At 34.1% G+C, this 72089-nt stretch overlaps 8 protein-coding genes across 8 annotated transcripts; 7 read left to right on the forward strand and 1 right to left on the reverse strand.

Annotated features, from left to right (window-relative positions):
- Nucleotides 1-3791: 3791 nt before the first annotated feature.
- LOC109185758 (germin-like protein subfamily 1 member 20) lies at nt 3792-4834 on the forward strand. Its single transcript, XM_019335709.1, has 2 exons — nt 3792-3912; nt 4287-4834. Exons 1-2 carry the CDS (start codon nt 3792-3794, stop codon nt 4832-4834), a joined length of 669 nt encoding a protein of 222 aa, XP_019191254.1.
- Nucleotides 4835-12679: 7845 nt separating this feature from the next.
- On the forward strand, nt 12680-13598 carry LOC109185759 (germin-like protein subfamily 1 member 20). The gene is made up of 3 exons (XM_019335710.1): nt 12680-12800; nt 13156-13220; nt 13347-13598. The coding sequence occupies exons 1-3, from the start codon at nt 12680-12682 to the stop codon at nt 13596-13598; spliced, it is 438 nt and encodes a 145-aa protein (XP_019191255.1).
- Nucleotides 13599-15887: 2289 nt separating this feature from the next.
- On the forward strand, nt 15888-19058 carry LOC109185761 (protein FAR1-RELATED SEQUENCE 7-like). Its single transcript, XM_019335711.1, has 6 exons — nt 15888-15945; nt 16320-16397; nt 16489-16906; nt 17052-17111; nt 17237-17566; nt 17951-19058. Exons 1-6 carry the CDS (start codon nt 15888-15890, stop codon nt 19056-19058), a joined length of 2052 nt encoding a protein of 683 aa, XP_019191256.1.
- Nucleotides 19059-20390: 1332 nt separating this feature from the next.
- LOC109185762 lies at nt 20391-44530 on the reverse strand. The gene is made up of 8 exons (XM_019335712.1): nt 44419-44530; nt 44252-44341; nt 22783-23633; nt 22328-22411; nt 21627-22255; nt 21178-21375; nt 20923-21097; nt 20391-20585 (listed from the first exon to the last, which is right to left on the reverse strand). Exons 1-8 carry the CDS (start codon nt 44528-44530, stop codon nt 20391-20393), a joined length of 2334 nt encoding a protein of 777 aa, XP_019191257.1.
- A 1076-nt stretch (nt 44531-45606) lies between these two features.
- LOC109185763 (putative germin-like protein 2-1) lies at nt 45607-46395 on the forward strand. Its single transcript, XM_019335713.1, has 2 exons — nt 45607-45763; nt 45848-46395. Exons 1-2 carry the CDS (start codon nt 45607-45609, stop codon nt 46393-46395), a joined length of 705 nt encoding a protein of 234 aa, XP_019191258.1.
- Nucleotides 46396-56635: 10240 nt separating this feature from the next.
- LOC109185764 (germin-like protein subfamily 1 member 17) lies at nt 56636-57405 on the forward strand. Its single transcript, XM_019335715.1, has 2 exons — nt 56636-56759; nt 56855-57405. Exons 1-2 carry the CDS (start codon nt 56636-56638, stop codon nt 57403-57405), a joined length of 675 nt encoding a protein of 224 aa, XP_019191260.1.
- A 3952-nt stretch (nt 57406-61357) lies between these two features.
- LOC109185765 (germin-like protein subfamily 1 member 17) lies at nt 61358-65223 on the forward strand. Its single transcript, XM_019335716.1, has 3 exons — nt 61358-61592; nt 64500-64577; nt 64673-65223. The coding sequence occupies exons 1-3, from the start codon at nt 61358-61360 to the stop codon at nt 65221-65223; spliced, it is 864 nt and encodes a 287-aa protein (XP_019191261.1).
- A 5656-nt stretch (nt 65224-70879) lies between these two features.
- On the forward strand, nt 70880-71672 carry LOC109185766 (putative germin-like protein 2-1). Its single transcript, XM_019335717.1, has 2 exons — nt 70880-71000; nt 71125-71672. Exons 1-2 carry the CDS (start codon nt 70880-70882, stop codon nt 71670-71672), a joined length of 669 nt encoding a protein of 222 aa, XP_019191262.1.
- Nucleotides 71673-72089: the final 417 nt, after the last annotated feature.

The raw sequence follows: 72089 nt of genomic DNA on the forward strand, positions 1-72089 counted from the left end.
AACGTTATTACAAAGTTGCAAACATTTATTTTTGTGACAGTTATATATAATCAATCTCTCATATATTATCTTGCATTTATATACTTTAAATTACCGATTTAAAATAAACAAATTCAACTTTTATTTACCTATGCATGAACATCTTCTATATACTATTGTATTGATATACTTTGAAATACTTATTTAAAAATAAGTATTGGACATTATCCTATTCGCGCAAGCGCGTAGAAAAACTAGTCTATATATAAATATCTAAATATTGGTATGAATTGAGTTAAAATTGGTGTGATTGTTCACAATCAATAAAGAAAGAGATATTCTTAATAATTAGCCCATAAATTTTTACATATTTTGTGTGAATAAAATTACTGCTGTATAGTAAAAAATCTCATTAAAATTTTTAAATAACACATGATATAATTTTTTTAAATATCATTTAATAATTTGATTGTGAATTTAGATTAGTGACATACTTGACATGTCAAAGTGAGTTGATGAGCATGTAGTGGTGAATCGAGGAACATGTAATAGTAAGTTATTGGGCCTTCAATTGTGACTTGATGGAATTGTAGTAGTAAATTGATGAACTTATTGTAGTAATGACTTAATGAATATGTAATAATAACTTGATAGACCATAGTAGTAAGTTGTAAATATATAGTACTGACTTAATAAACATATAGTAGCGGCTTGATGAATGTGTGATAGTAAGATGATGAACCTGTAGTATCTACGAATTTAATAAGAGCGAATAATGTTAGGCCCTTAACTGGAACAAAAAAAAATGTCGGTACTAATTGTTTCTTAAATTGAATGGTTCATATTATTTTGATTTTAGTATCTTTTAATGATTTTCCTTATTTACCCTCTATTATATTATTTTTCCCCTTAAATAACCCTAAATTTAGTTTAGTTTAAACTTTAGTAACGGAATATTCCGTTAACTATTTATTATTCTTAACATACTCTTAATTTATATAAGGTCTTAGGTTCGAATAGTTGGCATAATTGTTAAAAATACATTATGAATTATGAATATGTTAAAATGTATTAAAAAATATATAATATAAAATTTAACATAAACTTTGGTCAAATAATTAGCTCGACTAAATAGCATCAAAGATTATAAATCAGGAACTACTTTAAAATCATTTGATTTTCTTGAATTTTTTATTTTTAAAAAAAAGAAAAGAAAGAAAAGAAATTTAGGTTAACTTTTTTTTTTTTAAATTAATCTTCTTCTGATTATTAGAACAAAACTTAATATTTCAATTATGCTTTTGCATGATTGGAATGATTTAGGCCATTATGGTATTAATATTTTTTGTATTTTTTTATAATGGTACAATTGTATATTACTTTACAAATATTATACTATTATTTTTTTATCAGACAAAATTGTTCTTACATAATTGTCAGACCTGCGCAGCCTAACTACAAAGTTGTTGATCATAAATACAATTACACATGGACTCTAAAACGGTAGGATCATTTTCCAAATAATTGACAATGTTAACATCCTACTAGCTCCAATTGAACAAGTTTACACATCAAAATTTTATCAATGGCATGAAAACTTCTAAAGAAATTTGTAAGTTAATTTTTACTATATCATTATATTAATATCTATTGTAACCATATATTTTGAATTATTTATTATAATCCTCTATTGACAGCAATTGTAGCAATTGTCATTGACAAACTCTCAAAACAATATGTCTCAACAAGGAATGGAAATTTAAAAAAAAAAAATCATCGATTTCAATATTATTGAAGAAAAATATGTACGACACTTTATTACTTCTTATTAATTAAATAAATTAGTAGCTACAACAAAAAATAATACATATGCATTTAATTAATTTAGAATTAGATGTCTATAATGCTTTATTTAAAAAAATATTCATTATAAAAAAACTTAAAAGAAATATAATTTATTAGTTATTATCTTTATTTTCTACCATTCAAAGATTCCTTACCTTCAAATTTATTAATTTATTATATTCACTACATTGTTCATTGTCTTCTTTTTTCCATTATCTTGTAATTAAATATCAAAGTTATAATACAAACATGTTATATATATATATATATATATATATATATATATATATATATATATATATATATATATATATATATGTATGTATTTATTTATTTATCAAGTATTTATACAAATATAATAATATTAATAGTTTGTTCAATACTTTTACATGATAACCTACGACACACATCTCACAACACATGAAACATGTAGGGAAAAAACTACCACTACTAAATATCAATAGGTGCTTGTACGTTAAAGAGTTCATATTACAACTAAAATCTCAGTCATATACACAGCAATGCAAATCTAAAACTTCATACACCATAATCTCATTGCATGATGAATCCCTCTATGCTTCTACCAGTAACCTAATTGCACATGACAAACTACCAAAAAAAAAAAAAAAAAAAAAAAAAGAGGACATGTACTGAAGATGAAAACAAAAACAATGCTACCCAAACGAGAATTAAGAAGAATTAGAGAAATTTAAACCAAAAGTAATATTTATTTAGATTATCACTTTAAGACTAAGTATTTAAACTAGCGTTATTACAAAGTTGCAAACATTTATTTTAGTGACAATTATAATCAATCTCTCATATATTATCTTGCATTTATATACTTTAAATTACCGATTTAAATAAACAAATTCAACATTTATTTACCTATGCATGAACATCTCCTATATAATATTGCATTGATATACTTTGAAATACTTATTTAAAAATAATTATTGGGCATTATCCCATTTGCGCAAAGCGCGTAAAAAAAACTAGTTAACTTAATAAACCTATAGTAATGACATGATGGTTCTACAGTAGTAAGTGGATTAACTTATAGTTATGACTTAATAAACCTGTATACAGGTTCATAAACTCACTCGGCGAATTATATACTACAAGTTTATCAACTTATAACTACAATACTGCTGCATGTTAATCAACTTAGTACTAGAAAAAGCCTATTAAGCAACTACTACATGTTATTCTGTTAAACAACTTAGTGAGAGGGTATTTGCTTAATAATGGCAAATTATGCTGTGGAACCAATCTACCTTGCAAGGTAAACACGATTCTAAAACTGTCATAATTGTGAATATAGAGTTCAAAAATTATGAACATAGAGTTTTATAATTATGAACATAGAATTCTGTAATTGTGAATATAGAGTTCAATAATTGTGAATATGAAGTTCAAAAATTATAAAGAGTTTAGTAATTGTAAAGATAGAGTTCAAAAATTGTGAATATGAAATTAAAAAATTATGAACATAGAATTTTATAATTATAAACATAGAGTTCGGTAATTATGAACATAAATCGTGTCCAACTTGCAAGGTGGACACGGTTCCACGACATAACAATTGCTTAATAATGGTAATATCCTTGATCAGGCCTAGTTCAGTGGTTACCAAATTTCAAGATTTTATGTGTGTAAGCCGGTAGGTAACTATATATAGAATGTGATTTAATTTTCATTAGAGCTTTAAATTTCTGTTTCTATATATAAATATTTAAATAAAATATTGGTATGATTGAGTTAAAATTGATGTGACCGTTCGCAATCAACTTAATAATTAGGCTGTTTCAAAAAAAAAAAAAAACTTAATAATTAGGCTACAAATATTTTTTTTTTCCAAATATATTAAACGAATATAGTTTTGATTGTGCTCGAAAAACTATATATAAGTAACATTCAAGAAGAATATGATCACACCACCAAAAAAAAAAAACCAAAACAAAACAATGGCTTTCCTCTTGCCAACAACCTTAGCCATTATTGCTCTTGTTTTTTCATTTGCTAATGCTTTTGATCCAAGACCTCTTCAAGACTTCTGTGTTTCGGCAAATGATCCAAAAGCTACTGGTAAATATTCTTTCATTTCCACTTTTTATTGCTTTATTTCATAATTTCGGTGCTAATAAAAATTATAACTTCCAACATGCAGTCAAAATCTTAATGTTATTTGTTTAGAAATTATTTCTGATTATCAACAAAAGTGGTGGAAAAATTTAATCAATTATGTTATCATTATGCCCCCTTAATTTTCGATCATCATCTGTGACAAAAGGTGGTTGGAACTTTGGATTATTATGGGTGGTCGGAAAATTTTCAAAATAATGATTTTTTTTTTTTTTTTTTTTTTTTAAATTTCCCGGTACGCAAAACTGACAAAAAACATATGCTTAGCTTTTTATTATTCTTAGGTAATTTAACTATGCAGTGGTTTATGAATGCAGTTTTTGTGAATAGAAGGGTTTGCAAAGATCCAAAACTGGTGACAGAAGATGACTTCTCCACATCCGGTTTAAATGTCAGTGGAGATCCGGTAGGCGGCGGCTTATCCATCAACACCGTTAACTCTGACAGAATCGCCGGACTAAACACACTTGGCATATCGATGGCTCGTGTGGATTATGAATCTGGGGCAATGGCCTCGCCCCATTCACACCCTCAAGCAACTGAGTTGCACTTGGTTTTGGAGGGCACGCTTGAAATTGGCTTCATCACGGCGGATCCGAGTAATCCGACGAAGAATCGTCTCTACGCCAAAACATTGAACGCCGGAGATGTTTTCGTGATTCCCCCAAGTTTACTTCACTACCAAGCTAATGTCGGGAAAGTTAAGGCAACTAGTTTTAACAGTTTAAACAGCCACAATTCCGACATCGTCATTGCTTCGTATCAACTTTTTGGATCAGTTCCCACTATTTCCGATGATATCCTCTCCAAAGCTTTTAGAGTGGATAAGGAAACCATTCAACTTATAAGGTCAAAGTTTGCCTAGGTGTGAACTAATTTGTAGCACCCCATGATGTAAACATGTTCAGTTTTCTCGTTTACATTTTTAATAAAAAAAAAATAAGTATTTAATACTGTACTATTACTTACACACATACCAAACAATAAATACAAGAAATTAAAAGCAATGCACTATCCTCCCTTGAGAGAGATTGAGAGTTCAAACAATCTAACTCACTCTTGTATGGAATAATTAATCCGACTAGTATTTTATTCCTTATTTGGGTTGGATTGGTGTGAACAGAAATTAGTTTCGATATTATACGAGCTTAAACGTGCTTCCTACAATTAGGACATGTTTATGACATCTCGTGGTTTGATAAAAATAAATAAATACAAAAAGGCCTCAAATTTATTAAATATTATTTTATTTGTCTTATTTTATGTGTCTGGTTTGGTTAACGAGGCTGACTGAATTTATTTTTAAATCAATTTTAATAATATTAAGTTTAGAATTAGTATACAAAATTTATATATTTAGAAACTACACTAAAAGTACTATTAAACATAAACAAAATCAAATTTAAAAATGAGTATGTAAAAAATGCTAAAGAAAATAAACAAAGAAGAAGAATTGGTTTGACCAATGAATAGTAATAAGTATGATAGATAAAATGAGACAGAGAAAGTATATCTTTATAAATCAATTAAAATCTTTCTTGAATAAGCTATATATATATATATATATATATATATATATATATATATATATATATATATACACCTTAGTTCAGGTGCGGTTGCACCTTAACGTGCGGTCAATGCGGCTGCACCAATAGTGTTAGGAAACGCACAAAAAAAATGTACAAATATCGAAAAAATGCACCATTAGGTACGCACAATAAAAAACACACCATTAAGTATACACAAACGCAACACACACTGTTCGAAAATGCACAATTATGTGTGAGGAAGTATGGTTCATTTTTTTGGTGTGTTGTGCGTTTTGTGGTGTATTTATACTTTTTATTGTTATACATTTTCCTAACACTATTGGGCGCATTTTTAAGCGGCCGCACCGACTGCACATTATGGCGCGACCACATTTGAGCTCCTGGAAAGTCGACAAGTGACTCTAGATGGACTATTGATCGAGTGGCTACAAGGTGAAGGAGATGCGTTGTCCGTGGGACCCATGCGAAGCATTGTTGATGGTTTCAAGAAATGGATGAGCGAGCTAGGACTATAAACATCAGGAACAACCCAACACTGCAAACAAGATGAAAACTAGTAATAAGAAAAGCAATCAAACCTTCCTCAACAATAATCAAACACTTTATTTAACAATTTCATCTTTGGTTACATCATATTTACCAATCTTCAAATATCTTTGGGTTACATTATAATTAAAAATTTTAAATTTTTACTATATCTAAATTTCTTAAATTAGGAATTTATTTATCCATAATAATTTATTCAACAATAATGGTTGAACTGAACACTAAGCAAAACACCTAAATAACTGGTACCGTTGATTAATTCATTGATCTTGTATATATGTACATTCATTAAATATATTAGAACCCTTTGCAACAAAAATACTTGATTACTATTTAAAAAAGTTTAGTAACAATTATAATGAATCTCCTATATTACATTGTATTCATATACTATGAGTTACATATTTAAATAACCAAATTCGACATTATACTTATGTATGAACTTCTCATATATAATCTTGCATTGATATACTTTTAAATATTTATTTAAATATAAACATTGGACATTAACTCATTCGCGCAATGTGAGTGTAAAACTAGTCAATATTTGTATGAATTGAGTTAAATTGGTGTGATTGTTCACAATAAATAAAGAAAGAGTATTCTTAATAATTAGCCCGCAAATATTTTTTTTTACCAAATATATTAAATGAGTATAATTTTGATTCTACTCAAGATAACTATATGTAAGTAACGTTCAAGAAGAATATGATCACATCACACCATCTATTTAATTTGAACATTGCCGTTGCCAGCGTCATGGGCCGTAACATCACCGAGGATCCTGCTTTCAAGGCACTGCAGAAATCTGTTCGCTTCCATGAAGTTTATGTTGACAAAATTGAGAACCTTTCTGCCACTGTGTCTTCCCTTTCTGCAACACAACACCAACAAGCAGCTTCCCTTGCTAATCTGGAAAAAATGGTGAAAAAACTTTTGATTGCTCAGGGCAAAACACCAGTTTCCGAAGCTGAATCAGAAACAGTGCACCATCTGGAAGGGGATTCTACTATCCAAGAAACACCGGATGACAATCACTCCCTCATTAGATATGTTAAAATGGAATTTCCATTGTTCTCTGAGAATGAAGATCCACTTGTATGGCTGCTACGTTGTGAATCCTATTTCCGAAAGGGGAGACGTTCATGGGAGCGAACAGATTTTGTGTATTGTTGAACATTGCAGAATACATCAGCCCTGCCATTGGTGTGCAAAAGTTTGTAGATAATGAGCTCTAGTAGCCCATACGTTACATTTTCAATTGTTATGCCATGGATCCCGCTCCACTTGCACTGGATACAGGTTCAAAACGACGCAGTTTTGCGCGTTTGGAATAACGGTGTCGTTGTTGGCACAGTTTCGGAATATAGATTCAAATGATTTTTTATTTTTTATTTTTTTAATATAGAGTTCAAAAATTGTGAATATAAATTCAAAAATTGTGTTATATTGTTGATATAATTGTGAATATAGAGTTCTGTAATTGTGAATATTGAGTTATGCAATTGTGAATATTGAGTTATTAAATTGTGATTATAGAGTTCAAAAATTGTGAATATAGAGTTATGTAATTGCGAATATAGAGTTCAAAAATTGTGTTATATTGTTGATTTACTTATAAATATTGAGTTTTGTAATTGTGAATATAGATTTATGCAATTGTGAATATAGAGTTCTGATCTGTAATTGTGAATATAGAGTTCAAAAATTGTGAACATAGAGTGTAATTTTTTTATTTTCTAAAAAAATTCAGACGGTGTCGTTTTGAAGCAAAACGCACCGTTTTGAACCCGGGTCCACCTTGCAAAGTGGACCCGGGTCCACAACATAATTTGCCTTACATTTTAAGGTTTATGGATGATTAGTACTTCACCAATCGTTATGCTATGGACCCGTGTCCAGCATGCATGCTGGACACGGGTAACAGTGCCGTTAGGCACTGTTATCTTTTTTTTTTTTTTTTTTTTTTTTTTTTTTTTTTTTTTTTTTTAATTTCAGACCGCTTTATAGGAGTATATGTTCATAATTTTATTACTATATGTTCATAATTGTAAGTTCATAATGTCAGAGCTCTATGTTCATAATTTCATAACTGTACATTCATACTTCCATAACTGTACATTCATAATTCCGTAACTGTACATTCATAACTGTTACTTCATAATTTTCGAAGCTCTATGTTCACAATTTTAGAGATCTATGTTCATAATTTTATCACTATATGTTCATATTGTAAGTTCATAATGTCAGAGCTCTGTGTTCATAATTTCATAACTGTACATTCATAATTGCATAACTGTACATTCATAATTCATAACTGTACATTCATAATTCCGTAACTGTACATTCATAATTCAATAACTGTAAAATCATAATTTTCAAAGCTCGATGTTCACAATTTTAGAGCTCTATGTTCATAATTTTATCACTATATGTTCATAATTGTAAGTTCATAATGTCAGAGCTCTGTGTTCATAATTTTATAACTTACATTCATAATTCCATAACTGTACATTCATAATTCCGTAACTGTACATTCATAATCCCATAACTGTACATTCATAATGGCACAAACGAATAACGCCGTTAACGGTGAGACAAAATCAATTTTTTTTTTTAAAAAAACTGAAATGACGCGTTTTCCTCCAAAACGACGTCGTTTTAGACTCGTGTCCACAATGCATTGTGGACACGAGTCCACTGCATAATTTGCGCGCGGTACTTCACCTGTTGGGGTTGGACTTGCAAATTATATCTTTGGACAAGGGGTCATGTTACAACATAGACTATATGATTCATTAAAATAATACTATAAACTTATCAAAAATTTAAATAGATCAAACAATACTATAGATCATCATAGTGGCGCCAATTGTCAAACCAACCAATGACAACCATCCCTTATATATATTATTATTCTCTATTTTTTTGTGTGAATAACATTACTGTATGATAAAAAAATCTAATTCAAATTTTTAAATAACACACATATTGATATAATCTTTTAATATATTGATATCATTTTAATAATTTGATTGTGAATTTATATTAGTGACATACTTGACATGTCAAAGTGAGTTGATCTTATGAGCATGTAGTAGTGAATCGAGGAAAATGTAATAGTAAGTTATTGGGCCTTCAATTGTGTGACTTGATGGAATTGTAGTAGTAAGTTGATGAACTTAAAGTAATAGCTTGATGAATATGTAGTAATAACTTGATAGACCATAGTAGTAAGTTGTAAACATATAGTACTAACTTAATAAACATATATGGTAATTAACGGGCTTAATGAATGTGTAATAGTAATTAGATGATGAACCTATAATAATAACGTGAGTAAAAGACATTTTTGGTCCTAGACTTATAGTGGCTTGGACAATTTTAGTCATTTATAAAAAAATTTGCCATTTTATGGACAGAGTTATTGTGGCGAGGACATTTTTGGTCCTCCGTCTATATTTCGAGGACATTTTTGGTCATCCGTCTATATTTCTGTTAGATAACCGTATGAGAGAGGGGCAATTACGTCAATTTAGGCTATCTCCTTCTATCTATTATATCAATGTGTGTTTGGCGGCTTCGATTCTCCTTCTATCTATTTGATTAGTAACCTGTTTGGCGGCTTCGATTCTCCGACAATTTCTTCGTACAACTGCAACTTGGACTCTCCGACTCCTTCGAATTATGACCGAGAAGAAAACAAAACACACATAGATATAATAGATAGAAGGAGATAGCCTAAATTGACGTAATTACCCCTCTCTCAGACGGTTATCTAACAGAAATATAGACGGAGGACCAAAAATGTCCTCGCCACAATAACTCTGTCCATAAAATGGCAAATTTTTTTATAAAAGGACTAAAATTGTCCAAGCCACTATAAATTTAGGACTAAAAATGTCTTTTACTCTAATAACGTGATGACTTTATAGTAGTAAGTTGATTAACTTATAGTAATGACTTTATAAACCTGTATACAGATTCATAAACACACTCGGCGAATTATATACTGCAAGCTTATCAACTTACTACAATACTACTACATGTTAATCAACTTTTTTTTTTTTTTTGAAAACACATGTTAATCAACTTAGTACTAGAAGAAGTCTATTAAGCAACTACAACATGTTATTCGGTTAAACAACTTACAGGGTGTTTGGTTTGGTTGTAGGGAATTTAAATTCTCTTCCCACTTAATTTCCATCTAATTCCAAATGCCATAAAATTCCTTAGTTTGGTTGGAAGGAATTATAATTCCATGAAATTGCAATTCTCCCATTTTCATGGAATTAAAATTCCATGTCCCCCCGAGATTTTAATTCATGGGATTTTAGGAAGAAAAAAAGCTAGTGATGAGACAAAATTACCTCTCTCTTTTTTAACCTAAAATTAATACCGCAACAACAATGGGCATTTTGGACTTTATATTACTTATTCCCTTTCAATTCCCATGTATACCAAATATTGAAATTGAAATTCCCAGTAATTCTATTCCTATAAACCAAACACTGGAATTTAAATTCCTACTTTATTCTCAGTAATTCATCTCCCATAACAGGGCGTTTGGTTGGAGGGATTTTAAATTCCCTTCCCACTTAATTCTCACCTAATTCCAAAGGCCATTAAATTCCGTAGTTTGGTTGGAGGGAATTGCAATTCCATGGAATTGCAATTCCCCCATTTTCATGGAATTAAAATCTCATGTCCCCCCCTGGGATTTTAATTCCTGGGAAAAAAAGATAGTGATGAGTCAAAATTATCCCTTCCTTTTTTAACCTAAAATTAATATCTAACAACAATAATGGACATTTTTGACTTTATACTACTTATTCCCTTTCAATTCCCATGTATACCAAACATTGGAATTGAAATTCTCAGTAATTCTATTCCTGTCAACCAAACACTGTAATTTAAATTCTCACTTTATTCCTAGTAATTCAACTCCCATGGAATTACAATTCCTTTCCCACATAATTCCTCCCTCCAACCAAACGCCCTGTAAGCGTTTGTTTGGAAAGCAGGAAAATGACTTCTAGAAAATGGTTTCGGGAAAATGAGTCATTTTCCGGAAAACATTTTCATTTTCCCGTGTTTGGTTGCATTTGGAAAACTGTTTTGGTGTGTTTGGTTCATTTTCTGGAAAATGAGTAAAATGGTATAATTAAATATTTTAATTATTTTATTCTGAATAAAAAAATACATTTTAAATCTTTAAAACTAAAAAAAAAAAAAATTATGGCTTCCGGCGGAACTGGGTTCCGTCATAAACCATAGCTATGGTTTCCGGCGGAACCAGTTCCGCCAGAAGCTTAAAAAAAAAAAGGAATAGAAGTGGCGGAAAATGACTTCCGCCCAAATTTAGCAGAAGTCATTTTTCGCCAAATTGAGCTCATTTTCCCAGTCAACGGAAAATATTTTTCGTTGACTGGATTTTCCAGGTGTAGCCAAACACCAAAAACTCGGAAAATGATTTCCAGAAATCATTTTCCGGGTTTTAATTTCAAACACAGTCTAAAATTACAATTATTTTCCTGTGTAATTCCCCCCTTCCAACCAAACGCCCTATTACTCAGAGCGTATCCCCTTAGGGATAGTTTGGTTCACGGAATGTTAGATTGCTGGGAATGTTAGATTACTGGGAATATTAGATTCCTGTGTTTGGTTAAAATTGGAGTATGTAATATAATCATGTTTGGTTTAGGGTTATCTTTTATACACACTATAATATCCTTAACATATTTTCATATATTTTAATAAATTTAAAAATTATAATAAATAAATAAATAAGATAACGGTATCATATATAATTACATGATTTTATAATATTAACTAAAATCTTGACCAGGACTATGTGGTCCAATGGTATCCGGGTTGGACTTCCATTTGGAAGATTATAAGTTCGAGCCTCAGTGGAGGCGTTATTGGTTCTTTGTGTTTCAGTAGGTTGAGAAAGTATATGAACAGATACTACAATGTAATAGAGCCAGTAACTTTCAAAAAAAAAAAAACTAAAATCTTGAACTTGAGAAACAAAATTATTTTATATGCTAACATAACATAATAAAAATAAAAAAAAATATATATATATATATATAAACTAACAAAACCAAGGTTATCTTACATAACCTAAAAATTTGAAGGGAATCACATTCCCTTCAAAATCCTACGTGGAGGGAATGTGACATTCCTTGGAAATGTTATATTCTCTAAGATAATATGAACCAAACATAGGAATGTGAGTTTTGGAATGTCACATTCCCTTGGTTATGTTATATAACCTGAACCAAACGCCCCCTTAATAATGGTAATATCCTTGATCAGGCCAAGTTCCGTGGTTACCAAATTTCAAGATTTTATGTATGTGAAAGCCGGTAGGTAACTGTAGAATGTGATTTAATTTTCATTATAGCTTTAAATTTCTGTTTCTATATATAAATATTTAAATATTGGTATGATTGAGTTAAAATCCGTGTGATTGTTCGCAATCAACTTAATAATTAGTCCACAAATATTGTTTTACCAAATATAATTTGGACTGTACTCGAGAAAAAACCATATATAAGTAACATTCAAGAAGAATATGATCACACCACCAAAAAAACAAAACAATGGCTTTCTTCCTGCCAACAACCTTAGCCATTATTGCTCTTGTTTTCTCATTTGCTCATGCTTTTGATCGAAGCCCTCTTCAAGACTTCTGTGTTGCGGCAAATGATCCCAAAACTACTGGTAAATATTCTTTCATTTCCACTTTTTATTGATTTATTTACATAATTTTGGTACTATGAAAATTATAACTTCCAACTCGCAGCCAAAGTCTTAATGTTTTTAGTTAGAAAAATTAAATTTGATTATCATCCAAAAGTGCTGGAAAAATTTAATCAATTATGTTATCATTATGTTCCCTTAATTTTCGATCATCGTAAGTGACAAAAGGTGATTGGAACTTTGGATTATGGCCTATGGGTGGTTGGAAAAATTTTCAAAATAATGAAAAGAAATATTTTCCGGCACGCAAATCCGACATAGAACATTTGCTTTTTATTATTCATGAAATTTAAGTCTCAATGTTTTATGCATGCAGTTTTTGTGAATGGAAGGGTTTGTAAAGACCCAAAAAAGGTGACAGAAGATGCTTCTCCACCTCCGGTTTAAATGTCAGTGGTGTTCCAACAGGTGTCGGCATAACTGTCAACACGGTCGATGTTGATCGAATCGCCGGACTAAATACACTGGGCATATACCTGATCTTGGTTTTTGAGCAATCTGGCGAAGAATCGTCTCGATGTCAAAACATTGAATGCTGGAGATGTTTTTGTGATTCCCCCAAGTTTACTTCATTATCGGGCAAATGTTGGGAAAGTTAAGGCAACCAGTTTTAACAGTTTAAACAGTCAAAATCCTGGCATTGCTCCTATTTCGTCTCTACTTTTTGGATCAGTTCCGACCATTTCCGTCGATATCCTTTCCAAAGCTTTTAGAGTGGAGAAAGAAACCATTGAACTTATAAGGTCAGAGTTTGCCTAGCTAGTTGCAAACTAATGTGTAGCACCCCATGATGTTAACATGAGTTTCAGTTTTCACTTTTACATTTTTAATAAAAAAAGGTACTTATTAATGTACTCTTCAGTTGCCTTACATACCAAACAATAAATACAAGAAAGACAAGGCAGTATCCTTTTTTAAGAGAGTTTGAGAGTTCGAACCCTCATTTTGTATGAGAAATTAATCTGGCCAATACTTTGTTTCTTAATTGCATCTAATATGTATTAACAGAGATTGATTTGAATATGGTATTGGCTTAAAGTTGTCTCCTACAATTAAAATATATTCCGAACATAAAGACAAAAAGGCGTCAAATTAAATAAATAGACGGCTTTGCCAAAATGGCCACTAGGCAGTGTGAGCTATGGAAGGAGTATTAATTTATTTTAATTTGACTGCATTATAGATACGTTACTTTCAACAACCAAAAAAACAAAAACAAAAAACAAAAAAAGTTGATCATCAAAATCGTATGAAGGAATATTAATTTATTTTAATACGAAAATTGTTAGAACATTGTCACGTTTAGTTCTATTCTTTAACTTAGCTTAATTATATCATTATATTGACTTTTATTCTTTGTTTGTGAATTAGTCATTCGTTTAAAAATATTATTATACTATTTAGTAAAGATGGTTAAAGTATAATTTCATCATTCAAACATCTTGCTGCAATATGTAATTTTTCTCATTCTCATTTAATTGAATGAAAAAATTATTTATTAAACGGCTGAATGGGAATAATTGAAAAATATGATTAATTGTGACATGCAAATACAAGTTAAGGATTTAATATGGCAATATTAAAAGAAGTATTATTAAATGTGACATTGCCACAATAATTGATAAGATGATAATTTTTCCTATTCTCTCGACGAGATCCCCAATTCTCACTCTAACGGGAAAGATACAGGACAAAATATTTGGAGAACGAGGACAGGACGAGAATGATATTTTATCAATGCAGTAATCACTTTTTTAATAACTAACGAAAAAGATACATTAATTAATTAAATATTACCTACGAATTATAATAAGATTAACTAAAATACTAATAAAAATAATGTTCATCAAGAATCTCGGTATACACAGAAATTATTGATGAATTGTAAATATTGTGATAAGATCTTTTAAAGGTGAGAGTATTTGAGGGATATAGATAAATCTAGAAGAAATGATTAATATTTAATACTATTCAACGAAGCTATAAAAATACTCCATATTCAAAAACAAATATGATTGTACAAGCATCAACAATGGCCTTTAATTTCACTTGTTAAGAGCTTCTCCATCTGTAAATTTTTTTAGGGTTTTTTCTTTACACAAAACTAAGAGGTGAGGTTTTTTTTTTTTTTTTTTTTTTTTTTTTTTTTTTTTTTTATGTTTATCGTTGGGGTGAAAGAAAAAAGAAAAAAAAGAAAAAAAAAAAAAAAGAGAGGCAATGCATGCACCCAGCGGGCATGTTTTCTACACACACACGTTGGGCATAGTTCCTATATTCGAACTTGCTTTCTTTCCTCAATTCCTGTTTCTATATTCGGAAAAATCTATTTTTCTCATTCTTGCAAAATTTTATTGGGAAGGTGATTCCCCGGGATCCCGGGAGAGTGCGCGACAAAATCGGTCTCGTTCGAGCAGTTGGGGTACGTGCGGAGAGGGGAGGACACATGTATGGTGGGAGCTGGAGGTCTGTAGATGTTGTACACGTGGGTGGTATGCAGAAGTCCTGAGAGGATATAAAATGGGGGGCTGTGGTCAGTTTAGGACAGGGCAAGAAACACCAAAGACCTGGTAGCCTAGCGGTTTGAGTCTTCTCTCTCTCCTAATGGTCCAAAGATCGATTCTGGTATTATGTATGTAATTCAGGTTTCTGTCTATCTGTTTATTTCCCTTTTCACCGTATAAATTTCATGTACTATTGTTTCTGGGCCTGCGACATTGGGCTTGTGCGCGTTTATGTGGGCCTCGCGCCCCATTGCCAATAATAGGCAAATTATGCTGTGGATCTGTATGCACCATGCATGGTGCATACAGATCCACACGACGTCGTTTTAGCCTAATGACGCGGGGTTTTATAAAAAAAAAAAAATTCCGTTAACGGCGTTTACTTCCAAATTCCTTTTGAGTTTGTTTCCAAGTTTCAAACTCGATCGTTGGCAGTTGTTCGCTGTGGTATTGGCATTCGATATCACCGGAATCGCGATCGCAATCTCAATCGCATTCGCAAATCGCAATCGCAAATCGAAATCGGGAATTACAAAGTGATTGATAGATGGAGGATGGAACAGAGCAGACGAATTCCGCAGTTGATGATTGGCATTCGATTCAAGGTGATCTTGTTATTGTTTTTGCAATCGTTCCTTTTGGTTTTTTGTATGATTATGTGATTAGCAGTGATGTTTGTGTCTAGAATCTGCAAATAGTTGTGCAAAATCACGTAAGTAATTTCCATAATTGTGTAACAACAATTTCAGAATTTGAAAACAATAATTCCATAATTTCATAACTATATTTCCAGAATTGCATGTCTATATATTCAGAATTAGGGGTACTCTGTTTTGGCAGTTTGTTGCGACTGTGTATCCAGAATTGTATAACTATATTTCCATAATCATATAACTATATATACAGAATCTGTAGACACTCTGTTTTTTCTGTTTGATGAACTGTTTGAATTAATGTTCACCATGTCTATATAATGTAGTTAGTGAAGGCATTGTGGATGGTTCAGTGAGTTCAGATCAAGTAGATGTAGATGTTGATGGATCTTCATCAATTCCAGGTTTATTCATAGTGGTTTACCTTTTAATTAGCAAATTATGGTTAGGAATTATGTGTTAATGGAAATGGTTATTATTGTGTTATATTTGCAGTTGATCAAGATTTGGTTGGTTTGGTAGTAAGTAATGCTGATGAGGCTTTTGAGGTGTATAACAGTTATGCATATAGACTTGGTTTTAGTGTGAGGAAGGGTCATCAACGATACAAGGGATCTTCGAACACAATTCAAATGAAGAAATTTTGTTGTTCTAAGGCTGGTTACAAGGCTAACAGTGGGGTTAAGGCTTATTCCAAAATTGACACAAGGACAGGGTGTGGAGCGTTTGTTCAATTTGACGTGGGTGATGATGGGTTGTGGACAGTTACGAAACACGAGAAAGTGCACAATCACGAGTTATGTGTGTTCAACAAGAGTCATCTACTTTGTTCACATAGGAGTGTCGGAGATAATCAGCTCTTATATTTACAAGGTTTGAAGGACAGTGGTGTTGCATTGGCAGATGGTATTAGGTTCCTAAAACACCAATCGGGGGGGGGGGGGGGGGGGGTCCCCTTTAGTTGGTTTCACCAGTAGAGATGCTTATAATTCAATGGGTGCGGATACTGTCAAGCGATTGGATGGAACGGATTCTAACTCTTTAATTGAAATTTTTAGGAGGAGGCAGTCTACCGAGACTGATTTTTTCTTTGATTTTGAACTTGACTTGGATGCAAGGTTGTGCAGTTTTTTTTGGAGGGATGGTCAAATGAGACGAGATTACGAGGTGTTTGGGGACTTGTTAGTGCATGATACGACATATCGCACAAACAAATACGATATGATTTGTGCCCCTTTCGTAGGGATGAATCACCATTGCATGAATGTAATGTTTGGATGCGGGTTTTTGATGAACGAGAGGATAGAATCGTTTGTGTGTTGTTTAAAGTGTTTTCAAGATCAATGGGTGGCAAGTCTCCACAGACTATTATGACAGATCAATGTGCAGCTATGGCTGCTGCTATATCTAAAGTGTTTCCAACATCACGTCATCGTCTTTGCATATGGCATATCGGTGAGAATTCAAAGAAGCATATCAAGACGTTAAGGAGCAATAAGGATTTCTTGGATATGTTTAACTACGTGTTGAAATACACAGAGACCGAAGCTGAATTTCAATTCTATTGGACAAGGTATGTTAGTAATTAATCGTTTTTATTGCATTACGTTTGTAATTATAGATGTATAGTGCATCAATTATGGATATATAGTATTTCGATTATGGATATATAGCAGTGGTGGTGTCTGGAAATGTAGTATATGGATTATGGATATATAGTATTCCGATTATGGATATATAGTATACCGATTATGGATATATAGCAGTTGAACTTACTGGTGGTGTCTGGAAATGTAGTAGTATGGATTATGGATATATAGTCTATCAATTATGGACATATAGTATTCCAATTATGTATATAGAGCAATAGAAATTCTGAGTATGTGTTAGATGTGGTGATGCTGCTTGTTAATATTCTGCTTCATAATCATTTGGGATTTTGTCTTACCATTTTCAGGTTGGTGACTGACTATAAATGTCACAAGAATACTTGGTTAGAAAAGCTATATGACTGTAGGGAGAAGTGGTGTCCAGCATTTAACAAGGACTATTTTTCTGGGGGCATTCTATCATCACAAAGGAGTGAAACTACAAATCATTCGATTTCTAGAAGGTTGTCCAAGACAGCGGGTCTTTGTGATTTCTATTCATCGTTTGTAAGCGTAATTTCTGAATGGAGAAGTAAAGAGAACGGTGAAGACTTTCGGTGTGCTCAAGGGGTACCCGCTATGATGATGGAGCATGTGAAACTTCTTTCACATGCTAGAGAGGTATACACGATTGAGATATATTTTCTGTTTGAGGAACAATTCATGAAAGGCAGTGCGTGTCATCAAGAGATGGTGTTGAATGATGGCCGTCAACAGAAGTATCACGTGTGGCGGCCAGATATAGATATTATAAGGCATGAGGTTAGTTTTAACGCAGCCAACTTGGACATTTCTTGTAGTTGCAAGTTGATGTCTGAGTTGGGAATTCTATGTTGTCATTGTATACGCATTCTTCACGTACATTGTGTTTCTAGTATTCCCGACAAATATATACTTAAAAGATGGACTAAAAAGGTTATTGATGGTAGGAATGTCAACATTGATTCTATGGTTTATAATGTTGGTGTTCCTCCATCAATTTGGGTGTTCGATATTAGTAGAAAATTTCAAAGATTAGTTGTGTCTAGTCAAGATAGCAGCGTAGCGAGGAAACTGTGTGACGAGGCTGTTGATGATGTAAAGAAAAAGGTTGAAGCCGAGGTTAGGCATGTGCATATTGAAGAGTGTGGTGTTTCATCTTCAAGTGGTGGTGTTCAAAATCCTTCAAGTCGGAGATTGAAAGGTGAGCGTAACAAAAGGAGGAGTGGTGTTATTGAAAAGAAGTACAGTCTTGCAAGGGGGAGAAGGAGTGCTGCAAATAAAGCTGCATTGAGTACAAAGGGTGCTGTTCAGTCTTTGGTGTTGGAAAACATATCCAAGCTTGCTGGGGATGGATACCTTGTACATCCAAGTTCTTCAAGTTCAGATTTTGTTCAGTTTAGTAAGGGTTTAGATGACAATGTAGGTGTAGATTGAGAAATACAAGTTGTTATCATTGATTTTATGCAATTATACAGTTTTAGTTTTGTAATTCTGGATATGTAGTTTTGCAATTTTGGAACTGTAGTTATGAAATTATGGAATTATAGTTATACAATTATGGAATTGTAGTCATGCAATTATGAAAGGTATGCAATTATGAAATTATAGTCATTCAATTATGAAAATATAGTTATGCATTTATGCATGTGTAGTCCCCATTGTGATGGAATTTGTAGTTATGAAATTGTGGTGTATAGTTATGCAAGTATGGATGTATAGTTTTGCAATTATGGTATTATTGTTACGCAATTATGGAACTATAGTTATGCAATTGTGGAATTGTTTATATACAATTATGGAATTATAATTATGAAATTATGGAATTATAGTTATGCAATTATGGAACTATAGTTTTGCAATTCTGGATTTATAGTAGTCATGCAATTATAGATTTGATACATGAAAACAAAAACAAAAAAAAAAAGTAAAGAAAAGAAAAGAAGAGAAAAGAGAAAGAGGTGCATAGATCAGATGTAAATTGTTATTTAGCTATTAACATCATGCATCTACATTCACAAAATACAAGTCACATTGTCAATGTAGTTCACAAAAACTTTCTAATTGTTTAGAATTCAGTCAACATGTTGAAGAATATTCATTCAATTCTTCTTCGAAACTCTTTTGGCTGCTTGCAGAACCTCCCCCCTGACTTCATTCATTCTCCACTTTATGAGGTTCGCAGCATATTTCGCTCGCAATTCACACATGAAGCTTGCCTATAAACAAAGAACATTAAGTAATTAGTCATTCGCAGTTTTATTTATTTTTTAATGTATTTTGAAACTATAATATGTATGGTAGTCTTACATTCAAGCGCATATTTTTCTTGAATCCTGGCTGCCAGTCTTGTAGAGTCCCTCGGAATGTCTCCATATGACGGAGTACATAGATCCCGCAATCAGTGACGTTTTCAGTGTTTGCCCAGTCCAACTTAAGGTACTTTATATCAACTTTTTGCAATTTCACATACAAGGAGTGGCACTCGGCCTTAAGGTAACCACTGAATGCTTCAATCTGGTCAGAAAAGTTAGTTTAGTGTTGATAATGCTTTTATGTCAATAGATAGGTAATGGTAAGAATGTCAAGTTTTTTTTATCAAAATTACCAATAAGTGTGGGCAGTTGCCATATTTGTCCTTCTCCGAAACACCAGCTGGTAACTCCTTGTTGTCAATGACCTGTACTTTATGTTCTTTCACATTGAAGCAGACCAAGAAGTAGTGACCATGGCGATGAACTGCGAAAAATATCTAATTCCAATTCAAAGTTAAAGCAATGTTAGTATTTTTTTGGACATGATAAAGTCAAATTGGACATGGGTAATAGAACTTATCAGATCTGCATCACTGATGTCTAGGTTCCCGAAGCTGGTTATTTCATAGCTCAATCTCTCATTGAAATTCTTCATTTTTATGTGAGTTGGGAGATCCTTCATCCACTGATCATTGGGATCAATTTGAAGCTGCACATACAAATGCAGGAATGAGTAGTCATAATCCAAATAATATTTGTTGAAAATGTTAAAGTTATACATACAGAGTTATATATATATACATTTCCAGAATTGTACAACTATAGTTCCATAATTGGATAACTATAATTCCATAATTTCATATCAATAATTCCATAATTGCATATAACCAATTCCATAATTGCATAAGTATAGTTCTATAATTGCATAACTATAATTCCAGAATTACAAAATTATAAAACCAGGGGTTCACAGGTACACATCCAGAACTGAATAACTACATATCCATAATCTAAAAACTATATATTCATAATTTGTGAACACTTACATGTACTAGGGTGGAGAAGTAGACCCGCTTTGTCTCCCCAACCGCACGGGGCATGTTCAGCAATGTAAAACGTAGGGACCAGACATCTAGGAAGCTGCTCAGTAGCTCACCGTTGCACATAGTTGCAAAATCATCCCTTGTGAAGTAGTAATCACCATATTTGAACAATGTCTCTCTACAATACAGTAAATAAATAAATATAAGAACATAAATTAATGAATAAAATTTAAGTAAAATTGGTGGATGGAAACATACCCTCCCGGGTGCTCACTTGAGGCTTCCAAAAATGCGTAGTTTGAAAAAACCTTTTCTTTGGGAGTTGCATTATTGATGGAGCCTTTGTTCTTATTCCAATATGGTGACCTCAAATGAAGCGGGATGTTCCTGAATTTGCGCACAGGTCTCTTTCTCACAGTAACATCCTCAACATCAGATTCACTTTCATCCATAGCCCTGTTGTCCAGAAAAAAACAGAGGCAGTTCATAACCCCACAAGTATAATTCCAGAATTGTATAACTACATTTCTATAATCTATAAACTATATGTCCATAATTTGAGAAATACATATCCATAATTGTAAAGAAATCAACGTCACTAGTTGAATAAGAATATATTCATATTAATCAAACTTAATATTCATAATTATTGATGAATTGAAAACCATATTTATAGTCTAAATCTGCATAAGAAAGCAGTAACCTACTTATCAAATTCATCAATCTCAGCAGCAGTTTGGGCAGCAGGGGTAGTAGGAGTGGTGGACTTTTCGAATGGCACTCTGATTAGTAATGGAGTTGCTTCCTTCTCTGTTGAGGTTGATACTCCTGCACTCCTCACAATGTTATCCACCAAGGTGTCCAAAGGCTGCTGTTGAGATGGTGGTGGGGTTGGTGTAGAGCGTCCAAGTAGCTCAAATGATGGGACTTCTATTTCCATTTCCTTTCTTGTTTTTTCAAAAGCTGCTACCAGAGAATCAACTGCTGATGTGAAGCTCTCACTTCCGAAGAAGATGTCATCCAATTGCGAGGCAGTTGGGCTAGGAGTCGGTTGAATTGTGCTTGCAGCACTCAGCATTGTTGATATTCCTGAAAAAGCCCTCTTCATGATTTCAACCGGGGCCCCTTGCTTGCCAATGTCAGACATGACCTGACCGAACTCAAGGACATCTGCTGTAAGCCGTTGAAGCACATTTGTTACTCGGTCAACATTTGTCAGAGGCACAGATGGAGCTGGAATAGTTGGTGTAGCAGCAGGGCTGGACACTGGCCTTGGTATTGCAGCAGGAGGAGGTGCAGGTCGGGGTGATGATGTAGATGCAATGGCAGTAGGTCTCTGAAATCAAGGGATAACTTTGCCCTTACCAAAACCCCCTGATTTTATCTCAGCCGATACTCGCTTGCGTACAAGGCTTTTTGTCCAAGCTTTTATTGCTGGGAATGTGCGGTTGACGGTCATGCCTCTGAACTGTACTCGGTCAAAGTAGAAGAGCTTCAAGAAGTACAGAAGAGTATGTTAAGGAATTGAATAACTACATATTCAGAATTGCATATCTATAATTCCATAATTATAAAACTAGATATCCAGAATTGCATATCTATAATTCCATAATTGCATAACTATAATTCCATAATTGGATGACTATAATTCCATAATCCATAAACTACACATCTATAATTGATTAACTATAATTCCATAATTGTAAAACTATTATTCCATAATTGGAAAACCACAATTCCACAATTATAAAACTACACATCCATAAGGGCATAACCACACATACAGAATTGCATATCTATGATTCCATAATTGCATGAATATAATTACATAATTAGAACATTTTATGTATAATGGGATATTACCAGGATGAATACCATTGGACCTCCAAAGGATCTGGTAGGAGAGTCTTTGTAAATGTCATACGAATCAATTAAAGAATTGTACGTGTACTTGCACCAATTAAGTCTTGAGATTGACCGGATGTTGAGCAATGACTTGATAACTCGATAGTTGGCATATCTTCCAGTATTTCCCCGGAGCAGAGATGAGACAGCAAACACCACAAAGTCTCTCTTGAAGGCATCTCCATGGTCACCTCTCCTGATTATTTCATCAGGCATCTTTGTTGTTATGGGTGACCCTGACCTGACATTCCATCTTTTCCTCCACTCAGTCAGGACCTTATTATATGCAGCTGTAGAATTTTCCTCACTCTTTGTACCTTCCTCAACATCTCTCTTCCCCCGGGGGAGTCCCAAGATGTATTCAACATCCTCTTCACCGACATGTAGATGGTCACCATCCAATATGAAGTCTGATTTGAAAACATCAAACCTTTGCAGGAGATACTCAACAAGTTGTGAGTAATTGCTTGAAAATTGTAGGTGCAGCAGCCCTCCAAAACCCATATCAATCACAGCATCCTTTTGGTTATGTGTTAGACGCTGGACAAGGTCATACATTTGCTTGGGACCCATTCGTGTACTGAAGTAGTTAACATCAGGGTCCCGTACTCTCTCTCGCTTTTGTGGTGGTGCCCTCTTTCTTTTTACAGCTGCTGGTTGTTGCCTTGTCGAAGGCTCTGCTTGATCTTCCGGGGCAGGGGTGAGTTCAGCAGCTTGTGAGCTCAATACTGCTCTGGTTGTTCTCTTTTTTACAGACTTCACAAATTGACCAAGTGTAGAATCATCTGCCACACCTGACTGATCCATTTCTGCAAATAAAAAACATCAAGTGAGGTTAACAGAGTACTATATCCAAAACTTCATAACTACAATTCCATAAACACACAACTATACTTCCAGAATTGTAAAACTACAATTCCATAATCTCATAAGTATACCACAAGGCAAGTTATGCTAAAAAGGATTTGAATGCAATTTGGTGCACAGAGTAAGGTTCACAGAGTAATACATCCAAAACTGTATAACTATAATTCCATAAACGCACAATTATACTTCCAAAATTGTACAATTACAATTCCATAAGCATACCTACAAGGCAAATTATGCTAAAAAGGCATTGATGCAGTTTGGTGCACAGAGTAAGGTTCACAGAGTACTACATCCAAAACTCTATAACTACAATTCCATAAACGCACAACTATATTTCCAAAATTGTAAAACTACAATTCCATAAGTATACGCACAAAGCAAATTATGTTAAGAAGGCATGAATGCAGTTTGGTGCACAGAGTAAGGTTAACAGAGTACTACACCCAAAACTGTATGTCTACAATTCCATAAATGTACAACTATACTTCCAAAATTGTAAAACTACAGTTCCATAAACTTATAAATATACTCATAAACCCATAATCATAACCATGCACGTTAATAATCAAATAACTATACATTCATACAAGATTAAACAGTATAAAACCCTAGTTTAAAATTTCATAAATATATACTCAAAATGAATGCTTGTTTTGTGTAAATGCATTATGTATCAACGTAAAATGCATTTATACCTGTTATAGGATGATGATGAGCTCTGGTTTACAGAGAAAGCGCTGTTGAATACGCGATGATCGGACGCCGGCTACAATAGCGACGACGAGTGTGTTTGAAAGCTAGAAAATGCTAAAGAAATGGTAAGGAAATGGAGATGATTGAAGCGTTTACGGAGGGTATCGTGTTGGAGAAGGAATGGAGTGCGGGAAGTGAAATGCAGTGGAGAAGAAACGAAGGAGCATTGTTTTATTTAAAAAAAAAAAAAAATATCTGATTGGTGGAGTGAAACGGTGCCACTAACGGCACCGTTACTCCCTAAACGACGTCGTGTGGATCCGGATGCACCAAGTACGGTGCAACCGGATGCACAGCATAACGATTGCCAATAATAGCTCTTTTATTCCGTTCTATATTTTCTATACCCGATTTATGGTGGACCCGGTCCCGATAAAACCATCAAAAAGGTATGTTGATCAATCACCTACCAAATTAAATTCCTATGTTAATATATAATAATCATGTAATTTTAATTTGAGTACATTATAGATACGTTACTTTCAATATAAAAAATTAAAAAAAAAAATTGATCATCAAAATCGTATGAAGGAATATTAATTTATTTTAATATAAAAATTATTAACACATTATTTTTATTTTCAATTCTTATTAACTATCTACAATAATACTTTTTTTTTTTACTATTACTTTTATGAAAATACCCATTTTAATTATTTTGAAATCATAAATCCTATCTTAAATTGATTAAATTTCACATTTAAAATTTATATTAATTATTTACTCACTCTAATTGTGACATTGAACATTAGTTTACTAATGAGCATATTATAACTTGTAAATAGTAAAAAATCAATAAATTCTTACCCATTAATAATATTTATAAGGATAGAGGAGGGTAATTGTTAAGACCCATTTAGTACAAAAGTACATTTATAATTTATTTAAGAGCAAATTTTATTTTTGGTCATCGACTATTGTAACATTGTTACATTTAATTATATTCTTTTAATTTAGCTTAATTATATTACTGATTATTGATTTTTATTCTTTGTTTGTTATAATTAGTCATCCGTTTAAAAATATCATTCTACAATTTAATAAAGGCAGTTAATGTATAATTTTATCATTCAAACATCTTACTCCAATAAGCAATTTCTCTCATTCTCTTTTAATTGAATGAAGAAGTTACATGTTAGTCATATTTATTAAACAGTTGAATTACAATAATTTAAAAAGAAAAGATGACTAATTGCGACTTGCAAATACAAATTAAGGATTTAATATGACAAAATTAAAAAAAGTACTACTAAATGTGACATTGCCACAATAATTGATAGGATTTCAATTTTTCCTATCCTCAACGAGATCCTCAATTCCCACAACATTGGGAAGGGATATGGGGAAATTTTTTGGAAAATGGGGACAGGACGAGGATTGTTTATAATTCCTCATTGAGGGTCGAGTGTTGTTCCTGATATATATATATATATATATATATATATATATATATATATATATATATTCTTATTGTAATCAAATCGAATTTTTTTTGTTATGATACAGAACCAGAACCCAATATTTAGATTTTCGTTTATTAAAATCGTGAACTGAAAAAGATGGATCCAGAGGTTCAAATTGGAACAACTACTAGCATTAGCTTAAAATTAGAATTATAATATTTTGAAATAGTGTATGTTCTTACTCGCATTTATTCTGATTCTCACATATAAGCATATATAAACGTGATTTAGTTTTGATTTTGAACCGTCAATTCACGGTTTCAAATCCAATTTGAACGGTTGGTTCAAACTTTCTTTTAAAATTTTATTTTTTATTTTAAAAATATTCTAAATTTAACAACAAATGTATTTTATTTATTTTTCAATATAATTCAGAACATGAACTAGCATTTTCAATTCGCGATTTTAATAAACTCTAAATATCGAGTTCTGGTTTTAAATTGTCATCATAACCTTTCTGTTTGGTTGCTATAGTGTCGCTCGGTTTGTACGAAATCGTGGTTATAATTTGTTAGAGAAGAAAAGTAAATGAAATATTTATTTTAAAGGTAAATATGTCCATTTAACATATTAGGGAGGAAAACTTCTACTTAAATAATTTAGGGAGAAAAAGTGTCATTTTCTCTTTAATTATTAAAACTTATTACTTTACTAGTTATTATTGTGTTTTATAAATATATTAATGTTTATTTAAACTATCCAAATTGTTTTAATATACACTTATTAACTTTTTAATATTAATTTTAAATTAATTTTTTAAAAAAAATTGAAACATGGAACTTGGATTCATTGAAGTCCCCCACAATGGCCCAATAGCCTAAGGGTTTGTCGTCCCCAGCGAAACTGTCTTAGAGAGAATCCGTCATATTCTGTTGAGCGATCAAAATGGGCAAATTATTGTGTAGATCATGGTCCACATAATGTTATGTGGACCATAACAAAAAGTATATTTTTAATATACTAAATGTATATTATTTTTGTATTAAATATAAATTATACAATATAATGTACACTCAGAACAAAAATAATGTATATCTCTGGAATACAATATATATTATTTTTGTACTGAATATACATTATTTTACAGTAGACAAAATATGATACACACAACTTTTGTGGGCCATGGTCCATACAATAATGATTGATCAAAATCCACCATTTTTATTTTTAAAGAATCAGTTACAATCCCGATAACGAATTTAACAAATTTTAGCGGGCAAAAACAAATCAATCCATCCTGTACAAATATAATATAATCAATCAAGATTCTAACAGCACTCTGAAATCTTGTTATTAAAAAAAAAAATGGATCCGCTCAACCTCGGGGAAGGAGAGTTTTTAATGCATCACCGCCGGAGGCAACCAAGCATGGCAATCTTGCGTTTTCCCCGAGTTTCAAGAACTACCGGAGGTAGCCCAGTACGACAACCCAGGTAGAACATGCAGAAGAGGTAATAAGATTTTACTTACAGGCGAGGTGAGCCTCGCAAGCTTAGCTTAAGAACCGCTGTAGTATTAAGATGGTCACCCGGATGCCCGATAAAGCCTTTATGAAATTATATTATTACGACGGACATGGCCAATTAATACGCATTGGATGCAATTATGACTTGAGTTACTGTATTAACTTTTTGGACAACCCATTGTGAATTTGCTTTTGGGTTGGTTTATTATGATGAATTTTAATTTGATATAAATGTTATATTCATAGTGATGGTGATAGTGGTGACATTACCCCTTAGGGATACAACCAATATATTTATAGCTATCTAATTCATGTATAATGGGTCTACCCGTTTCACTTCTACTCCTAGTATGAGACAAACTCATATTTCTAATCCATATATGAAACAAACTCAACAATATACCTCAAGGGACGGATTGCAGTGGATATCAGACTTTCTCTCTCGTGCCTTTTGTTCGTCGCCCAGATCACTTCAATAGACTTAACGGCCAAGAAGTAAGATATCTTTCCCGTATCTCTATTCAATATGAATCTCTTAAGCCATCCGTAGCATTCCATTTCTTTAATAAATGATGCCCATTCAGCAGGTACAGGGAGTTGCTCATTAATCCAAGGCCCAATTGCATTCAAACTCATGAAATATACAATACTAGTGGACACCAGCTTCAATTCGTACCTATATGAATAGAGGCCACAACTTGGTCAGGCTCCTCCTGAGCAATGAGCATTCCATTCCGGGAACTTCGACATCATTCCAAAAATAAAATAAAATTCGCTGAGTATCTTGTGTTTTGAGATAGTAGCCGCGGATTAATATTTGCTTTCAACTCTAACCAGGAGGAGTCAAACAACAGTTGTTGAACCTAACCAACAATTTGATATAAATGTTGATATGATGGAAGTCCTAATCTGAGTATTAATGAGATGCAAGCAGTTGGGTGTTGAAAAAAGCATAGAAGTATATTTTGTGTGCTAAATTGGGATTAAGGTTGGATTATCTATCTGGGTTTTGGTTACCAATACTTACTTCCTAATGAATTGTTCAACCGTTTTTCCAGCATATACACCGTTTTCTATCTTTAACATTCAAAACCATTTTTCAGCATACACATTGTTTTCTCTCTTTTAACACTCAAAATCAGGACACTTATATGTAAGGTACTTGAAAGTTATGTAAGGAACTTGGGATTGTTTGAACTCTTCAATGGTTACATATGAAGTCCTTCAAGGTATTTATACACATTCTATCTCCTCAATAGATGATGGAGATCTACTTAATCCTACGGCTAGGATTTACTCTTTAGAATCCTTCCAAAATTTCTATACAAAATCTTGTAAATTCTCTAATGTTTTAGAATGTTCTAAGCATCTCTACAACCTCTAGTTGATATGTACATGTACCTCTACACTATTCTACAAACTACGAGATGCACTATTCTACAAACTACGAGATGCTATGTACAAGTGCAAGAAAACTCTAGAGCAATGTAGCAAACCTCAGAATCTCATACGAGAGTTGTACAGACGCTACAATATACTCCTTATCCCCTATCCCCTGGGAAAGGAATAGAAAAATTTTCCAATTTTCATTACAGTAGGATAGGAAATTGTCAGAGATAGAATTTCTATCAGTACTAGACAACCTCATAGTCAAAACAATAATTTAGTATACTTTTTAATATTTAATATTTAAATAAAAGCTTTAAATATTAAATTCTTAATTAAACTATTAAATTCAAATATTAGTCTAGTACTTAAATATTTAATTCTTCATAACTTCATTATATCACTATAAGAAAAATACATATAGATAACGGTTGTTAACTGTTGTTGTAGGAGTAAAATTTCTGTTGTTGAAGCTAATGTTGTTGTAAGTCCCGTGCATAGACAACGGTTTTTACCGTTGTCTTTTCTTGACAACAGTTAAAAACCTTTGTCTATTGAGTGTTGTTGAAACCAGTGTTGTTAAAAGTCACGCACATAGACAATAATTTTTAACCGTACCGTTGTCTTTTCCTAAAAAGACAACGGTTAAAAACCGTTGTCTATTCAGTGTTGTTGAAGCCAGTGTTGTTAAAAGTCACATACATAGACAACTGTTTTTAACCGTTGTCTTTTCTAGAAAAGACAACAGTTAAAAACTATTGTCTATCGAGTGTTGTTGAAACCGATATTGTTAAAAGTCACGCACATAAACAACAGTTAAAAACCGTTATTTATTGAGTGTTGTTAAAACCAGTGTTGTTGAAAGAGTAATTAGTCTCCGTCCGCGTTGGAGCAGAGATTTGAGATCCAATAGGGTCAGCGAAAAATTGTCATACCTATCTACGTGAAATATTGACTCTTTATGGAATATGGACATAACAAATGTTGCATCTACTTAGGCAAATTAAACTTGCAAATGCCACATTGCCTGATATGCAAGAAAGGATCTTTTTTATGTCATTCAAACCTTATATTTTCTACTGGATGTCTTTAATGAATCACTTCATAATTCAACATTATATTTTTATAAGACTTAATACCCAAAATGGTCCCTCGACTATAGCTAAATTCACAAATTGGTCATCGACTTTTAATTTCAACCAATTAAGTCCTTAACTTTGCAATTTTAACATAATTTGGTCCTTTGTCTATTTGACCGTTTGTTGACTGCGCTTTTTTATGATATATATGTAATTTCATGGTCCATCGTCGGTTTTTAAGGTTCCGGTTGCATTTCTAGACCGCACGCACTGTTACATTTGAATCCACTGCCGGCGCTGCACCCCATGCCGGAGAGATTATAGCTTTTGATAGATAGATCACCGAAGTCCCTGGAGTGGCTCTTCGAGAAAGCCGTGACTCCAAGCGATGTAGGCAAGCTGAACCGGCTCGGGATCCCCAAGCAGCAAGCGGAGAAGCACTTCCCCCCTCCGAAACGACGTTGTCACCTCCAAGAGCGTTCTCTAAGCTGAACCGGCTCGTGATCCCCAAGCAGCAAGCGAAGAAGCACTTCCCCCTCCGAAACAACGATGTCACCTCCAAGAGCATTCTCTTGAGCTTTGCACGTGAAACTACATATATATCCTCAAAGATCGCGGTCAACAAACGGGCAAATAAATGGAGGACCAAATCGTGTCAAAATTACAAAGTTAAGGATTTAATTGGTTGAAATTGAAAGTCGATGACCAATTTATGAATTTAGCTATAGTCGAGGGACCATTTTGAATATTTACTCTTTTTATAAGCTTTATAACTATTACGGAGTAATATTTTGAGCTCTTCTTCTTCTTCTTCTTTTTTTTTTTTTTTTTTTTTTTTTTTTTTTTTTTTTTTTGTAGTGAGTAATAAAAATACTCAAACTTCTGGTCAATGGCATGGCGCTAAGTATTAATTTTTTTTACTTCATTTAATTGCTATTGTAGTTACATATGTAATCAAAATGACTGAGATAATAATATTTCTTCTGATTTAAATTATATTTTGAATGGAGGCTGGACTAAACATTTTAATTTGAGATTTATTTGCAAATAAAAATACAATAAACTTGCTGTGACATTATGGGAAACTTAGCCCCATCCTGCCGGTTTTACCTGGTGGAATAGATTATGGAGATTGAAAGGTTCCATCAAAGTGGATAACTTTTATTTGGAGAGCATGAGTAATGTCTTTTGTGAGGTGTTCATAATGAGAATATCATGTATACTCGATCTGTTGTTGTGTGACTATACTAAGTGTGTGTGGAACATTTCGGGTGTGATGGTGCAGTGTATGGTGAAAGATGATTTTGGTGGATGGTTGGAGACTATATGGCGGATGATTCGCACTTGGCCAAAATGGTGGCAGTCATGCATTCCAAGCCGTGCTTGGGCGGCGGCGATCTCCTCACTGGATGCGTGGCATACGGCTAATGCGACACTGCCGGCAGCAACGCACACGGACGCACAACATGAGCCTGATGGAGTGTTGAATTGCCAACTTGTGCTTTCGATGCGGGTTTCGACGCGCACTCCGGGAAAGGTACTTTTGGGGCCATCTTGTTGGATGCCGACGGGGGATTTATTGCAGCTAAGAACGGGTATCTACCAACCTGTTTGGGACCGTTTATGGTTGAGTCTTTGGCGTGAAAGGAGGCTCTTTCTTGGCTGCGTGAGTGGGAGGGTACGAGTGTACGACGGTTGCACTTTGTTCAGATTGTTTAAACCTGTGTCAGATTCTTTCTTCTTCAACAACTGAGATTCGTACGTTCATATGATGGTTTAGCTGTTTCAGCATGTAAGGAGTTAATGCGTTCTTTTGTTTTATGTTCTATTTCTTTTATTCCTTGAACATCAAATTGTTTAGCTCATTCGTTAGCGTCAGCCGGCCTTTGTACAGGCTAACTCTGTGGTTTGGGAATCGGTGCATCCTGACTTTATTTTAGCACTGCTTGATTAATATATGCAGCATTTTACTTTAAAAAAAAAATACAATAAACTTATTTATAGTATAAAGATAAAATTTTTACCTCGAAATAATTTTGGGGCGGTGAACCACTGATCTGCGACACCAACATCAACATGACTGAGATACATGTATTTACCCGCACACGCTTAGCTCAATGGTTTAGTGGGTAGTATTTGGGGTAAGAGACCAAGGTTTGAACCTCGGTGGCAGCAATGTGAGAATTATGTTCAATGTGGGCAAATTCCTTGTGCGCACCGGCATTTGGCCATGTCTACTAACCCATTGAGTCACCGTGATTTACATCCTCCCACATGCTCGGGCAAATTCCTTGTGCGCAAGTCACCGTGATTTACATCCTCCCACATGCTCTGTCGGGTTGGGGTAAGAGATACATGTATTTTCTTAATTATAACTAATTTAATATTTTTGTTAATTGTACAAATTCATATTATTTGTAGAGTAAAAACTAAATTAGTACAACTTATCATTAAATTATTTTTGTGTTCCCTCAAGGTATAGTTATTTGTATTTTTAATTATTTTTTCTCATCATCACATATCTAGGATGACCCAATCAGTCGTGTCAAATCTTAAAATCATTTAAATCAGTAAATCTTTCATTTACTATAAGATTGGCTTCAATGACACTTATTTTTTGTGCAATATAACCCAGAGGGAAGAGCATGAAATTTTTTTCATCGCATATTTCTTTTTTGATATTGCCTTTGTAATTTGAATGAATTCCTGATTCCTTTCTTTTATAGTCTTAACATGATATTCGTTATTTCGAATATCCTTAAAGCTTAGAAAATTTCTGTGAGACTTTGGAGAGAACAATCCATTATAAATCATCAATTTTGTTCCTCCAGGCAATAATATGTTGGTTTTTTCAGAGCCTTCAATCATTTTTGCACTATGGGAGAGTTAATATTGTGCCTAAATTAACATTAGAAAATTATATTATGTATAGTTAGTATAATTTTGGTAGGTTAATTATTATAAGTATTAGTAAATTAATATAAATAGGTCCATTGTATATATGAAGATCATAAACTATATTTTTATTATAGTCTTTTAGCTATTGTTTTCTAAGTCCTCACACGATCAAAGTGTGAAATTGAAATTTACCGTGATTCAAATTCAGTTGCATACTAAATTTCGGTAGGTAACGATATCATATATTCACTGTATCTTTCAATGATTACTTAATTGGAAACCAAATGCTACATTCTGTAGTGATGCCATGATATAATTCTTATTATTAATTTAAACTAGTATTTGCGCCCGTGCGATTCACGAATGGATTTGTTGTAATATATTAAGAATATTTAGATCGATATATAATTATTTAAACTAGAACATCAAATATTATATAATGCAATTGAAGGAATAGTTTGGATCATTTATGTGTTTTTATGTTATTGCTTGAATTATAGCAAATAATTGCTCAAATTAATAGCTAATGTGTAGATGTACGCATGCGGTGCTGTAATTTAGGAGATTTTATTTATCATTGTTCAGTATTTTTATAAATTAGGCAAATGTGCTCCTTCTATAGCAACTCAGTTATAAGAATGAATTGATATCCTAATTCATTTGCATGGAAAATATATTTTTTGTCTAGATATATAGCAATTTTGCCATTTAAAAAAATATAATATCACCGATTGTATTTACACATTATTGAAACCTCTTTGTAGACAACATTGGTGGTAGCAACACAATATTGTCCATTTTCGCCTAGAGCTAACACCTTCAGCCCATCAGGATGGGTGACTCGGGTGAAAATATATAATGGTAGAATATCAATAAATTAGTGATCCTTTTATATTTCCAGTCAATTACTAATATCAGATTCATTTTCAGCCAATTATTCTTTTTTTTTTTTTTCAATCAAGTAGTCAATTAGAATATTAGATTCAGTGATATTTTTATCTAATTTCCATTCCATTTTTAATTGATGATGTAGAATATTTTTATTGAAATATTTCCGTTCAATTTTTTATTTACTTTTACTATTGTTTAAAATATGCATTTACTATTGATGATGTAGAATATTATTATTGAAATATTTTCGTCAAATTTTTAATTTCCGTTCCATTTTTAATTAAAATGCAATGATCTGAGATTTTTTTTTTTCATTTTAGTCAATTATGGATCATTTTTTTTTTATTTGGAGTCAATTATTAATATTCATTTCCTTTTATATTTTCAGTCAATTAGTAATATTAGATTCATTTTCAGGCAATTAATTCTTTTTTTTCAGTCAATTACTATTTTTTTTTTTATTTTCAGTCAATTACTATTTTTTTTTAATTTTCAGTCAATCAGTCAATTAGAATATGACATGCAGTGATATTTTTACCTAATTTTTTGAATCATTTTTAATTGATGATGTAGAATATTTTTATTGAAATATTTCCATTCCATTTTAATTTTCATTCCATTTTTAGTTTACCTTTACTATTGTTTAAAATATGCCTTTAATATTTTTTTTTCATTTTTAATTTTCAGTCGATTATTAATATTCATTTCTTTTTCCAATTTACATAATTTGTATTCCATTTTAAATTGATGATGATGTAGAGTATTATTGTGAAATATTTATGTTCTTTTTTTAATTTACATTTACTATTTATTATTGTTTGGATGGGAAAGCAAGTAAATAGAATTTTGTTTTTAATTATAGTATAGATATAGATATAGATTTATTGAATTATTTTATTAAATTATCTTATTATAAGTAGCGAAAAATTAGTTACATAAATTAGTGAATTAGTTATAAGTTATATAAATTAAAATTGACAAAATCGGAACTATATTCATGTATTGCCTCTATAAGAGATGTTAATTATGTTTCCAGGGCCTCAATGACTCCAAACTCAGCTGATCATTCACCTCTACCAAGATAATAATGTTCGTATTAATATGAATATGCCCATTTTTTTTCCATTTAGCAGGTAAATTTATAGAAGTTACTCAGGGTATGCTTTCTATGCTATAGCAAAATATCTTAATGATTCGAAAAAATTAACTATTGCAAACAAATGAATCGGAATAATATAAGTGTTTAAATAATTCTTATAGAATAGTTTCTACTTAGATAGAACTATGAATGTGTCTCTGAATTGTAATAATTTTGAAAATAATAAAAACAAATAAATGCATGATAATTAACATGAAGATGTTAATTGTAAGAAATCAATAATTTGTAAGAACAAATAAAACAAAATGTGTATATACTAAAATGTAAAGGTTATTGCAAATAATGTTAACGATAGTTTTAATACCATTGGTTGGCAAATTAATATGTGCTTTTGGAGAGGAAATCATAAATTCACCGTACCATGGTTCACTACCTGCTATTGCAATTATTTATATGAAGTGATGAAATTTAAAAATGATTCGGTAAAATAATTAGAAAGACTTTTGATACAAAATTATATTTACCATTCACTTTGGGAGTAACTGGTCTAACTGCTGGTGCATCAATAGTTGATTGTAATGGTGGTTGAGCATTATCGAATGATATATTTGATCGGAACAACGATGCTTGTGTATTATTCTGAAAGTTAAAAAAAAAAAAAAAAAAAACATTAGGCCATTTTTATTAATTCCAAAATTCAGAAGTTAACCATTAACCGAAACAAAGTTTGTATTTCCAATCGATTAATTGATTAACTCAAATTTTGTAAACTAAAGTTTTAAATTTGTAAAATAAAAGCTATAATAATAAATTGAATTAAAATATTTTGAATAATAAAATGCCCATAAGAAATTATGGAAACACAATATCATACCATCCACCATTAGAAATATAAAAGTGGAAATTATAAAGTTCAAACATCCATATAGATATTGAATTATTTATATATATTATGACAATTTGGATAAATTGTTTAGTTAATTCGGTTAACCTATATTTTCTAACAGAATAAACCGTTAACCGCAAATTTATAAAATCTTTAACCATTAATGAAATTTAAGTTTTTGAGTTTAATAACGATTTACCTAAATGTTTTGGTTCGAGCAGTTAACCAAACTTTAATTGAAATTTACACATCCATAACTGTCATTGTTCAAAAAATAGACAATCTCAAAATTACAACATTTTTGTCATATATATATATATATATATATATATATATATATATATATATATATTACAGAATACTATTTTATTAAATTAGTTTGTTCATTAAATCGTAGCATAATATTTTCATATTAATGTTTTTTTATACACGGTAATATATTGTCTAGCATATATATATGAAATGGTTAATATTTAGATTGCTTAAATTGGTTATACGCCATATTTTGATAATACGTTCATATGAGAACATGGACTCATTTATTACCAAGATTATATAAATTACGTATCTTAATTTATTCTTTCCTTTATTTATTTATTGGTTTGAAAATATAATCCAAGATTACGTACTCGATAACTGTAATAAATTTTCATTCGTAACTTAATTTATTCTTTTTCTTATTTATTTATTGGTTTAATTTGAAAATATAATTAATAATTATACTACCCCGTCTACCCATATTCATAATTATTTTTCTTTGTATCAACCAAATGGGAGAAATTAGGAGTGAATTAAGGTAAATAACAGAGAATATTACAATAAATAAATTATTTTTCTTTGTATCCAAGAAATGGGAAATATATGTTTTTCTTTGTATCCACGAAATGGGAGAGATTAGAAGGAGTTAATTAAGGTAAATTAAATAGAAATATTCATAATATTTATTTCTCCTTCTAATAACATATATCTTTTCCAATTTAATCCATACATAATATTATCATTACCATATTAAAATAATAATACAATAGTGCATAATAGGAGTAAATTAAGATAAATATTATCAAAAATTAGCAAAATCGGAACTATATTCTTAAATAAAATTATATATATGTTATAAATATTATTAATGTAGACATTATTATATATATGGTAGCAGTTGTAACTGATAAGGTTACTACCTTTTATATGTATTCATTATCTTATATTTATAATACCTTTGTATAAGTATTCTGGATGATGAATGAGAATCTTAACCTTCCCTCTCCCCTCTTTGTCTATTCTGATATTCTTATAACACGTTATCAGACTTTGCTCTATTATTTTTGCCATCACGCGTAGACATCGTAGATCATCTCCACCCCTCGATTTCCCATCTACAGCCCCCATCGCCGGTAAAACCTCTTGCGGCGACAGTTGGCTCGACCTCCAGTTTTCGCAGATGGCCATCGATCTCTGGTCTGATCACGGCGATCCAAGCGATCGGTTTCCGCAGACGACACCGGCCTCGTAGACGGTCGATCGGTTTTTTGTAGTCAGATGACCAGATCGGCCTTCTCTCCGCACTGGAAGTAAGCGATCCAGACGCTGATGGTCGATCGCGCAGTCGAGGGGCAAGAGACGCGGTCAACATATTTCTCGTTCTCTCCGTTCTAGAACCATCCGGCGATCAAGACGAGGGCAGATCGAGGATGATAGTTCCCTCCGCGCGCCTCAGGCCACCGGCGATCAGTCCTCCTTCCTCTCTCCCTGCTTCCGATCGGTCACTGCCCATCGACCGCCGGTGGCTATTGGCCAGTGATTTGCATTCGGTGGATATCCGTGGCAGAATATATATATACGGAGCGAGAAAAATGGAGTTGGGGCGGTGTCTCGCAATTTGCAATAGCTGTCCGTTGAGTCTTGGATTCCTTCAAAAAAAGAATGTATCTCTCCGGCGATAAGATCATTAAATACACGGTGAAGAGTTCTAGATCATCGGTGAACGGTACAGTTTCCTTGAACCCTAATTATTTGCTAGTGCAATGCTGTTCAAAGTCAATGTATAATGTTAACTCTGGAAATCTGTGCTACTCTATTTTCATTGCACTGCAATTTGTAAGGTTTTGATTAGGATTGCAATTAAGGATGAAGAATCAAGTTAGACAGATCAATATACTTTCAAACAAACATTCAATTTACAGTTAAAAATGATGATCTTGTATTCTTGGGATACATGAGTATTAAATAATCAATTGATCATATTGGTACATTTTCTGTGGACTTGGGAGATGATGATGCCAAATCCCAGATCTTGCTTTGTTGCTTTGCTACTTGCAAAGAAAAAGTTTACCACAAGAAAATAATATGATTGCCCTTTGTGCTCAAAATGATATTCCACATAATTTTGGTTCAAAGTTTTTTGCTTCTAAACATGGTCTTAATCCATTGATACTCGGTGGCCAGTAATTCCACTTGCATGAGTTAGTTGGCTACATGAGGTATAGATCAAATGGTATATTTCTTTTATTGTTTGTGTCAATAAAAAGTTCCATCTTCAAGCTATAATGAGACTGTTTTTGCTTCCCAAGATTATAACATTTGTATTGTACCTAATGAAATTGGAAGCAATTTCTCACCGAAGCAAACTTGTCCCTATCCATCTTGCAGTACTTCGGATAGAATAATTGACGCATTGGAAATTATCCATTTATGAATATGTTATTATGTTATGCCTTTTGATAATTGCTTATGTTAATTGATTGAGTCATTTTTCTATACTGCAATCTGAATTCAAGATTTGAATGCTTTTATTGAAGTACAAAAAGGCACATCCCGTGGTGTGGGCGCATGCTATGCCAATGGTATTAAAATATATTCTGAAGTCCTCAATCACCAAATGGATGCCCAGAAGGCACAAGCACTCAATGCGATATTGAATGATAATGATGATTGCAGTACGAGCTTGAAGATTATGGTGATCATGATGGACATTTTGTCTATATTATCTTTGTATGATGGTTTTAATATTTATGTGACATGTGTATCATGAATATTTAATTTTATTCTCAAGTCATTTTATTATCATTTAAATGATATGATGATATCTATTATGGGCTCTTGGTATGTTGTTATACCATGTCAACCTATAAATTGGAATGTGGTAAATGACATTTTTTGAACTTTAGAATAGTGATTATCTTTGTAGACTGTGCTATATATTATTTAAGATAAGAATATGTCATATGCATTAGCATTCAGTTGATGCCTAACATTTAAGAGCTTAATTGAAATATATAATGTTGCGACACACTTGCTTACATTGTTCAGTGCTGATTAACACATGACAATTACTTTTGTCACAATTATTTGCTATAGGCCATATATGTTAAAGATTTATCATAAATCTTACTGGAAGCTTTGCCTAGATGGCAAATTAAAGCCATTGATTTACATACTTATTATAAGATAATCCTTGTAGGATTGTCATGATCAACAAGTTGTTACAGCATTAATTAATTTTAAACATAGCATTGTCCAGAAGGGAAATTCATTGCACTAGTTATATGACTAATATAATGTCAAATTGACTTAATTCGGATTTGGGAGTCAATGATTATTTGTCAAAATTTATGCATACTGATCGTACTAGTTTTATCATAAAATTATATGGCATGAGTCTTGAATATCTCAAATCTGGTGATAGTGCCTATTTTTTTAATATAGTTTTGCCCAGAAGGTAAACACTACGAGCACTAATTTTTATTTGTCATCTTTTGGTATAAACCCTCGGTTATGAACATTCGATCAGAATATACACTTTGAGTTTTAAATCTTTCCAACTTGACAATGTGTTTGGTCTTGGGCTATTTTTTTAATAAGTTTTGACAGACTATGAATATGGATTGATTCTTGTGATTAACTACTCATGACCTGTGAATGAAGTCTACAACTTCTATTTTTAATGCTATGCTACTATGCAAAAATGCTATGTGCTTAACTGCCAAAAGTGAGTCACATCATGTTGGTTTGCCTGAAGTAAACAAATTGGTAATATTTGATAATATTTAACCATCTATACTTCTTTTGGCGTTTAATCTCCCTAAGATTGTCGAATGTTCCACTCATTTTTGTTCATTGTGTATGCTTGCCCTATCTAATTTTATATGTCACTTGTCGAAAATTTTATATACATTTGAGAACTTATTGAGTTGCGATAATCTTTACATTTTAGAGATCCAATTTTTAATTATGGCATGACCAATTGGGTCACTGAGGGCAAACATAATGAGTTAGATATTACAATTTCTTATCCACATGAGTATTTTATAGAGCATGTGTGAAGGAGAAATTATTGAATTATCTATTTTGGGGATATACTTTTGTTTTAAATCCAAATCTAACTCACTGCATATCACAAATCAATCCCTCAAGGATTGTTATGATTGTTATACCTAGTACATGGTTTCATAAACATTTCCCAATCTGCGTTATTATTTATAGTACGCAGTCAATTTCAATATATCACCACTACAGCGTACCTCTAAAAAAGGCTACCAAAGAAGCCGCCGTCTCTTGATTAATTAATACCAAGAGCACATGATAAGAGACCAATATATATCCTTAGGTACGCTGACTGCATACTTAATTAATGAATTGAAGATTGTTTCTTGGCATTAGGGGGAGATAAGAGTTCAAATTTAATAGAATGCCAAGAAATTTCATAAAATGAAAATATTTTCATTATTTAAATCCATGTACTAGTTAGACTGAACTGAAAGTTCAGAAGATGATATATTTGCGATATTAGCAAATAATCTGCCAAATATATCTATTGATCATACTGATCATAAAAGAGTGACTAGGTCCCATATATCATCCCCAATTTGGACCAAAATATATCTACCGATACTCCTTGATGCCAGAAGTGTGGAGATCTATCGGTGTAAGAGATAAGAATCATTATACTAGATCTAGTAAATAAACATTGTCACTCTTGAATTATCTTGAATAATTATGTCTTGGAAACGTTCGTCCATATGACGAAAAACCCTAGTCAATTTATGGGTGCACCAAACAAACATAATACTAGGGATGCGGGACAACCAGATCTGAATATATTTGGGAAATGCCTAGAATCTGGTTGACTTGAATATTGCCATAAGCTATTATAAATATGAGAGAAATTTATGAAAGTATTATAGTTGTCGACAACACAATTGCCTTTACAAATTGCTCCGTTATATGATAATAATCTGGATCCAGAGTTAGGCACCAGAAGTGCCATGACTATTTAACGTATAAAGGAGCAATTAAGGCATAGTTCGACTCGCTAAAACGGATAATTCTCTTTATAACAATACACCGTTGAACGTTAACCCTGAAGGTTACAAATGAGTGTGTGCATGAAAGAGAAATAAGAATAATGAGGTGATAGAATATGAAGCGAGTTTGTAGCCTATGGGTTTACGCAGAGACCCTTGATTGATTTTAATCAAATATTCTCTCCCACGGTAAATGACATTAAGTTCCGCTACATAATACAATTGGCAGAATAATAAATTTAGATATGTAGTTAAATTTATTTTGAAAAATCCCTGATGGATTTATATTTCCCGAAATGAGGATTTATTTAAGTATTATTATGTGCCATTATTTACTCTTTAAAGAGTTGCAAATGAGGTTATTATCCTCATGTAGAAGGAATAATATGTACCATTATTTGCTCATCAAAGAGTTGATAGTGGACTCATTTATTACCTCAGTCAATATTGATGGTATAAGCATCAATGAAATATCTAAAGAGCTTGATGATATCAGTTCATGTCTAAAGACGGAGATTTGAAACAAAAGCTTGGGAAAGCTAAGTATTATCTCGACTTGAAGATCGAGTTTTTCCTTGAAGAAATTTTTATACAACAGTTAGTCAATATATGATTTTGATTGGATACCTGGACAAACAAATATATAATGGCTACTTGGGTACTGGCTATTACTTTTGTATCTCCATAATGCCAAGTTCCAAAACTGGTTGTACTATTTTTACCTCATTGTCACATAGAGGGTCAATAAAAGGATATATAATGAAATCCTTTTTAACTAGATACTATGATATTAATATTATACCACGTGAACTCCAGAAGAGTCACGAGATTATTATAGAGTATATTTATTCAACTGACAGTTGTATATATTTATTTACAAAATCCCTCTATACAGTTTGGATATTTAATGTATGGGAATTAAAGATTGTTATCTTGAGGGGGAGTATCATTTTACATGAATCAATCCTGAAGATTGGGTCTTAGATGACTAACGGCTGTACTCTTTTCCTTAGTTAAGTTTTTCCCACGGGGTTTTTCCTTAAATCTAAGGTTTTTAATGAGGCAGCTAATCTAAAACAAGAATACACATACATCATGCACTCTTTTGCTCAACTAGTTTTTTCCCACTGGGTTTTCTAGTGAGGTTTTTAACGAGACATGAGTATGATATAGTAATGTAAATGGGAAAAATTTGCAAAATAATTGCTTAAGTAGACAAACCCCAAAATCCTGAAGGTTATGTTGATTGTGCCCTGAAGGTTTTGGTTGTACTCTTTTTCCCTTAAATAAGTTTTTCCCACATGTTTTCTTAAGTTAGGGTTTTTAATGAGGCAATCAGTACAATATATGTTCTTACAAATATCATGTACTCTTTTCTTCAACTAGGTTTTTTCCATGTGGTTTTTCTAGTGAAGTTTTTAACGAGGCATGAATATATACATATATACTCTTTTGTCTAGGTTTTTCCCATCGGGTTTTCCTAGCAAGTTTTGAAGTGCCAGGATCATGTCAAATAATGTCCAAGGGGGAGTGTTATAAATATTATTAATGTGGACATTATTATATATATGGTAGTAGTTGTAACTGATAAGGTTACTACCTTTTATATGTATTCATTACCTTATATTTGTAATACCTTTGTATAAGTATTCTGGATGATGAATGAGAATCTTAACCTTCCCTCTCCCCTCTTTGTCTATTCTGATATTCTTATAACAATATATAAATTATATAAATTAAAATTGATTAAATTGTTTAATTATACTTAAGGTAAATCTTAAGTATAATTGGTTACGGAATAAGCTTTATTAAATTATATATATATATATATATATATATATATATATATATATATATATATATAAATTAAAATTAGTAAATAAGTTATATAACTTAAAATTGATTAAATTCTTAGATTATACTTAAGTTAATCTTACCAAAAATTGGCAAAACTGAAACCTAACAAATTTGTAAATTCGATTTTAATTTTTGAAATTTCGGATTAAATTCATTACACGAGTGACTCTAATTCGTTAATTTAAAAATATAGTGCAAAATATGAGTAAATTAAGGTAAATATTGTCAACAATTGGCAAAATCGAAAACACATTCTTATTGAGAAGTGACAAATACCCATTACATAACAACGATGAAGAATATAAGAAATGACTAATTCTAATAGAAATCTTTGAATAACTTTTTCATGGTAGATTTTCAACCTTTAGAGCTCTTAAAAGATCCCTTATTATATATATATATATATATATATATATATATATATATATATATATATATATATATATATATTATTAAATAAGTTATATAACTTAAAATTGATTAAGTTCTTAAATTATACTTAAGTTAATCTTACCAAAAATTTGCAAAACTGAAACCAAAATTGTAAATTCGATTTTAATTTTTGAAATTTCGGATTAAATTTGTTACACGAGTGTGACTCTAATTCGTAAATTTAAAAATATAGTGCAGAATAGGAGTAAATTAAGGTAAATATTATCAACAATTGGCAAAACCGAAAACACATTCTTATTAAGAAGTGACAAATGCCTATTACCAGGGACGGAGCCAGAAATTATGTTGAGGGGGGCAAAGAAGTAGGGATGGTCAGTGGCGGGTTCAGGAATTTTTTTCAGTGAGGCCAAAAAATTAAAATAAAAGAGAAAGTTTGAAAAAAAAAAATGAAACACTTTAAGAAGTATAACAATAAATATTGTTGGATATAGCGAAAAATAAAACATATTGAAACTTTATAAAAATATTTATAACAAAATATGAAACATAATTAATTTGATAAAACAATTCGAATATAAAACACATTATAAATTACACATTCCATTATTAATATAAAGAAAGTTATATATACATCTCATTATTAATATAAAGAAAGTTATATATACATCTCATTATTAATATATAAAAAAAAAGACATCACATTATTAATATAAAAGAAAGTTATATATATCATGCCAAAATTTAATAGTGTTGAGCAAAGATGTGAAGAAGACTGAAACAATGTCAATGCAAAGAATCGAACCCAGGCTATTTTGAAACCCAAACACATTTCCTACCACCTTGTTTACCAAAGCTTTTGTTTACAAGATCTGTTGTATAATTCTTATACTAATAATATACTATATATACATATTATATACAAAACTATATATAGGGTAGGGGTGGGGTGGGGTGAGGGGGGGCAGGTGCCCCCCCTGGCCCCCCTTTGGCTCCGTCCCTGCCTATTACATAACAATGATGAAGAATATAAGAAATGACTAATTCTAATATAAATCTTTGAATAACTTTTTCATGGTAGATTTTCAACCTTTAGAGCTCTCAAAAGATCCCTCATTATTTGAATCACATTCCTTGTTAGACTCCCATAGTGGTTTTAGCACAAAACTGCACCATATACCTGTGAGTAAAAAAAAAAACAAAACAAAACCTATACATCATAGACTACACACTCTATATAGTTTATTGTTTCAGAACCTATTGTCTCTGGAAGACGAATCACACGGAGCACTCTAATCTTGTTGTGATTCCATATGAGTCTAGGATGAAGTCCACGACCAACAATCTCGCTGTGAGTTGAAGCCGCCATTGCTATTTGGTGTAAATAGGAGAGTACAAAGGTAGAAATATGTTAGAAGCTTACAACTTTTGATTTTGCAGAATGATCTGTTTAAATAGTAAATTCTTATGTTCTAATTTGACCGGAAATATGGACTTACCATAATACAGAGTATATTATTTTCACAATTATGAATTGCAATATTACCATAAATGATTATTCCATCTTCATTCTGCCGATTTGTATGTATTTATGTATGGATGTATGAGTGTAGATGCCATAATATATTATGAATTTTAATATTACCATAATTAATATATTATGAATTGCAATATTACCATAATGAATTATGAATTTGTACTCATTAACCAGAAATATAAAGATTTCATAATTATGCAATATTACCACTTAATACATTTTACTTAATTTTCATTAAACATTTGTTTACCAAATAAAATTTATTATTAATTTGACCAATATATATATTAAATATTATTAATTGTATATAATATCTATATATAAATAATGGATGATATTACAGAAATACCCTTAAATTTTGAGAGAAAAACTTGCTAGGAGGATTTTACTTATATATATATATATATATATATATATATATATATATATATATATATATATATATATATATATATATATATAGATATATAGATATAGATATAGATAGATATAGATATAGATTTGTCCCTCTATAAGATTTTCAAATATAGAATTATGTCAGTGTGAATAATATAATTTAGGGAATATTCACTACTGGAAATTATGGAATTTCGACCACCTGAAAATGATCTTAAATTAAGTTGATATCAAAAAGTCCAAAAAGTGGTCGGAAATAGCAACAAGGGTTTTTCCGGATACCAAAAGTGATCGGAACAAGGCTTTCGACTTGATTTAAGATCACTTTCAGGTGGTCGAAAATTTTATAATATCCAGTAGTGATTTAATTATTTATGCAATTTGTTTAATTAGCCAATAATGAAGAAATATTGTTACCAAATGAGTAATGATCATGAAATGATTTGATATTGTTCGTCACTATAAATATTTCGCATTCTAGAGCAATAAGTTCACACAAACAAACTGCAATAATGGCCTTTAACTTAACCATAACCGTAGCCATTGTTGCTTTTATGCTTTCTCATTTGCTTATGCTTATGATCCAAGTCCTCTCCAAGACTTCTGTGTTGCGTCAAATGACCCCAGAGCTACAAGTAATTCTACTACTCATGGTTACTTTTTGCTTTTGTTTTAATCTATCGAGTTAGACTTACTATTCAAATTATGTGAGATTATTCTAAAGTAACGTTATTGAATTATAATTTTGTGCAGTTTTTGTGAATGGTAGGGTATGCAAAGACCCGAAACTTGTCACTTCAGACGATTTCTTCACCTCAGGGCTCAATACTGCTAAGACTCCAACATTTGCGGGTTCAACATTTAGTGCAGCTAGTATTAACGAAATTTCAGGACTCAACACATTTGGTCTCACTTTGATTCGCAATGATTTTGAACCGGATACTGTTACATCACCCCACATACATCCTCGAGCAACTGAGTTAGCCTTGATCTTAGAAGGATCACTCTACTTTGGGTTTGTTACCACTGATCTAAGTGACAGGACAAAAAATCGTGTCTATGCGAAAACCTATAATGCCGGAGATGTTTTTGTTATACCACAAGGCCTTATTCACTTCGGTCTCAATGTTGGATCTGGGAATGCAACTACTATTGCTGTTTTCAATAGTCAAAGTCCTGGGTTTAATTTTGTACCGGATTCACTATTTAGATCAAACCCTCCCATCTCAGATGATGTATTGTCTAAATCTTTTAGAGTAGATAAGAAAGTAATCACACAAATTAGATCTCAATTTTCTTAGAAAAAATTTCTTTTGAATGTGAGTTGGCTAAGTAATAAATGATTCTTTCCCTTTTATTATAATGTGATACTCCATATTATTGTGTGATATTTAAATATCTGATTTTATAGCCGCATGTAAATATTAACTAGTATGCATTTTGTTTAAAATATGACGAGCCCACACCACTCTAATACGATGCGCAGTATATAGGATAGTATAGTATGCCAAAAGAACTAAATGTTAGAAAATATAATTTTAGCTTTTAAATTATAGTTGAATAGAGAATATAGTTCTCAATTATTGAACGTGGATATACATCTAGTTTGTAAGTTTTTAATCACAATGTAGTTTCAATTTTTCAGTCCTCTCATGTGTTATAATTTTGATATCTAAATTTTAATTTTAATTCATAATTATTCAACATAAAAGGACAAAAACAGATGTTTAGTTAATTGCATACCAACATGCTTACGTATGTATATATAATACTAGTATTTTTTTATGCGTGATGCGCAAAAAATATGTGCCCAATATTAGTATTTTATATTAAGATTTTTGATATTTAAATAATAATAATAATAATAATAATAATAATAATAATAATAATAATAATGTAAAACATGTTTATATATATGGTAGGAAATAACTAACATATAACTCCAATATATAATGTATATATATTATTATTATTGACGAAGATAAGAAAATATATGGTGGATGCATGTGCATGGTAACTGACGGTAATAACGTTACCGGTAAATAATAATAACGATAATCTAATAGCGATGTGTCAGAGAGACAATAGTGGTATTGCTCTAGTTCTTAGTATAGAAAGTACAGTGTGTCTTTGCTAGCTGAGGAGATCCCTATTTATACTTAGAGTCCCAACGGTAACAACACGGACATAAATGAGGAGCCTGGTCTTTAAGTCTCTCTCATCAATGGGGGCTTCAATGCTGTCTTCAATGTCAGTAAAGGTGGCACCTGTTGGGATTCCTGACCGTTGGAGTTTCTATTCGTTGGGTTCCCATGTGACGCTGAGTCAAGAGTCCATGCCCATTTGTGATCCGGGTCGGGTGCCAGCCTATTATCCTGTCACCAGTCCCCCCTACTCCTGAGTCAACGGATGTGTTTGGGTTGACTTGGGAGTAAAGTTGATTTTATTCGATCCTGTATAGAATTCTGCTTGATTTAGAATATGTGATTTTATTTTCCAAATCCCTAATTTGCCTTCCAAATCACTGATTTAAGCTTTCCAAATCCTTTCCTGCTTCACTTTACTTTTTTATCTCCACCACCTCTTCAATATAAAGCCCTGCCTGCGAGTAGTTTGAGAGCACTTTCGCAACAACTTCTTGCCACAGCTCTGTAAGTCTTTGCTGTCGTTATTATCTCGTATTTTATTTAATATATATAAATATATATTTATTTATTTATTTATTATTATTTATTATTATTATTATTATTAAATTTTTTTATTATTATTATTATTATTTTTTTTTTTTTTTGCCTAGGCGCAGGGCCTTGGGTTGTGGTCGAGACGTTGCCTCGGCATGTGGCTGAGGCCGGCCGAGGCGTCGCCTCGACCAGGAAGGCCGAGGCACGGCCCCGGCCATCTGGCCGAGGCGCGACCTCGACCACCATCTGGCCGAGGCGAGTACCTCGGCTACTTGGCCGAGGCGTGGCCTCGGCCTGTGGCCGAGGCGCGGCCTCGACCAGGCGGCCGAGTCGCGTGCCTCGGCTGAGGCTGAGGCGCGGCCTCAGCCAAATTTTATTTTATTTTTTTTTATTTTATTTATTTTTTTTTTTTTAACATGGGCGGACCATGAGCACGAAATATCGTTTCGGAAAATTTTGTAAAAGATGGTACAAAACCTGTTTTATTAAGCAACATGGACGGACCATGAAAGTAAGGTACCATTTTCTAGACTCTTAGTATGTAGAGCGGACGGACCGCGATCGCCAAGCACTAACTCTAACGATTGCTATTACAAGGTTTTTAAGGAAAGTACTTGATCAAATGTTCCGAGTTCCATACCCGGTCAATCATTCTTCCCCCCGTAGTTTTTAACTTGTATGTCCCTGGGCGAACGACCTCCTCCACGACGTAAGGCCCCTCCCACTTTTTTGCGAATTTTCCCCCTTCAAGGGGTTGGCTGGCTTCCCTTCTTCGCAGCACAAGGTCGCCGACTTGGAAGTAACGGGGTCGGACTTTCGCGTCGTGGTAGGACTTTAGCTGGCGACCGTAGTTCTCCATTTTGCAGAATGCCGCCTCTCTCTTTTCATCCAAAAAGTTTAGATCCACCCTTTGGTGGAGTTCATTTTGCTCTGACTCGAATTCCTCCACCCTTATACTAGGTATGATCACTTCCACCGGGGCCCGAGCTTCAAATCCGTAGGCGAGTGCGAACGGGGTTTCTCCGGTGGCCCTTCTTGGTGTCGTGCGATAGGCCCAGAGGATGCCATCGAGTTCCTCCACCCAGGCTCCGCCGGCTACTTCTAGCTTCTTCTTGAGGCCGTCGAGGATGGTTCTATTCGCATTCTCTACTTGCCCATTCGCCTGAGGATAAGATACCGCCACCCGGCTATGCTTAACGCCCCATCCTGCTAGGAATTCTGAAAATTCTCGTGCCTCGAACTGACGACCATTGTCTGTGATTACCTGGAAGGGGATGCCGAAACGATATAGGATATTTTTCTCGACAAACCTTTTGCACCTTGCTGCAGTGATGCTCGCTAGGGGCTCGGCCTCCACCCATTTCGTGAAATAGTCAATGGCCACGATGATGTACTTTCTGCTTCCAGTCCCCGTGGGAAGGGCCCCTACCAGGTCAATTCCCCATCTTGAAAAAGGAATTGCGGTGCTTACCGGGGTGTAATTCGTCGCAGGTCGACCCGGCAGTGCTTGGAATTCTTGGCACTTGGGACATCGCTTTGTATATTCGGCGCAATCCCTCAACATTTTGGGCCAAAAATACCCTTGTAGCATGATGCGGCGCGCAATGGTGTACGCCCCTTGATGCGCGGAGCATACTCCCTCGTGGACTTCTTTTATCACCAACTTCGCTTCATCTGGATATAGACACCTTAGTAACGTGCCGTTGTAGGAGCGTTTGTACAACTTATCGCCCGAGACAACGTAGCTAGGTGCCCGTAACTTCGTTACCTTGGCGTCTGCCTCGTCTTGTGGTAGGGTGCCATCTGCCTTGTATCGCTTGATATGATCAATCCAACATGGCTCCCTAGTCTGCACAGGGAAGACCCACGAGACGTCAATACTTGAAGTCTCGAGGTCTTCTAGTCGAGCGATCTTCCTAATATGGCTGGGGACTCCGGTACTTAGCTTTGAGAGCATGTCGGCGTCGGCGTTCTGCTCTCTCGGTACCTGGTGTATCTCATATCCCTCGAACTCGCGCAAGGTTCTCAACACCGCGTCTCTGTATTTCTGCATGCTTCCTTCGTTGGCTTCATACTCCCCGGACACCTGGCTGACCACCAGCTTGGAATCGCATCGAATTCGGACCTTTTCAGCTCGTAGTCCTGCCGCCAATCGCAGTCCATTGAGGAGGGCCTCGTACTCCGCCTCATTGTTAGACAACTTGAAGTGGAATCGGATGGCATAGTAGGCGCGGAATCCCTCCGGAGTGACGAGCACCACGCCGCCGCCGCAGCCCTTGCTGTTGGAAGAGCCGTCTGTGGACAAAGTCCACCACCCTCCATCTTCAGTTTCCACTTGGTCCGTCACTTCCCGAGCGGTGCATTCCACTATAAAGTCTGCAAGAGCTTGGCCTTTGATGGCGGGCCTCGGTTTAAAATCTATGTCAAACTGACTGAGGTGCATGGCCCACCGTGCCATCCTGGCGGAACTGTTGGTATTCCGTAGGAAGCTTCCCAACGGCTGATGTGAAAGTACATGGATGGGGTGAGCTTGGAAGTAGTGAGCCAACCTTTTTGATGAGGTGACTATGGCAAATACTGTTTTCTCCAACACACTGTACCGGAGCTCCGCGTCGTGTAGGGCTTTGCTTACGTAGTAGATGGGACGCTGAGTCCCTCCTTCCTCTTTGACCAGCACGGAGCTGATCGCACCCTGTGACACGCCCAAGTACAGAATTAGGGTTTCACCTGCCTCTGGCTTTGCAAGCAGGGGCGGGGACAACAAGTATTTTTTCAACTCTTCGAAGGCCTTTTGACAGTCTGACGTCCACTCGAACCCTTTGCTCTTTTTCAAGATTTGGAAGAAGGGGAGGGATCGTTCAGCCGATTTCGACAGAAAACGGCCTAAGGCCGCCAGACGCCCGTTGAGTCTCTGGACCTCTTTTATGGACCGCGGAGGCTCCATGTCAAGGATAGTCCTTACTTTTTCTGGATTCGGCTCAATGCCGTTCCTGGTGACCATGAAGCCCAAAAATTTGCCCCCATCAACGGCGAAGGTGCATTTTTTTGGGTTCAAGCGCAAATTAAATTTTTTCATAATGGAAAATACCTCGCTGAGATCCTCGGCATGGGAAGTGGCCTTGCGACTTTTGACGATCATGTCGTCCACGTATGCTTCCATGTTTCGTCCCAGTACTGACTTGAACAACTTTGCCACCATGCGAGTGTATGTGGCCCCGGCATTCTTCAATCCGAACGGCATGACCAAGTAGCAGAATATCCCTTCGGGAGTGGTGAAGGCGGTCTTCTCTGCGTCCTCCTCATGCATGGATATCTGATGGTACCCACGGAAGGCGTCCATGAAGCTCATGAGTTCACATCCTGCCGTCTCATCCACCAATTGATCTATATTGGGTAGTGGAAAACGGTCCATAGGGCATGCCCTATTGAGGTCCGTGTAGTCCACGCACATCCTCCATGTCGATCCTTTGGGAGCTAAGACTACGTTGCTCAGCCACTGTGGGTAGTAAATTTCCTTGATGTGCCCTACGTTGAGTAATGCGGTCACCTCCTTTTTCACGAACTCTCTTCGTTCTGCCGACATATACCTTTTTCGCTGATGCACTGGTTTTCTGCTGGGGTCGACCGCGAGCTTGTGGGTTATGATCCTTCGATCTATGCCCGGCATGTCCTCTGGCCCCCACGCGAACACCGTGTGAGAACGGCGAATTACATCCACTATTTGGGCCCTTAGCTCTGGGCTTAAGCCTGTGCCGATCTTCACCACTCGGTCTGGTCTGGAGGGATCGAGAACTATGTCTTCTGTCTCTGACACGGGCTCGGCGCGGGGCCAGGCCCCTTCTTCTTTGAAAATTTTCTCCGCGATCGTGTGGACCTGTAAGTCCTTGCTGCCGATCTTCTTGCACGCCTTCACGTAGCAACTCCGGGCTGCCCGTCGGTCGCCTCTGACGACTCCTATTCCATTCGGAGTGGGGAACTTCATACACAGGTGTTCCACAGATATTATGGCCTTGAGGTCCTCTAGTGCTGGCCTTCCCAGTATGATGTTGTGGGCACAAGTGAGCCTTACCACGATGAACTCCATGTCCAGCTTGCGAGCGTTGGGGCTCGTGCCTATCTCCACGGGCAGGGTCACCGACCCTTCTGTTTCCACCGAATCCCCAGTAAACCCAGAGAGTGGAGTTCGTACCTCTTTGAGCTGGCCTCTAGGTAACCCTAACTTAGTGAAGGCGTCGTAGTACATCACGTTAACCGAGCTTCCCGTGTCGACCAAGATGCGATGTACGATCGTATCATTGATGTCCATCTTAATCACCAGTGCGTCGCGATGGGGTAAGGGGCCCTCGGGGAGGTCCTCGTCAGAGAAAGTGATGGCCTCCCGCCTCTGCTTCTTCCCTTTGGGAAGACTCACCACTTCTCCTACGTACAGCTGCCTGCTCCACTTCTTCCTCTCTGTGGGTGTGTCGCCGCCAGCTGGTCCACCGTAGATGAAATGTATGGTGTGTTTCTTTTGTCGTCTGGGCGCCATCTCGGTTTCCTTCTCGCTGTCATCCTCCTCCGATATCTGGTCGTGCTCCCTTTTCTTGGCGTTCGAGGTGGATGGCTCGGCCCCATCCCCCTTCCTCCAGACATTCTTTGGTGGATTTTTTGATGGATCGTGCTGCGGCTGTTGCTGCTGCCTGGATCGCTTGACAAAATGCCGGAAGTAGCCCTGCTGGATGAGTTCTTCTATCTGTCTCTTTAGCACATTACATTCGTCCGTGTCATGCCCGGGTTGCCTATGGAACCTGCAGTACTTTGCTTGGTCCCCTTTCGGGGAGACCTTCATGCATTCCGGTGGGAACTCGACTATTCCCATCTCCTCAGCCTGTTTTAGGATGACACTGACGGGATGGGTAAGCGGAGTTAGGTTACGCAAGGGAACCAGGCGAGGCCGTTCATGGTCCCGGCCTTTCCCTGCAGCCGGGTGGTTCGAACGTGGCGCTTGGCTGGGCGGACCAGCTTTCCCAGGTTTTCCATTCTTCCTGCCGTCCTCCTCATCTTTCTTTTTCCTATCGACGTCCTCTGCCTCGGCATAGCGGCTAGCCGTCCTCATCAAATCTTCGTAAGAACGGGGGTGGTGGGCGTTTAGCTGCTTGTGAAAATACCCCGATCTCAAGGCATGGATGAATATCGGGATTGCCGCCTTGGAGTCGAAATCGTAGACATTGTTGACTTCCTTTTTCCACTTGATTAGGAAGTCTTTGAGGCTCTCGCCTCTATCTTGCTTTACTACACAGAGGTGAGAGAATGGTTTCTTACGCTGTATGCTACCGGAGAAGTATGTTAGGAAGCTTTTTGACAACTCCCCAAAATTTTGGATCGACCCGTCCGGGATGGTGTTGAACCAATCTTGGGCCGTTCCATCCAGGGTAGACAAGAACGCTCGGCACATGATGGCGTCCCCCGCCCCGATCATTACCATGGCAGCCTTGTACCTAGTCATGTGGACCCGTGGGTCAGTGGCTCCAGTGTACGCCTTGATGGCAGGTAACCTGAAGTCCCTCGGCAGGGGTACGTCCATGATGCTTGGGGAGAACGGTGCTGCCATCCGTACCTTAGGTTCCGGCGACTGTTCCCGTGCCTCCACCCTTCTTGCTAACTCCTTGATCCTTCTCTGCAGCCTTTCGACCAGGGCTGGCTCGTCAAGGTGTCGGCGCGGAGCCGGCTGCCGCTCCTCCCTGTGTCGTGGGGCTGGTTCCTCGACGTTTCGTCCATCCAAGTGTCGGTGTGGAACCTGCTCATTAACGCGTCGTTCGCCTGCTGAGTGCCGACGCGGAGCCGGCTCATCGCGTCGCTCCGCCGAGTGCCGACGCGGAGCCGGCTCATCGCGTCGCTCCGCCGAGTGCCGACGAGGGGCCGGTTCGTCGAAGCGTCGCTCATCCGAGTGTCGACGCAGAGCCGACTCGTCATCGTGTCGGCGCGGGGCCGGCACACGAGACTCGCCCATCCTTTCTACGGGCGATCTCTCAGCTTCCCTTTCCTCGTGTCGGCGAGGGCCTCTAGCGGAGGACCCCCCGGCACGCGACTCCGACCTTTGCCGAGCGGGAGCCCCGTGTCCCAACCGTTCCAAGGCAGAGCGGGAGGGCCTAGGTTGCCGTCCGGCCGGTCCGCTCCTAGCGCGACGCCCTGCGTCCCTCGCGGCACGTGCTGCGTCCTGGGCGTCCACCCTCCGCGGGGATTCCACCTCTATTTCCTGAGGCGGGGGCGCTTGGCCTTGCAGTCCCATCGCCACTTGGTTCAGTGCCGCCGCCACTGCCTGCTGAATGGTCGCTTGGAGGTTCACGACTTGGTTCGCCCCTCCATTGTTGGGCTGATCTCGGAGGTCACCTCCATTGTTGAGTTGGTCTCGGAGGTCACCTCCGTTGTTGAGTTGGTCTCGAAGGTCCCCGGGCCTCCCATTGTTGAGATGTTCTCGGAGGTCCCCTCCACGATTGTTGGTGAGTAGGTCACGGAGGTCACCTGAGGCGTTTCCATTGTTCACGTTGCGAGAACCGTGGGAGCTGCGGGACGCCATTCTTTCAAGCTTGTTGTTGAAAGATAAAGGGAGTTGTGTTGTAGCCTGCTTGAGTATTGGATTCAGGCTCTCAATGAAAGCACCAATGACGGTAATAACGTTACCGGTAAATAATAATAACGATAATCTAATAGCGATGTGTCAGAGAGACAATAGTGGTATTGCTCTAGTTCTTAGTATAGAAAGTACAGTGTGTCTTTGCTAGCTGAGGAGATCCCTATTTATACTTAGAGTCCTAACGGTAACAACACGGACATAAATGAGGAGCCTGGTCTTTAAGTCTCTCTCATCAATGGGGGCTTCAATGCTGTCTTCAATGTCAGTAAAGGTGGCACCTGTTGGGATTCCTGACTGTTGGAGTTTCTATTCGTTGGGTTCCCATGTGACGCTGAGTCAAGAGTCCATGCCCATTTGTGATCCGGGTCGGGTGCCAGCCTATTATCCTGTCAGTAACAATGTTGGAAAAGATAACGGATCGCGAAGTTATAACGGTAGGGGTATGTTTGTTCAAAATATTGTAAAGTACAGCTCTTATTGCATAATGTACACTTATTATGTTTTTAGACTACTATATTCTATAGTGATGTGCAAAAACAGATGTTCAATATTTTTTTGTTGGTGTTAACCACACAGTGTGAACCCAAGTTATGGGAGGCACAGAAGCTGGCCCAAAGGGAATCGTCACTTATAGGAGTCAAACACAAGTTATCTCAGAATTCTCCCCCACAAAGAGAGCTCATTTGCCACTTGAGCTACCCTGATGGGTTACAGATGTTCAATATTAGTACTATATATTAAGATCTTAGATTTATTTAAATTTTAGATTTTATATTATTGTATAATAATAATAATAATAATAATAATAATAATAATAATAATAATAATAATAATAATAATAATACGGAGTAATAATTTTTATAAATTATTTTTTAAAAATACAGCCGTGGCTGTCCTCGCGGAGAGCCGGTAACATTTTATTTTAATAATATTTTTAAAATTTTAATAAATAAATAAATAATTTAAAAATAAAATAAAATAAAAAAGGCACGTGTCAACACTGCAAAGATTTAACCTGTTGAACAAGTAAATTTAGACTTAATTAAACAATTTTATCAATTTAGTGAATTTGAATGAAATTTTTTTTACTTAGAGCCCCAATTGCGTTGACTTAGGGAGCCAATTTGACTCTTCCCTATTTTGTGCACTTTAAATTTGTTCTAAAAAAAATGTTCAATGTAAATACGTTATTTTGTACCACCTATAAAGCTATTACACCTATTAAATAGGGGGTGTAAATAGCAAAATGGGTGGTGCAAATAGAATTTCCCTTTAGGTATTCATATAGAATATATATCACAGTATTCGTTAAGCGAAAATACGTAGAACCTTCTTTATATTTTATTAAACATTTATGTTAGTTACTTTCAGAAAGAAAATGTAAATATCTTTTTTATTATTATTATTATTATTATTATTATTATTATTATTATTATTATTATTATTATTATTATTACTAAAAAACAATAATTAAGGGAAATTGATATTTTTAGGATATGTTGGTATAATACCAAAAGTGGCAGATTTGATCTCTCAAAGGTTAAGTCTGTCACTTTAATAACAATCGAATTACTAAATCTGCATCGCATATGTGCGACTGTGCGAGAGAATAAATTTACACAACGGTCATAACTAATTGATTAAACGTATTATTTTCTCAATAATTACTTAATGGGAAATGGAAATTCTCACCAAATTTGTAGATATTTTTCCATGATATTTAAATGAGTGATTAAGAAAAAATAATTGGTTTGGGCTCAGATGACACCTCGGTGGCTCTCCTTGAGGGAAGGTCATATTATCAAACCCTAATGGTGAGGTATTTACTCTTTAAGCTACAAATACTCCATATTCAAAAACAAATATGATCAGACCGTTACGAAATGTATGTATATTGTTATGTGCGACGCCCTTTGGGAGGCAGGGGTACACATTGCTATGTGCGCCATGGTGCACGGTATAATGATTGATATATATATATATATATATATATATATATATATATATATATATATATATATATAGAGAGAGAGAGAGAGAGAGAGAGAGATTGAGAGATTTTAATAAGAAAAACAAATCCTTTTTTACTAAAAATAATTGACTCAATTTGAAATGGAGATTATTAGCAAATTTATATATATCTTTCCATAATATACAAAAAGAGAACTGAATTAAATATGATTGGTATTTTTCAAGGAACTATATATACTCTATACTAGAGCGATTGCAGTCACACAAACAACAACAATGGCGATTAACACAACATTAACCTTAGCCATTATTATTGCTTTAGTTTCATCATTTGCTAATGCCTATGATCCAAGCCCTCTTCAAGACTTCTGTGTTGCGGCAAATGACCCCAAAACCACTGGTACATACATCTCATACATAATTTTCTGATGTTTTCTTCTTCATACTCACTATATATGTATATGCAACTAACATTTGTGATTAATTTTTGTACAGTTTTTGTTAATGGAAGAGTTTGCAAAGACCCAAAACTTGTAACTCCAGAAGATTTCTTCACAACAGGTCTTAATGCTTCCACATTACCGGCAGCATTCCCCGGCTCAACATTTAGTTCGGCTAGTATTAACAATTTACCTGCATTAAACACACTTGGTCTCACTTTGGTTCGCAATGACTATGTGGTTGGTACTGTTGTTCCACCCCACATTCACCCTCGAGCAACTGAGCTTGCCATTGTCTTGAAAGGTACTTTCTACTTTGGATTTGTAACGGCTGATCCAAGCGATCCGACAAAGAATCGAGTCTATGCAAAAACGTACAACGTTGGAGATGTTTTTGTTACCCCTCAAGGTCTTATTCACTTTGGGGCTAACATTGGAGCTGGGAATGGAAGTACTTATGCAGTTTTCAATAGCCAAAGTCCTGGGTTTAATTTTGTATCGGATCAGCTTTTTAGATCTGACCCGCCCATCTTAGATGATGTATTAGCCAAATCTTTTCGTGTGGATGAGAAAGTGATAAAGCAAATTAGAGCACAATTCTCTTAGGAAAAATGGCATTTTAATGTAAAATGGAATGTGCAATAATTAAAGATTGTTTCTCTTTTATAGTGTTATTATAAATATTATGGTATGGCAATCCTATCTCATGTGATAATCACAGTTTTTTTAAAGTTATCAATCCATAAAATACAAATGAATATTGGTTCAAATTCAAAGATTTAATGCACTAACATCATTGAAATTCTAATCTTTTAAGATGGATACGATGATTGGTAACCATGACCGCCACCCTCGTTCCAGACGGCAATGATTGTGGTTAGAACGGTGGAAGTCTGTGCAAAACCTAAACGCTTCCAATCCCCCTCGACGACATAACCAAAGCCTGCAAGAATCCCCACATTTTACCAATCGTTATGCCGTGCATCAGTGTGCACCAACGACGTCGTTTTAACTAAAAACGTGCGTCCCACTTAAAAAAAAAAATAGTTTCGATTCCCCTCAATAGCATTATGTTGTTCATTCACTAACAAAATATGAATATACTCAATTTGATAAAATAATTTGAATAAAAGATCCACTATAAATTACACATCTCATCTCATTATTAATATCAATGAAGATTATATTATTGTGTTGAAGCAATATGCACTATTAATAATATTGAAAATGTGAAATAATGTGAAAAGATAGTGTTAATGGTGAAAATGTGAAATAAAATGTCAAAAAAATTGAAAACAAACCACACGCTCAACCACAGATTTGAACCCTGGCCTACCTTTAAGCCACCCATGCACTCTGCCACCTAGGCTAAGTCACATTCTATTATTATTTCTCTATTTTTTAATACTTATACTAAAACTTCTACTATATATACACATATACATACAAGGGTTATATAAGAGGTGGGGGTGGGGTGAGTGGGGGCAGCTGACCCCACTGCCCCACTGTGGGTCCGCCTCTGCCTGCTGGTAGGATGATCCAGGTAGAACATGTCGTAGAGGTCATAAGATTTCCACTTACAGTGGATGCCTAGATAAAGCCTTTATGAAATTCTATTATGACGGATGGACATAGCCAATTAATACGCATTGGATGCAATTATGACTTGAATTACTGTATTCACCTTTTTGGACAACACATTGTGACATGAATAGAAAGTAGAAACTATTAGAGGCTCTAAGACCCTCAATAAATGATGAATTTTAATTTGATATAAATGTTGATATGATGGAAGTCCTAATCTGAGTATTAATGAGATGCAAGCAGTTGGATGTTGAAAAAAGTATAGAAGTATATTTTGTGTGCTAAATTGGGATTAAGGTTGGATTATCTATCTGGATTTTGGTTACCAATACTTACTTCCTAATGAATCGTTCAACCATTTTTCTAGCATACACACTGTTTTCTCTCTTTTAACACTCAAAATCACGACACCTATGTAAGGAACTTGAAAGCTATGTAAGGAATTTGGATTGCTTGAACTCTTGAATGGTTACAAATGAAGTCCTTGAAGGTATTTATAGTACCCATTCTATCTCCTTAATAGATGGTGGATATCTACTTAATCCTACGGCTAGTTATTTATTCATTAGAATCCTCCCAAAATTTCTATACAAAATCTTGTGAATTCTCTAATGTTCTAGAATGTTCTAAGCATCTCTACAACATCTAGTTGATATGTACATGCTTCTAGACTATTCTACAAACTGCGAAATGCTATGTACAAGTGCAAGAAAGCTCTAGAGCGATGTAGCAAACCTCGGAATCTCATAGGAAAGTTGTACAGACGCTACAATATACTCCTTATCCCCTGGGAAAAGAATAGAAAAATTTTCCAATTTGCATTGCAATAGGAAATTTTCAGAGATAGAATTTCTACCGGTACTAGACAACCTCATAACACACATTCCCGGGGAAATCGTTGAAATTTCATTAAATTGAAGGACATTTTGATCTTTTTAATACAAAGTGTGTTGACCCGTTATATTTTATATGTTTATGTTTATTTTTTGAAAAAAAAAATCATAATTGAAGAGCGAAATGCCCTTATATTTAATGAAATTTCAACTATTTTTTTAGAGGGCCAAAATTGATCATGTTATAATAATACTTAGTCCAAAAAAGGATGTTCTAAAAAAAAAAAAGACTAAAAGTGAACTATCGCCTATAAATTTACGACCAAAAATGAAATTAACTCAAAATAATTTAAATAGAAAGCATGAAAATAAAAGTTGTTGACTAATATGATAGAGTCAAAAGGAATAAACCCAAGTCCTTTAGGATGTAGTTTAGGTATTTACCAACCACACAACCTCACATTTGTTTTGTAGTTTAGGTATTTACCAACCACACAACCTCGCCTTTGTGTAAAACAAATGTATATTATTATGTAAACCATATATACTATATATAAAATGGTAGAGTTAATTCCAGTAATAGTCCCTCGAGTATGATGATTTTTCACAATTGATCCTCGACTTTTAATTTGGACAATTTAACCACCCGACTATAAAATTCTTTCCAATTGAGGTCCTTCCGTTAATATAAGGTTAAGTTGGCGTCTATTTGAGGGCTAAAATTGTCCTTTCCCCTACAGCCTTACTCAGCGTATATTATTACCACCGACGGTCTGTTCTCCGGTGAAGGTACATCACAACCTTGCAGATAATATCTTCTGGGAGAAGATAAATACATTAATATCAGTCCGTTTCTTTCCCAATGCAGTAAAGGTACAAATTAAAATAATTTGCGTACATCAACGAAGTAGTCATGGAAGAAGAGACGAATGAGGGAAGCACCCATGCGAGCTTCTGCATTAATGGCGGCGACCACTACTTCCTTAACGGTCGAGAATACACACGCTTCATCGGCAAGCATACCCCCGGAGAGTTTCCGAAGACCAAGCGACAACAGGTTGGTCGACTGTTGTTACGCCGGAGTCCGCTACTAGAGGGTAAAGCTACTACCTTTGCTGAAGGTCGAGGAGGGCCAACACTTGGGTGCCCGAGCTCGGGGACGAAGCGTACGGCGCCGGAGGCCTGTCATTTTCCTCTCTGCTCTGGTGTCGAATTTCGGCGCGCTCGTCGATAACCGACCGCCAATTTCCCAAAGGATCGTTCGAGAGAAGTCAGAATTACACATTCTTAAGATCTAGTAATGCTGACCCCTAATAAGGAGCATCTGGCGGAAGGCATACAATGGAAAATTGGTAAGGGGCCAATCTTTCAGTCTGATGTAATGTATGTTCTGGGAATTTTGAAAGCTTTCCAAGGGAACTGTGACTCTTGGAAAAAAATTTCTAGTCTCAAAATCCCAACTATTGTCAGGTTTGTTGCATCTCTGCACTACAATACCACAAAATCAAATGAAAATTTCTTCAAAGCAGTAGTTATAGTTGATAGAAGATTAGCACTTCACTGGTTTGCATTGTTTTGTGAGTATATTAGATCAGCATAACAATATGCAATGCCACTCTAGAAATGATCGAAACGAAGGGAACACCCAAAAGCAACACTCAGGAATCTCGAAATTTATTTTATTCATATACTTGTGCTCTGTTTTATATATGCCTGATACAACATTGGGGGAATGAAGATGAAGATGAAATATACCCTTAGGAGGGAAATGACGCTTTTACCCCTTGCTTTGACGTCCCATTAACCAATATTTAACGGAAGGACCGCAATTGGAAAGATTTTAATAGTCAGGTGATTAAATTGTCCAAATTAAAAGTCAAGGACGAATTATGGAAAATCACCATACTCGGGGAACCATTGTTGGAATTAACTCTAAAATGGTAGGTGCCGAGTGGGCCCCCTCCAAGCATGGACCCTGTGCAAAGGTCCAGTCCACCCTTGCTCAGGACCGCGCCTGTTCATAATGAGAATATCATGCATACTCTATTGTTGTGTGACTATACTAAGTGTGTGTGGAACATTTCGGGTGTGATGGTGCAGTGTATGGTGAAAGATGATTTTGGTGGATGGTTGGAGACTATATGGCGGATGATTCGCACTTGGCCAAAATGGTGGCAGTCATGCATTCTATATGGCTTCAGCGTAACATATATGGCTTTGTGGGAGTCCAAGCTCAGCATTATATTCCAAGCCGTGCCTGGAGCAACGCACGTACAACATGGCTCTTTCTTGACTGCGTGAGCGAGAGGTTGTGCCAGATGCTTTTTTCTTCAATGACTGAGATTTGTTCATATGATGGTTTAGCTGTTTCAGCATGTAAGGAGTTAATGCGTTCTTTTGTTTTATGTTCTATTTCTTTTATTCCTTGAACATCAAATTGTTTAGCTCATTCGGTAGCGTCAGCGGCCTTTGTACAGGCTAACTCTGTGGTTTGAGAGTCCGTGCCTCTTGACTTTATTTCACCACTGCTTAATTAATATATGCAGCATTTTACTTTCAAAAAATAAAAAATACAATAAACTTATTTAGGGGGCGTTTGGTTCAGGTTATATAACATAACCAAGGGATTGTGACATTCCAAAGCTCACATTCCGGTGTTTGGTTCATATTATCTTAGGGAATCTGACATTCCCAAGGAATGTCATATTCCCTCCACATAGGATTTTGAAGGGAATGTGATTCCCTTCAAAATCTTAGGTAATGTAAGATAACCTTGGTTATCTTAAGGATATTATAGTGTGTATAAAAGATAACCCTAAACCAAACATGATTATATTGCATACCCCAATTTTAACCAAACACAGGAATCTAACATTCCAGTAATCTAATATTCCCAGCAATCTAACATTCCCTAAGGTAATCTGACATTCCGTGAACCAAACGACCTTTCTAAAGATAAAGATTTTACCTCGAAATAATTTTGGGGCGGTGGACCACTGATCTGGGACACCAACATCAACATGACTGAGATACATGTATTTTCTTATAACTAATTTAATATTTTTGTTTTTTTTTTTGAAAGTAATTTAATATTTTTGTTAATTGTACAAATTCATATTATTTGAGGAGTAAAAACTAAATTAGTACATCAAAAAAAAAAAAAAAAAAAAAAAAAAAAAAAAAAAAAACTAAATTAGTACAACTTATCATTAAATTATTTTTGTGTTCCTTCAAGGTATAGTTATTTGTATTTTTAATTATTTTTCTCATCATTACATAACCCAATCAGTCATGTCAAATCTTAAAATCATTTAAATCAGTAAACCTTTCGTTACTATAAGATTGACTTCAATGACACTTATTTTTTGTGCAATATAAACCAATGGAAGAGCATGGAATTTTTTTCATGGCATATTTCTTTTTTGATATTACCTTTGTAATTTGAAGGAATTCCTGATTCCCTTCTTTTAATAGTCTTAACATGATATTCGTTATTTCGAATATCCTTAAAGTTTAGAAAATTTCTGTGAGATTTTAGAGAGAACAATGCATTATCAATCATCAATTTTGTTCCTCCAAGCAATAATATGTTGATTTTCTCAGAGCCTTCAATCATTTTGCACTATGGGAGAGTTAATATTGTGCCTAAATTAGTATTAGGAAATTATATTATGTACAGTTAGTATAAGTTTTGATAGGTTAATTATTATAAGTATTAGTAAATTAATATAAATAGTCCATTGTATATATGAAGATCATAAACTATATTTTTATTATAGTTTTTTAGCTATTCTTCTCTAAGCGCTCACACGATAATTGTGAAATTGAAATTTACCGTAATTCAAATTCAGTTGCATACTAAATTTCTGTAGGTAATAATATCATATGTTCAATGTATCTTTCAAAGATTACTTAATTGAAAACCTGTAGTGATGCCATGATATAATTTTTATTATTAATTTTAATTTGTCCCTCTATAAAATTTTCAAATATAGAATTATGTCAGTGTGAGTAATATAATTTAGGGAATATTTAATTATTTATGCAATTTGTTTAATTAGCCAAAAATGAAGAAATATTGTTACCAAATGAGTAATGATCATGAAATGATTTGATATTGTTCGGCACTATATTATATACGTTATGTCAAAAATAGATGTTTAATATTAGTACTGTATATTAAAATCTTAGATTTATTTAAATTTTAGATTTTATAATAATAATAATAATAATAATAATACAGAATAATAATTTTTATAAAATTATTTTAAAAAAATATAGTCGCGGCTGTCCTCGCGGAGAGCTGGTAACATTTTTTTTTAATAATATTTTAAAAATTTTAAGAAATAAATAAATAAATTATTTAAAAATAAAATAAAAAAAGGCACATGTCAACACTGCAAAGATTTAACTTGTTGAACAAGTAAATTTATACTTAATTAAACAATTTTATCAATTTAGTGAATTTGAATGAATTTTTTTTTTTTACTTAGAGCCCCAATTGCATTGACTTAGGGAGCAAATTTGACTATTCCCTTTTTTGTGCACTTTAAATTTGTTCTAAAAAAATGTTCAATGTAAATACGTTATGTATTCATATAGAATATATATCACAGTATTCGTTAAGCGAAAATACGTAGAACCTTCTTTATATTTTGTTAAACATTTATGTTAGTTACTTTCGAAAAGAAAATGTAAATATCTTTATTATTATTATTATTATTATTATTATTATTATTATTATTATTATTATTATTATTATTATTATTATTACAAAAAAATAATTAAGGGAAATTGATATTTTTAGGATATGTTGGTATAATACCAAAGTGGCAGATTTGTAGATATTTAAACGTATTATTTTCTCAATAATTAACTTAATGGGGAAATGGAAATTCTCACCAAATTTGTAGATATTTTTCCATGATATTTAAATGAGTGATTAAGAAAAAATGATTGGTTTGGGCTCAGATGACACCTCTGTGGCTCTCCTTGAGGGAATATATATATATATATATATATATATATATATATATATATATATATATAAAGAGAGAGAGAGATTTTAATAAGAAAAACAAATCCTTTTGACTCAATTTGAAATGGAGATTATTAGCAAATTTATATATATCTTTCCATAATATACAAAAAGAGAACTGAATAAAATACGATTGGTATTTTTCAAGGAACTATATATACTCTATACTAGAGCGATTGCAGTCACACAAACAACAACAATGGCGATTAACACAACATTAACCTTAGCCATTATTATTGCTTTAGTTTCATCATTTGCTAATGCCTATGATCCAAGCCCTCTTCAAGACTTCTGTGTTGCGGCAAATGACCCCAAAACCACTGGTACATACATCTCATACATAATTTTCTGATGTTTTCTTCTTCATACTCACTATATATGTATATGCAACTAACATTTGTGATTAATTTTTGTACAGTTTTTGTTAATGGAAGAGTTTGCAAAGACCCAAAACTTGTAACTCCAGAAGATTTCTTCACAACAGGTCTTAATGCTTCCACATTACCGGCAGCATTCCCCGGCTCAACATTTAGTTCGGCTAGTATTAACAATTTACCTGCATTAAACACACTTGGTCTCACTTTGGTTCGCAATGACTATGTGGTTGGTACTGTTGTTCCACCCCACATTCACCCTCGAGCAACTGAGCTTGCCATTGTCTTGGAAGGTACTTTCTACTTTGGATTTGTAACGGCTGATCCAAGCGATCCGACAAAGAATCGAGTCTATGCAAAAACGTACAACGTTGGAGATGTTTTTGTTACCCCTCAAGGTCTTATTCACTTTGGGGCTAACATTGGAGCTGGGAATGGAAGTACTTATGCAGTTTTCAATAGCCAAAGTCCTGGGTTTAATTTTGTATCGGATCAGCTTTTTAGATCTGACCCGCCCATCTTAGATGATGTATTAGCCAAATCTTTTCGTGTGGATGAGAAAGTGATAAAGCAAATTAGAGCACAATTCTCTTAGGAAAAATGGCATTTTAATGTAAAATGGAATGTGCAATAATTAAAGATTGTTTCTCTTTTATAGTGTTATTATAAATATTATGGTATGGCAATCCTATCTCATGTGATAATCACAGTTTTTTTAAAGTTATTAATCCATAAAATACAAATGAATATTGGTTCAAATTCAAAGATTTAATGCACTAACATCATTGAAATTCTAATCTTTTAAGATGGATACGATGATTGGTAACCATGACCACCACCCTCGTTCCAGACGGCAATGATTGTGGTTAGAACGGCGGAAGTCACCTAAACGCTTCCAATCCCCCTCGACGACATAACCAAAGCCTGCAAGAATCCCCACATTTTACCAATCGTTATGCCGTGCATCAGTGTGCACCAACGACGTCGTTTTAACTAAAAACGTGCGTCCCACTTAAAAAAAAAAATAGTTTCGATTCCCCTCAATAGCATTATGTTGTTCATTCATTTTGGATTTTTAGTTTATTGATTCTGGATGTTTAGTTCATTGATTCTGCATATTTAGACGGAAATCGAAACTGATTTTTTTTTTCATTCATTATGGATTTTTAGTTCATTCATTCTGGATTTTTAGTTCATTCATTTTGGATATATAGTTCAAATTATGCACAACATAATGCTGTTGCCGGGAATCGAAACTAATTTTTTTTAAGTGAACGTGCATTTTTAGTCAAAACGAGTAAACGACGTCATTTTTGCATCCGTCTGCGCGTGCACACGGTGCAGAGCATAATTTGCCACATTTTACAACAACTATTCGACTTATCCCCAAGAAAATTCCAATTTTGAAGCAAATAAATATAAACGATGAAACACTATGCGGATAATACAGACTCGAGGTTGGGTGAATGATAGAGAAGCAGATAGTTTAGTTGGCAGAGGAGGCGAATACATGATTCTACGCAAATAATTTACTTTCAAAAAATATACTTTATATACGCAAATAATGTACTTTTAATATATTAAAAATGTACTTTTTTTGTTATGATTCACACAGCTATGTGGATCATGGTCCATGTAATAATGATTGGTAGTGATAAATTATATTGTGGATCAGGGCGCACAATGCATTGTGTGCTCTGGCCCAAAACGACGACGTTTCTATAAGTTGGTGGGGAGTTGATACGACAAACACCGTTCCGTCCGTCCATTCGTCCAATCCCGTGACAGTTCTTTTTTGTTTTTTTGTTTGTTTGTTTGTTTATGTGTATTATGTTAAGAGTTTATGTGCATTGTATTAAGAGTTTATGTGTATTATGTTAAGAATTTATGTGTATTATGTTAAGAATTTGTGTATTATGTTAAGAGTTTGTGTATTATGTATCGACAGAAACGGGAAACGGAATTTTTTTTATAAAAAAATCGTTAATAAAAAGATACAAAACGACGTCATTTTGTGCCAGGCAAAATATATTGTGCGCCCCAGTGCACGACATAACAATTGTTGTGTAGCTAGGTAATGTATAATGTTACTTCAAAAAAAAGGTAATGTATAATGTTACTTAATACTCCGTATTTGTTATTGCTTTAAAATTTTGTTTTTCTATATATAAATATCTAAATATTGGTATGATTTGAGTTAAAGATAGAAAGAAATATTCTTAATAATTAGCTCACAAATATGTTTTATACCAAATATATTAAATGAATATAATTTTGGTTGTACTTGAGACAACTATATATAAGTACCATTTGAGAAGACTATGATCACACCACCAAAAAAACAAAACAATGGCTTTCCTCTTCCCAACAACCTTAGCCATTGTTGCTCTTGTTTTTTCATTTTCTCATGCTTTTGATTCAAGCCCTCTTCAAGACTTTTGTGTTGCGGCGAATGATCCCAAATCTACTGGTAAATATTCTTTCATTTCCACTTTTTATTGCTTGATCTTCATATTTTTGGAGCTAAAAATTATAACTTTCAACTCGCAAGTCGAAATTATAATGTTTCTAGTTAGAAATTGTTTCTGATTATCAACAAAAGTGGTGAAAAAAATTAATCAATTATGTTATCATTATCTCCCGTTAATTTTCGATCATCATCAGCGACAAAAGGTGATTGGAACTTTGGATTATGCGTGGTCGGAAAATTTTCAAAATAATGAAGAAGAAAAATTCCGTCACGCAAATCCCACAAAAAACGTTTGCTTTTTATTATTCTTATGTAATTTGAGTTTTCAATGTTTTATGCATGCAGTTTTTGTGAATGGAAGGGTTTGCAAAGACCCAAAAAAGGTGACAGAAGATGACTTCTCCACATCCGGTTTAAATGTCAGCGGAGTTCCGGCAGGTGTAGGCCTAACTGTTAACACCGTTGATGTTGACAGAATCGCCGGACTAAACACACTGGGCATATTCTTGATTCGTGTGGATTATGAATCTGGGGCATTGGCCACCCCCCATACACACCCTCGATCAAGCGAGATAGTCTTGGTTTTGGAGGGCACACTTGAAGCGGGCTTTGTCACGGCTGATCCGAGCGATCCGACGAAGAATCGTCTTTATGCCAAAACATTGAATGCTGGGGATGTTTTTGTGATTCCCCCAGGTTTACTTCACTACCAGGCAAATGTTGGGAAAGTTAAGGCAACCAGTTTTAACAGTTTAAACAGCCAAAATCCCGGCATTACACCCGTTTCGTCTCAACTTTTTGGAACAGTTCCGGCCATTTCCGATGATATCCTCTCCAAAGCTTTTAGAGTGGATAAGGAAACCATTGAACTTATAAAGTCAAAGTTTGCCTAGCTAGTTGTGAACTAATGTGTAGCTCCCCATGATGTCAACATGAGTTTCAGTTTTTACTTTTACATTTTTTAATAAAAAAAATTAGTATTTATTACTGCACTATTCAATTGACTTACATATCAAACAATAAACACAACGACCGGTGGTATAAAAAAAAAAAAAACAATAAAGGTGTAATATATATATTTTTTGATTAATTAAAGTGTTTGTCAGATCTTTAGTGTCTTGTACATGTCTTAACTGTAGGGAGACACCCGACCGAATTGGAATAAGCTATATAAGGAACTTTCAACTGCCACTATCGGGGTCAAGAAGACAATGGAAAATGATTTTGGTGGCATCATTCTGGACGAGATGTGTCAGCATGAGGCATATATTAGTCCGGGTCCAAATTTATAAGGATAGAGGAGGGTAATTGTTAAGATCAATTTAGTACGAATCTACATCTATAATTTATAAAAAAATATTGTGTACTCCCATATTTTATTTTCACACCTAAAATTTTGATATAAACACTTATATTATATTGGGACTCACATAAAAAAAAATAGTCCTTATATTCTTTGTTTGTCAGAATTAGTCATATGTTTAAAAATACCATTCCACTATTTAATAAAGGCAGCTAACATATAATTTCATCATTCAAACATTTTATTTTTTCGAATACTATTGTCTCTATCTGTTACAATGCAATATTTGTTTATAACTATTTTTTCAACATATTGAAGTATAAAGAGTCTACCTCCACTGAGGCTTAAACCCACAATCTCATATATGGGAGAGCAATTTGGTGTCACTAGACCACAAGATTCTTGGCTTCATCATTCAAACATCTTGCTCCAATATGTAATTTCTCTCATTCTCTTCTAATTGAATGAAGAAATTACATGTTAGTCATATTTATTAAACAATTGAATGACAATAATTTTAAAAGATGACTAATTCTGACATGCAAATACAAGTTAAAGATTTAATACGACAAAATTAAAGGAGTAATACTAAATGTGACATTGCCACAATAGTTAATAGGATGACAATTTTTCCTATCTTCGACGAGATCCCAAATTTCCTCTCCATCGGGAAGGGATATGAGAAAAAAATTGGGTAACGAGGACAGAACAAGGATGATTTATAATTCTCCATCGAGGGTTGCGCCCTGTACCCGAGATATATATATATATATATATATATATATATATATATATATATATATATATATATATATATATATATATATTATTGTATTTAATATTAGCCAAGCACTTTGTGCTCAGATGACATGTAGTATTCCTATTGTATTTAATATTAGTCAAGCACTTCGTGCTCACATGGTATGTAGTAACCTCTTCTATGCGAGCGGTCATGAGATTGAGTTTCAGTAGAGGCATTGTAATAGAGTTAGTAGCATTCGAAGAAATTTTTTTTAATTTTATTATTAAAAAGTATTTTAATTATACACTCTAACTATGGTTAACTGTGGACGAGGAATTCCCGCACCCACATATTTCCTTGTTGGGACAACGGAGACCAGGTTAGTAAAATAGGAAGTATATGTACTTCCTGCTCTCACCCGATTATCATCCCTAATAGTTGAGTACTAAAGATAAAATTTACGCTTTACTTAATTACTAACCATGTGCTAAGAATATCTGATACGTCTTTAAATGTAATTATATAGCTTAATTAGGAAGATTTAATTATGTTTCTATAATCAGTAGGATAATTAAGATGGTACAACTTAATTAGTGGGAGAGTTGATATTGTGTCTAAATTAGCATAGGGAAATTATGTATAACATGATATATATCTAAAAACATAATAAGTCTCAATTAATGTTATATCCTTGATTTATGTCCCTTTTTTTATATGCTAATAAAGGTATACATATTACTTTAAATGTTGTACACTTCAATGTTATTAGACAAAATTGTCCCTACTATATTCTTGTTAGACGAAACTATCCTTACACCGTTACTTTTTAATTCAACATTGATGACTCCATCATTATTACCATGCACTTATATCTATCATATCTTCTTCCTATTCTTTAATTATAATTTTATTAAAATCATTATATAATTAATTTAATGGTTGATTATATTTTAATTAAATTTCTATGAATGATAAATCATATATATGTGTAAAAAATACATATATTATTTGTGTATATATAATTCGAATTATAATTTAATTATTTGTATTTATCAATGTTTTAATATTGTGCATGAACTTTCGCGCATTGCGCATACAAAATGCTAATGTATATATATATATATATATATATATATATATATATATATATATATATATATATATATATATATATATATATATATATCACTATCTTGTATAATTGGTATAATTTTGGTAGGTTAATTATTATAGGTATTAGTAAATTAATATAAATAATTAAATCATTGTGTATGAAGATGAGGAAGCAGGGAAATATATTGTTATTCTATTTTTTTAGTTATTCTTCTTGAAACATTCACATGCGCGAAGTTTAAAATTAAAATTTACCGTGACTTGAATACGATTGCGAACTAAATTTGAGTAGGTAACAAAATCATATGTTCAATGTATCTTTTAAAGATTACTTAATGGAAAACCAAATGTTACATTCTGTAGTGATGACATGTTATAGTTTTTATTATTAATTCCCTCTGATAAAATTTCCAAATACAGAATAACGTCAGTGTGAATGATTTAGAAAATATTTATGCAATTTGTTTAGCCAATTGCAATAATGAAGAAATATTTTTACCGAGTTTATAAATCTTCCAAAATTATGCGAAATGAGTAATGATCATGAAATGACTTTGATATTGTTCGTCACTATAAATATTTTGTATTCAAGAGCAATAAGGTCACACAAACTAACTGCAATAATGGCCTTTCACTTGAGCATAACCTTAGCCATTGTTGCTTTTGCTTTATCTTCTGCTTATGCCTATGACCCAAGTCCTCTCCAAGACTTCTGTGTTGCGTCAAATGACCCCAAAGCTACAAGTAATTATACTACTCATAGGTTACTTTTTAATTTGCTTTTGTTTTAATCGATTAAGTTACACTTACTATTCATATTATGTGAGATTATTCTTAAATAACGTTATTGGCTTATAATTTTGTGCAGTTTTTGTGAATGGTAGGGTATGCAAAGACCCTAAACTTGTCACATCAGATGATTTCTTCACCTCAGGGCTCAATACTGCTAAAACTCCAACATTTGCAGGTTCAACATTCAGTGCGGCTAGTATTAACGAAATTCCAGGACTCAACACACTTGGTCTCACTTTGATTCGCAATGATTTTGAACCGGATACCGTTACACCACCCCACATACATCCTCGAGCAACTGAGTTGGCCCTGATCTTAGAAGGATCGCTCTACTTTGGGTTTGTTACCACTGATCCAAGTGACCGGACAAAAAATCGTGTCTATGCGAAAACCTATAATGCCGGAGATGTTTTTGTTATACCACAAGGCCTTATTCACTTCGGTCTCAATGTTGGATCTGGAAACGCAACTACTATTGCAATTTTCAATAGTCAAAGTCCTGGGTTTAATTTTGTACCGGATTCACTATTTAGATCAAACTCATCCATCTCAGATGATGTATTGTCTAAATCTTTTCGAGTAGATAAGAAAGTAATTAAACAAATTAGATCTCAATTTTCTTAGAAATTTTTTTTTGAATGTGAGTTGGCTAAGTAATTAATAAAAGATTCTTTCCCTTTTATTATAATGTGATACTCCGTATTATTGTGTGATATTTAAATATCTGATTTTGTAACGGCATTTAAATATTAACTAGTATGCATTTTTGTTTAAATATGACGAGCCCACCCCACTCTAGATTATAATTTTAGAAAATCTAATTTTAGCTTTTAAATTATAGTTGAATAGAGAATATAGTTCTCAATTATTGAACTAGTATGCATTTTTGTTTAAATATGACGAGCCCACCCCACTCTAGATTATAATTTTAGAAAATCTAATTTTAGCTTTTAAATTATAGTTGAATAGAGAATATAGTTCTCAATTATTGAACTAGTATGCATTTTTGTTTAAATATGACGAGCCCACCCCACTCTAGAT

Source organism: Ipomoea nil, unplaced genomic scaffold (assembly GCF_001879475.1).
Source record: "Ipomoea nil cultivar Tokyo-kokei standard unplaced genomic scaffold, Asagao_1.1 scaffold1361, whole genome shotgun sequence".
In the NCBI taxonomy this organism is placed as follows: Eukaryota; Viridiplantae; Streptophyta; class Magnoliopsida; order Solanales; family Convolvulaceae; genus Ipomoea; species Ipomoea nil.

What these genes read in the sequence shown, in the direction of transcription:
- LOC109185758 (XM_019335709.1), top strand. Translation starts at nt 3,792, where the DNA reads ATGGCTTTCCTCTTGCCAACAACCTTAGCCATTATTGCTCTTGTTTTT. An exon ending in AAATGATCCAAAAGCTACTG is followed by an intron (nt 3,913 to 4,286) that starts GTAAATATTCTT and finishes TTATGAATGCAG; the next exon opens with TTTTTGTGAATAGAAGGGTT.
- LOC109185759 (XM_019335710.1), top strand. Translation starts at nt 12,680, where the DNA reads ATGGCTTTCTTCCTGCCAACAACCTTAGCCATTATTGCTCTTGTTTTC. An exon ending in AAATGATCCCAAAACTACTG is followed by an intron (nt 12,801 to 13,155) that starts GTAAATATTCTT and finishes TTATGCATGCAG; the next exon opens with TTTTTGTGAATGGAAGGGTT. An exon ending in AAGATGCTTCTCCACCTCCG is followed by an intron (nt 13,221 to 13,346) that starts GTTTAAATGTCA and finishes AATCTGGCGAAG; the next exon opens with AATCGTCTCGATGTCAAAAC.
- LOC109185761 (XM_019335711.1), top strand. Translation starts at nt 15,888, where the DNA reads ATGGAGGATGGAACAGAGCAGACGAATTCCGCAGTTGATGATTGGCAT. An exon ending in TGGATCTTCATCAATTCCAG is followed by an intron (nt 16,398 to 16,488) that starts GTTTATTCATAG and finishes TTATATTTGCAG; the next exon opens with TTGATCAAGATTTGGTTGGT. An exon ending in GCATTGGCAGATGGTATTAG is followed by an intron (nt 16,907 to 17,051) that starts GTTCCTAAAACA and finishes TGAAATTTTTAG; the next exon opens with GAGGAGGCAGTCTACCGAGA.
- LOC109185762 (XM_019335712.1), bottom strand. Translation starts at nt 44,530, where the DNA reads ATGGCGGCTTCAACTCACAGCGAGATTGTTGGTCGTGGACTTCATCCT. An exon ending in TCGTCTTCCAGAGACAATAG is followed by an intron (nt 44,342 to 44,418) that starts GTTCTGAAACAA and finishes TTTTACTCACAG; the next exon opens with GTATATGGTGCAGTTTTGTG. An exon ending in GTCCAATGGTATTCATCCTG is followed by an intron (nt 22,412 to 22,782) that starts GTAATATCCCAT and finishes TACTTCTTGAAG; the next exon opens with CTCTTCTACTTTGACCGAGT.
- LOC109185763 (XM_019335713.1), top strand. Translation starts at nt 45,607, where the DNA reads ATGGCCTTTAACTTAACCATAACCGTAGCCATTGTTGCTTTTATGCTT. An exon ending in CATGGTTACTTTTTGCTTTT is followed by an intron (nt 45,764 to 45,847) that starts GTTTTAATCTAT and finishes AATTTTGTGCAG; the next exon opens with TTTTTGTGAATGGTAGGGTA.
- LOC109185764 (XM_019335715.1), top strand. Translation starts at nt 56,636, where the DNA reads ATGGCGATTAACACAACATTAACCTTAGCCATTATTATTGCTTTAGTT. An exon ending in AAATGACCCCAAAACCACTG is followed by an intron (nt 56,760 to 56,854) that starts GTACATACATCT and finishes ATTTTTGTACAG; the next exon opens with TTTTTGTTAATGGAAGAGTT.
- LOC109185765 (XM_019335716.1), top strand. Translation starts at nt 61,358, where the DNA reads ATGGCGGATGATTCGCACTTGGCCAAAATGGTGGCAGTCATGCATTCT. An exon ending in TGGTTTAGCTGTTTCAGCAT is followed by an intron (nt 61,593 to 64,499) that starts GTAAGGAGTTAA and finishes TTATTGCTTTAG; the next exon opens with TTTCATCATTTGCTAATGCC. An exon ending in AAATGACCCCAAAACCACTG is followed by an intron (nt 64,578 to 64,672) that starts GTACATACATCT and finishes ATTTTTGTACAG; the next exon opens with TTTTTGTTAATGGAAGAGTT.
- LOC109185766 (XM_019335717.1), top strand. Translation starts at nt 70,880, where the DNA reads ATGGCCTTTCACTTGAGCATAACCTTAGCCATTGTTGCTTTTGCTTTA. An exon ending in AAATGACCCCAAAGCTACAA is followed by an intron (nt 71,001 to 71,124) that starts GTAATTATACTA and finishes AATTTTGTGCAG; the next exon opens with TTTTTGTGAATGGTAGGGTA.